Source organism: Heterodontus francisci, unplaced genomic scaffold (genome assembly GCF_036365525.1).
Source record: "Heterodontus francisci isolate sHetFra1 unplaced genomic scaffold, sHetFra1.hap1 HAP1_SCAFFOLD_121, whole genome shotgun sequence".
NCBI classification, from domain to species: domain Eukaryota; kingdom Metazoa; phylum Chordata; class Chondrichthyes; order Heterodontiformes; family Heterodontidae; genus Heterodontus; species Heterodontus francisci.
Window position 1 is genome coordinate 3,902,395 of NW_027140425.1, and position 72,089 is coordinate 3,974,483.

Sequence of the window (72,089 nt, forward strand, 5' to 3'; positions counted from 1 at the left end):
ATTCACCAATCCACAAATGTGTCTTTCTGCTTATATTTATAAACAACTCCTTCTCTCCACTATGAGAACTATACAATCACTACAGTTATTTGAAAGTTAGTATCAGATGTTCCAGTTCATCAATTTTAAAACTGCAGCAGGTATTTTCCAGAAAACTTCTCTGTTGGAACCTCAGTCCCATTTAGATTGAAAGTGGACAATTAATGTATTCACTTGTTCATTGTGGACAGGTGTCTGACTTAGAATAAATCTCATTAACTTTCAATGAGGTGGCAGTATTTCTGTGCTCCCATTTTACACAGTCTGTCCTGTTCATGCACCATGTTTTTATTCTCCTCTCCCATTCTCCTCAGGATACAGATTACAAGCATCATCAATCTAGCTGTTGAAAAGTATTGGAAGAATCTGGTCACACAGGTATTGAAACATTCATTTTCTGCCATTTTACAAGTTGGTTGCTTTAAACACAGTACGATGTGCAATCATCTTGAAAAGAGATTCTCTTCAATATCCAATACAAACTGAATTACAAACCTGACAGACAAACACAGGAGAACAAGTGACCAGTGAACACAAACCTCATGGTGCTCATTTTCAGATTTATTGCAGTCATCCGAGAAAACAAGTGAAAGAATATTCCAGTGAAATGATTTGGAAAGTAGGTGTGACTTTTGTTGGTGCCTTTCTTTGCTCTGTTGGTGAAACTTTCTTGCACCTGACTCCTGTTCATGTCTCTGTTTCCTCTATTGAATGAGGAAGGAGGTATTTGATCAGAAATCAACTGGATTGTGTACCTTTGAGAGGGGATTTCTGCACCATCAGGGCTGGAAACAGGAGTGAGTGAAAGACAATGTGTGGAGTTTGATTTTGTACAGAGGGAGAGCAAATCTAACAGGACTGTGAGATATTGGCCTGGATTTTACAGCCCCAATAGCGGTGAACTCTGAGACTTTCACTGCTATTGAGGGTCTGAACAGCACTGCAACTGCTGGTACATGCACACACTAACACCAGCATCTGGAAGTTGTGGTGGTGAGAAATGTGCTCAGAAGGAGCCTCTGATCATAATCGCACCAGCCCACTCTTTAAAGTGACAGGGACCTGTAGTTCAGCAATTTGGGCTCATTGCCCACAATGTACCCTGATTTTTACCTGGGTTGGATTAAAGCCGGTACCAACAGGCTGCTCGGGAAAGACTTTTCTGTTGACACAACAGCTCCACTATTCCAGGAAGACACCGGCAGCAGCAGTGGTCAACTTTCAGAGGGAATTCAGACATTTTAAATGTTGTATTTTATTTCTTAATTGTATGTAACTTTTTAGCATAGCCTGATCAGAGTTCTTAAATTTACATCTGACTTTTTATTAACAAGATTGAAGTGCTTTTAAAAGATCTCTAAATGTATATGACTTTTTATCAAGATTTACTTGGCTTCTTTGTCAAGACTCTTGAGCAAGATTGAAGTGACTTTTAAAAACTACATCTTATCCTTTAAAATCCTGCTTCCATGTAGATGACATTGGAAGATGATTTCAGAATAGCTTAGACTATCTTTCTAACAGGTACTGCAACAGCTTAAGACCTACTTTTCTGCAAAAGCTGGAGAATTACCTTCCGGGAGCGGAGAGGAGCGGAGCGGAGGAGACCTATCTGGACCGATATGAGGAGAACGTTGAGAGCGGAGCCTATAAATCCAATCCGAGGATCGAGGCCCAGTCTCTTCCCTTCCAGGAGTGGAGTGGAGCTGTTCCAGTGTGCTGGAGTTTTGAAAAAAAAGAAGCCAACTGTGATGTCAGAGGAGAGCTGCAAGGTGATTGGTTGGTGAGTCACTGCTGTTAGTGTATTTAAATATCTTAAAGAAAAGGGCAAAGTTTTTTTACTTGAAAAAAAAACCTCTGCTGATAAGATGAGTACTACTAAAGTGTTTTTTTTATTCAGTGTCGCTTATGAAGGACTTGAGATTGTAGTGGGTAGAACAAGGCCCCTAGTGTCATTAGTATTTTTTAATTAAGGGAGTAACTAATTAATCTAAGGGTAAGTCATGGCAGGAGAGCTCAGCCCCGTGATATGCTCCTCCTGCGCTATGTGGGGATTCAGGAACGCTCCCAGTCTCCATGACGACCATGTGTGCAGGAAGTGTATCCAGCTGCAGCTACTGGCTACTCGCATTATGGAGCTGGACCTGTGGGTGGTTTCACTGTGGAGCGTCCACGAAGCTGAGGGCATCATGGATAGCATGTTTAGTGAGGTGGTCGCACCGCAGGTAATGGATGCACAGGCAGAAAATGGATGGGTGACCACCAGATGGAATAGTAGGAGCAGGCAGGTAGTGCAGGAGTCCCCTGTGGCCATCCCCCTCTCAAACAGAGATACTGCTTTGGTTACTGTTGGGGGGATGACCTCCCAGGGGAAAAGAGCAACAGCGCGGTCCGTGCCACCACGGAGGGCTCTGCTGCACAGCAGGGGAGGAAAAGGGGTGGAAGAGCTATTGTGATAGGGGATTCTATCATAATGGGTGCAGATAGGCGTTTCTGTGGCCGCAAACGAGACTCCAGGATGGTATGTTGCCTCCCTAATACTAGGGTCAAGGATGTTTCGGAGCAGCTGCCGGAAATTCTGAAAGGGGAGGGTGTGCAGCCAGAGATCGTGGTCCATATTGGTACGAACGACATAGGCAGGAAGAGAGATGAGGTTCTGCAAAGTGAATATAGGAAGTTAGGCAGAAGGTTAAAGAGCAGGACCTCTAGGGTTGTAATCTCAGGATTACTCCCTGTGACACGTGCTAGTGCGGGTAGGAATAGGAGGATTAGGCAAATGAATGCATTGCTGAAGACTGGCGAAGGCGGGAGGGCTTCAGGTACTTGGATCATTGGGATCTCTTCTGGTGCAGAGGTGACCTGTACAAGAGGGACGGGTTGCATCTGAACTGGAAGGGGACCAATATCCTTGTAGGGAGATTTTATAGTAATACACTGGAGGGTTTAAACTAGTCTTGCAGCGGGGGTGGGACCCAAAGTAGTAGTCTCTCCGATGAGATAGTTGAGGCAAATGGAGAGGTTAAAGCAAGCAAGTCCAGTAGGCAGGCCAGGCAGGGGCAGGACAGGGAGCGTGGAAGGTCTGGTGGGCTAAACTGCATTTACTTTAATGCAAGTATCCTTACAGGTAAGGCAGATGAACTCAGAGCATGGATCGGTACATGGGATTGTGGTATTGTAGCTATTACGGAAACGTGGTTGAGGGATGGGCAGGACTGGCAGCTCAATGTTCCGCGGTACCGATCCTTCCGGCGTGACAGAGGTGGAGGTAAGAGAGGAGGACACTATTGATTAGGGAGGACATCACGGCAGTACTTAGAGAGGATATCCCGGGGTGAATGTCCAGTGAGGCCATACTGGTAGAACTTAGAAATAATAAAAGGGTGATCCCTTTGATGGGATTATACTATAGGCCCCCCAATAGTCAGAGGGAAGTGGAGGAGCATATATGGAGGGAAATCACAGATAGGTATACGAATTATAGGGTTGTAATAGTAGGTGATTTTAACTTCTCTAATATTGACTGGGACTGCCTTAGTGCTGAGGGATCAGATGGGGAAGAATTTGTTACGTGAGTCCAGGATAGTTTTCTGAAGCAGTACGTGGATGGCCCGACTAGAGAAGGGGCTACACTCGATCTCCTCTTAGGAAATGAGGATGGGCAGGTGGTTGATATGGCAGTGGGGGAGCACTTTGGGACCAGTGACCATAACTCTATTAGCTTCAAGATAGTTATGAAAAAGAATAGGACTGGTCCTCAGGTTGAAGTCCTAAATTGGGGGAAGGCTAATTTCCATGGCATCAGACAGGAACTCTCAAAAGTTGAATGGGAGAGGCTGTTTACAGGTAAAGGGACGTCTGGCAAGTGGGAGGCTTTTAAAAGTGAGATAGGAAGAGTTCAGGGCCAGCATGTTCCTGATAGATGGAAGGGCAAGGCTGGCAAGTTTAGGGAACCTTGGTTGACGAGGGATATTGAGGGTCTGGTCAGGACAAAGAAGGAGGCATACGTCAGGTATAGGCAGCTGGGATCGAGCGAGTCCCTCCAGAAGTATAGGGGTTTTAGGAGTATACTTAAGAAGGAAATTAGGAGGGCGAAAAGGGGCCATGAGATTTCCCTGGCAGATAAGATAAAGGAGAATCCTAAAAGATTCTATAAGTGTATTAAGAGTAAAAGGGTAGCTAGGGAGAGAGTAGGTCCCCTGAAGGATCAGTGTGGCAATCTATGTGTGAAGCCACGCGAAATGGGCGAGGTCTTAAATTAATATTTCTCGTTTGTATTTACCGTGGAGAAGGTCATGGAAGCTAGTGAGTTCAAGGGAGGGAACAGCGATATCCTGCAGCATATCAACATTACAAAGGAGGAGGTGTTGGAGGTTTTGAAGCGCATTAAGGTGGATAAATCCCCAGGGCCTGATCAGATGTATCCTAGGATGCTATGGGAAGCAAGGGAGGAGATTGCTGGGGCGCTGGCAGAGATTTTTGTATCATCGTTAGCCACGGGTGAGGTACCGGAAGACTGGAGGATAGCTAATTTGTTAATTAATAAATTAAATAACAAATCATGTCGCCTCTTTCCCTTCTAAACTCTGGCGGAGACAAGCCTAGCTTGTCCAATCTTTCCTCGTAAGACAGCCCACCCATTCCATGTATTAGTCTCGTAAACTTTCTCTGTACTACCTCCAATGCATTTACATCCTTCCGCAAATAAGGAGACCAGTACAGTACTCAGTACTGCAGAAGAGGTCTCACCAATGTCCTGTAATGCTGAAGCATAACCTCCCTACTATTGTATTCAATTCCCATGGTGATAAATGATAACATTCTATTAGCTTTCCTAATTACGTGCTGGACCTGCATACTAACCTTTTGCAATTCATGCCCTCTGTCACCCAGATCCCTCTGCATCTCAGAGCTCTGCAATCTCTCACCATTTAGATAATATGATTTTTTATTCTTACTGCCATAGTGGACAATTTCCGACTTTCCCACATTATACTCCATTTGCCAGTTCTTTGCCAAATCACTTAACCTATCTATATCCCTTTGTAGCCCCCTTATGTCCTCTTCACAACCTACTTTCCTACCTATCTTTGTGATCAGCAAATTTAGTAACAATACCTTCGGTCCCTTCATCTAAGTCATTTATATAAATTGTAAAAATTTGAGGCCCCAGCACAGATCCCTGTGGCACACCACTCGTTACTTCTTGCCAACCAGAAAATGACCCATTTATGCTGACTCTCTGTTTCCTGTCAGCTAGCCAATCTTCTATCCATGCCAATATGTTACCCCCGACACCATGAGCTTTTATTTTCTGCAATAACCTTTGATATGGCACCTTATCCTTCTGGAAATCGAAATACAATACATCCACTGGTTCCCCTTTATCCACAGCACATGTAACTCCCTCAAAGAACTCCAATAAATTGGTTGAACATGATTTCCCTTTCAAAAAACCATGTTGACTCTGCCTGATTACCTTAATTTTTTCTAAATGCCCTGCTATAACATCCTCTGTAATAGCTCCAAACATTTTCCCGAAGACAAATGTTAAGCTAACTGGCCTGTCGTTTCCTGCTTTCTGTCTCCCTCCCTTTTTGAATAAATGAGTTACATTCACTCTTTTCCAATCTAACGGAACCTTCTCGAATCTAGGGAATTTTGGAATATTAAAACCAGCGCATCAACTATCTCACTAGCCAATTCAGGACCTGGCGACTTGTCAACCCGCAGCTCCAACAATTTGTTTAGTACCACTTCCCTGGTGATTGTAATTTTCTTGAGTTCCTCCATCCCTTCAATTTCCTGATCGCCGTCTAATACTGGGATGTTATTTGTATACTCAATAGTGAAGACCGATGCAAAGTATCTGTTCAATTCATCTGCCATCTCTTAATTATCCATTATTAATTCCCCAGACACACTTTCTATTGGACCAACAGTCGCTTTGTTAACTCTTTTCTTTTTAAAATATCTATCGAAACTCTTACTAGTTGTCTTGAAATTCCTTGCGAGCGTTCTCTCATACTCTAATTTTACCTTCCTTATCAATCTTTTAGTAATTCTTTGCTGTTTTATTTTATATTCTGTCCAATCTTCTGACCTGCCTCCCACCTTTGCACAATTATAGGCTTTTTCTTTAAGTTTGATAGTATCTTTAACTGTTTTCGTGAACCATGGATGGTGAGTCCCACCTTTGGAACTTTTCTTTCTCGTTGAAATGTATCTATTCTGTGTATTCTGAAATATCCCCTTAAATGTCTGCCACTGCATCTCTATTGACTTATCCCTTAACCGAATTTGCCAGTTCACTTTAGCTAGCTCTGCTTTCATGACCTTATAATTGCCCTTATTTAAATTTAAAATACTAGTCTGGGACCCACTCTCCTCTCTCTCAAACTGAATGTAAAATTCAATCATATTATAATCGCTACTACCTAGGGGCACCTTAACTATGAGGTCATTAATTAATCCTATCTCGTTGCACAATGCCAGGTCTAGTATAGCCTGCTCTCTGGTTGGCTCCAGAATGTATTGTTCCAAGAAATTATCCCCAAAATATTCTATGTACTCCTCATCTAGGCTACCTCTGCCCATCTGAATTTTCCAATCTATATGTAGATTAAAATCCCCCATAATTATCACAGTACCTTTCTGACAAGCTGCCATTATTTCTTCCTTTATATCCCATCCGAAAGTGTGGTTAATGTTAGGTGGCCTGTACACCACTCCCACAAGTGACTTCTTGCCTTTATGATTTCTCATTTGTACCCAAACTGCTTCTGCATCCTGATCTCCAGAACTCAGGTCATCCCTCTCTATTACGCTAATACCATCATTAATTAACAGAGCTACCCCACCACCTTTTCCTAGCTTCCTGTCCTTCCAATATGCCATGTCACCTCCAATATTCACATCCCAATCGATGACGCCCTGCAGCCATGTCTCTGTAATGACTATCAGATCGTACGTATTTATTCTATTTGTGCTCCCAGTTCATCTGTTTTGTTTCAAATGCTCCATGCATTCAGATACAGAGCATTTAGTTTTGACCTTTTATTATTTTTGTAACCTCTAGCCTTATCTGTCGATTTACTCTTAGATTTGTACATTCTGTCCCTTCCTGTCACAGTCTGTTTATCATTTCCCATATTTATACCTTTCTCTCTTGCCTTGTCTCTCCTCCTTGATTCACCATATCTTCCCAAATTTGATCCCTTGCCCCCACTATTCAGTTTAAAACCGTCTCTACTTCCCTCGTTATGTGGCTCGCTAGAACATCGGCACCAGCACGGTTCAGGTGTAGACCGTCCCAACGGTACAGCCACCTCTTTCCCCAGTACTGGTGCCAATGCCCCATGAACCAGAACCCACTACTACCACACCAGTCTTTCAGCCGCACATTACTTTCTCTAATCTTATTTGTCCTATGCCAATTTGCACATGGCTCAGGTAATAATCCAGAGATGATTAACTTTGCGGTTCTGCTTCTTAATTTGGTGCCTAGTTGCTCATACTGACTTTGCAGAACCTCTATCCTTGTCCTGCCTATGTCGCTGGTACCGACATGGACCACGACGACTGGATCCTCCCCCTCCCATTGTATGTTTCGCTCCAGCCCTGAGCAGATGTCCTGAATCCTGGCACCGGCAGGCAACACAGCCGTCTGGACTCTTGCTTTTGCTGCAGAGAACAGAGTCAATCCACCTTACTATACTGTCCCCTACTACCACTACATTCCTTTTTTCTCCCTCTTTGAGCCGCAAACACTTACTGCAGACCTGTTTGCCCTGGATCACACTGGCATCCAGGAACTCCCACATGCTGCAGCTGTGACACATCACCTGTCCTGTCATCCTTAACGTGTTTCAATTAACTACTTAAATATTTTATTCAATTATTCATTTTATTGCATATTTTATTAAACTTACCACTAGTTTGTTTACTATTTTAAACGTTAGGACTAAAATGGATCTTAATCACTTACCAGATGCGCATCAAGCAGGTCGGTTCTTCCAAACCAATCAACTACCTGCTTGCCTGTGATGTCACAGCTTACCAGATCCTCACCAAACAGCTCCTTCCACTGCACCGAAGTAAGAACCAAATCCTGTATCCTCACCCCAGCGGCTCTCTGTGTCCCTGCTCTCACTCTCCATTGTGATGTCACTCCTCGATTTTTTTTCCCCTGCTCTGCTCATCTCTCTCTCGCTCTGTCTCCGAGTCTGTGCTTTTGGCGCATTTCTTCATTTGTTGTTCCGTTGTGCTCCTCTGTTTCTGGTCCAAAATCTGACTCTGGTGGGACTTGAACCCACAACCTTTGAATATCGTCTTAATCATTATTTAGAAGTCCAACACGCTATCCATTGCGCCACAGACCCTCACACATTTTTGTTAACATCACTAAGGCCTTTGATCTTGTCAGCAGAGACGGCCTCTTCAAACTGCAATGGAACATAGGCTGCCCTCCTGACCTCTTGGGTATCATCTCTTCTTTCCACGAGAACATGCACAGTTCCATCAGTTACAATGGAGCAACATCAGACGCTTTCAAGATCAGCAGTGGAGTAAAGCAGGGCTGCGCTCTGGCGCCAACTCTCTTAGGAACAGAGGAACATAGGAGTAAGCTATTCAGCCCGTCGAGCCTGCTCTGTCATTCAATTCGATCATGGCTGATCACCTACCTCAAAGCCCCTTTCCCATGCTATCCCCATATCCCTTGATGTCATGAGTATCAAGATTTCTATCAATTTCTGTCTTGAACATGCTCAATGATTGAGCTGCCACAGCCCTCTGGGGCACAGTATTCCAATGATTCACCACCGTCTGAGTGAAGAAATTCCACCCATCTCAGTTTTAAATGGCCTACTCCTTATTCTGAGACGATGTCCTTTGGTTTTAGACTCACCAACCAGGGCAAACATCCTGTCTACATCCACACTATCACGCCCTGTAAGAATTTTGTCAGTTTCAATCAGATCACCTCTCATTCTTCGAAACTTTAAGGAATACGGGCCCAGTTTCCTCATAAGACAATCCCACCATCCCAGGGATTAGTCTGGTGACATAAAAACAAGAAATGCTGGAACCACTCAGCAGGTCTGGCAGCATCTGTGAAAAGAGAAGCAGAGTTAACGTTTCAGGTCAGTGACCCATCTTCGGAACTGACATATATTAGAAAAGTCACAGGTTATAAGCAAGTGGGGTGGGGGTGGGGCAAGAGATAACAAAGGAGAAGGTGTAGATTGGACAAGGCCACATAGCTGACCAAAAGTTCATGCAGCAAAGGCAAACAATATGTTAATGGTGTGTTGAAAGACAAAGCGTTAGTACAGATTAGGTGTTAATGGACTGAATATTGAACAGCAGGAAGTACAAACCTGAAAAAAAAACAGTAGGTAAGCAAACTGAACAAACTGAGATGAAATGAAATAAATGCAAAAAAAAGATTAGTCTGTTGACCCTCTGTTTCACCCCCTCTATGGCAAGTGTATCCTTCATAAGATGAGGAGACTAAACTGTACACCATACTCCAGTGCGGATTCACCAAGGCTCTAGACAATTGCAGCAAGACATCTTTACTCCTGTACTCATGACCCCTCGTGTGGGTACAACATACCATTTGCCTTCCTAATTGATTGCTGCACCTGCACAAGAGCTTTTAGTGTCTCAGGAACAAGGACACCCAGGTCCCTTTGGACATCGACACTTCCCAACCTCTCACCATTTAAGAAATACTCTGTCTTTCTGTTTATTCTACCAAAGTGAATAACTTCACACTTATTCACATTATATTCCATGTTCTTGCCCATTCACTTAGCCTCTCCAGGTCCCCTGGAAGCCTCTCTGCATCCTCCTCACAACTCACACTTCACCGAGCTTTGTGTCATCTGCAAACTTGGAAATATTACATTTAATCCCCACATCCAAATCATTTATATAGGTTGTTAACAGCTGTGGCTCCAACACTGATCCTTGCAGTACCCCAATAGTAACAGCCTGCCATCCTGAGAAGGACCCGTTATTCCTGCTCTCTGTTTTCGGTCTGTTAACCAATTCTCAATCCATATCAGTATATTATCCCCAAGCCTATGTGCTCTAATTTTGTTTACTCACCTCCTGTGTGGGACCTTACCAAAGGAAAATACAAATACCACACATCCACTGGTTCTCCTTTATCTGTTCTATAGGTAACATCCTCAAAAATCTCAACAGGTTTTTCAAACCTGTTTTCCTTTTCATAAATCTATGTTGACTCTGTCCAATCATGTCATCATTTTCGAACTGTCTAGTTATCACATCCTTTATAATTGGCATATTCTTCTCCATGCTGCTATTGTACACTTTCAATTACTCAGATATAGGTGTTCACCTGCACATCAGAGCTGACGACAAGCTGTTCAACTTGGCAAGACTGTGCGCCAAGACCAAAGTGGGTAAATTCCTAGTCTGTGAGTTGCTATTTGCTGATGATGCTGTGCTGACATCCCATAATTAAGTTCAGTCACAGCAGCTTGTAGATCGGTTCTCCCTGGCCTGCAAAGTGTTTGGACTGACAATCAGCATCAGGAAGATGAAAGTTACGGGCCAGGACGTAGAGACTCCACTTTCCATCAACATCGACAACCTCACTTTGCAGGTTGTCAACAGCTTCACATACCTTCAATCAACAATCACCAGCAATCTGTTCCTTGATGCTGAAATCAGCACCAGGATTGTCAATGCTGCAGCTGTCATGTCAAAGTTGAGAAGACAAGTGTGAACCGACAGCAAACTGACCGAAAATACAAAGCTCCACGTGCACCAGGCTTGTGTTCTCAGCACCCTCCTTTATAGTAGAGAAGCATCAACAACTTATACAAGCCAAAAAAAGCGGCTGAACAGCTTCCACCTCCACTGCCTCAGATGGATACTGGGCATCTCCTGGCAGGACAGAGTGCCGAATGCGGAAGTACACCAGCGTGCAGGGATCCGCAGCAAGTTTGCCCTCTTGAGTCAGCGGTGACTCTGTTGACTGGGAAAAATGGATGACGGTCACATTGCCAAAAACATGCTCCATGGTGAGCTTGCTATCAGCATGAGATCAACAGGTCAGGGAAAAAAATCAAGTACTTTGGAGAGGTTTGAGTTAATTCAGGAGAGTGGGCATGGATTTATCAATGGGAGTTCATGCTTGACGAATCTAACTGCATTTGTTGATAAACTATCTGAGAATACTGATGAAGGGAATGCAGTGGATGTTGTTTATATGGATATTACGAAAGCATTTTATAAAGGACGCAGAGGCGATTTACCAGAATGGATCCAGGGATGGGGGATTTTAGTTACAAGGTTAGGTTGGAAAAGCTAGGATTATTCTGCCTATATCAAAGGAGATTGAGTGGAGAATTGATAGAGGTGTATAACACCTCTAGAGAACAGGCCATCCTGGACTGGGTATTGTGTAATGAGAAAGGATTAGTTAACAATCTTGTTGTGTGGGGTCCCTTGGGGAAGTGTGCCCATAATATGATAAAATTCTTCATTAAGATGGAGAGTGAGAGAGTTGATTCCGAGACTCGGGTCCTGAATCTAAACAAAGGAAACTATGAAGGTATGAGGCGGGAGTTGGCTATGATAGATTGGGGAACGTTACTTAAAGGGTTGACAGTGGATAGGCAATGGCTAGCATTTAAAGAGCGCATGGATGAATTACAACAATTGTTCATTCCTGTCTGTGCAAAAGTAAAACAGGAAGGGTGGCTCAACTGTGGCTTACAAAAGAAATTAAGGAAAGTATTAGATCCAAGGAGGAGAAATATAAAATGGCCAGAACAAGCAGCAAACCTGAAGATTGTGAGCAGTTTGGAATTTAGCAGAGGAGGACAAAAGGATTGATTAAGAAGGGGGAAATAGAGTATGAGAGTAAGCTAGCAGAGAACATAAAAACTGACTGTAAAAGCTTCTCTAGATATGTGTCGAGAAAAAGATTAGTGAAGACAAATGTGGGTCCCTCACAGTCAGAAACGGGGGAATTTATAATGGGGAACAAAGAAATGGCAGACCAATTAAATACATACTTTGGTTCTGTCTTCACAAAGGACGATACAAATTACCTCCCAGAAATGTTGGGGAACATAGGGTCTAATGAGAAGGAGGAACTGTAAGAAATCTGTATTCGTAGGGAATGTTTGGGAAATTGATGGGATTGAAGGCCGATAAATCCCCAAGGCCTGATAATCTGCATCCCAGAGTACTTAAGGAGGTTGCCCTTGAAATAGCAGATGCATTTCTGGTCTTTTTTCAAAATTCTATCGACTCTGGAACAGTTCCAATGGATTGGACGGTAGTTAATGTAACTCCACTATTTAAAATAAGAGGCAGAAAGAAAACAGCGAAATATATACCGGTTAGCCTGACATCAGTCGTGGGGAAAATGCTGGAGTCCATTATAAAAGATGTAATAGCAGAGTGCAATAATAACTCGTCTCCACTCCTAGTATTTCTAAATCCCACACATTCACTATAATGTGAACAATTATTTCCTGTTGTGTCTCTCTCAGATTTGTCAACTTCACTGTATTGGAGTGAGGTGACATCTACTGGCGGGAAGCAAGAACTGCAATCAAGCAGCAGAAACTCCACAGTCTGTCAGGGTGAAAGAAACATTGCAATGTGAGGATACAGCGAAGTGGTTTGATTGGGTAGATGGAGACATGATTCCACTTGTGGTGGTGTCTGAAGCAAAGGCCAGAAATACAAAATTGTCATTAATAAAAGAAATGAGGAATTCATGAAAAATGTAGTAACGTAGTGAATGGTTAGAATGTGGATAGAATAGAAAGTGAGATTGGATGGACAGAAGCAGTCTGAAAGGATGGCTGAAACAAAAGGTGAGTGCCCAGAAACGTTAACCGTGTTTCTCACAGCACAGATGCTGCCAGAGCTGCTGAACATTTCCAGCACTTTCTGTTTTTATTTCAGCATTTGCAGGATGTTGCTTTGATCTGAAAAAAAAAATGGATGATTGGCTGGGGGGTTCCAGTGAAATTCCACAGCAGCGAAAGACACCTGACTGATCAGTGGCTCGTTGGTCTAGGGGTATGATTCTCGCTTAGGAAATGTGGTTGATTAACATGTAAGAAATCCAGGGTCCTAATCCCAGATGAGCCCTGGCCTGCTGGCATTTTCAGATTAAGGTTATCTATTGGTTTCAGCCTTGCAGAAGGTGGAATTGATTTCCAAACAGAGCTGGCATGAGGACCAGACGACTGGATTCAAAGAGCTTGTCGACTAAATTGCAATTAACTAAATGGACAGAAAGCCAAGTGGGAATATAAAGTTGTTGCTGTAATTGTGACCTGACTCCAAAAACAAAAGGACTGGGTTCTGGACTGGAATGGAATGGAATTCTTCAGTGTTTCTGTTGTTTGGCTTGCATTGACTCATCGATTTTCTTGTTTTTCACTTTGTCGATGCCTTTGAATAATTGTGGATCCTTCTTCAGGGTGTCTTCATTCACCAGGTAGTTCTGACCTCTGATGATGTTGATTGTAATCAGCTTCAATTCGCTGATAGTTTTGGAAGTGAGCAGATTTCCTTTGCTTGAGTCAACAACATGGAACTCAGTCTGACATGTGGACCCATGGGAGGATTTGAATGCCATCCCTGCGTTGGAGTTGCATCCATCCAATAAGAGACCGAGTAGAAGTGACAGTTCTGTCAGTCGAATATGAGACTTTTAATGGCAGGCTTGTGAGTTTGAGTGCCATTCTGTTTTTCCCTTTTGTAAGGCTTCATGAGCAGAGAGTACAGGGAGTGTTTGAAATGAGCAAGTCTCGCTTTGATTCAGGACTCTTACCTCTCAGCAGCATCTCACTATGAAAGATTGAATTTGATCTCATTTCATTCTCAGCTCGGGGTCTGTGCGGCTCAGTGGCACTTCTGGCTGTCTCCCGCTTCACAATCCATCAGTACTGAGAAAGCAATGGGGAATATTACTCACATGTTGTGTTCTTTAATTTTTTGGAAAACTTGAATGTATGTATTTTCTTCCAAAACAAGGACACCAAGCCACTGTTAAGGTAGGGCTGAAATAGCTCAGTTGGGCGAGCGTTAGATTGAAGATCAAAAGATCCCTGGTTCAATCCCGGGTTTCAGCAATTTTGCTTCCTTATGCGTCCCTTGCCTTGGTTCTGATTTTCCAGTTGCACAATTTACTTTGAGATTATTTCCCAAGCACCAGTGGATTGAATTTGAGAAACAACACAGAGTCATTTACAACATAGAAGGTGGTCATTTGGCCTATCACGTCCATGCTGGCTTTCCCCAGAGCAATCTAGTCAGTTCCACTCACCAGCTCGATCCCTTTCCTCCTGCAAGTTTCTTTCCTTCAAGTATCCATCCAATTTCCTTTTCAAATCATTGATTGTCTCTGCTTCCACCACACTCGTGGGCCAAGACATTACCACCCACAACATAAAAAATTCCACCTCATCAAGGATGGGAAATACTTACATCATCTATATTTGCTTATTCTCTCTTTCTATGAGAAAAGACTGACAGTCAACATGAAAGGAAACCCAAAAATCTTCGAGCAGCATGTAAATGATAAGTGGGTAGTAAGAGGTTGAGTCGGGCCTATGAGGGACAAAAAGGATAATATAAGCTGAGAGGTGCAGGGCAATGTTAATCTACTTAATGAGTACTTTGTATCAGTGATCACTAAGGAAGTGGAATTTGACAAAATATCAGTCGAAGTGTAGAGAGTAGAGTCAATGGAGCGGGTACAAATTGAGAGAGGGAGGTACTAAAAAGGCTGGCTCTGCTTAGGGAAGATAAATCACCTGGTCTGGATGGCTGGCATCCCAGGTTGCGAAAGGAAATGCGGATGCAGATAATGGAAGAGTTTGCCATAATCTTCCAATCTTCCCTGGATACGGGGGAGGTGCCAGAGGATTAAACAGTGGCAAATGCGACACCCTTATTCAAGAAAGGGTGTAAGGACAGTCCGGGTAACTACAGGCCAGTTAGATTAACAGCAGCGGTGGGTAAGGTTTTAGAAAGAATAATCAGGGTAAAAAATCAACAGTCACTTGGAGAGGTTCGAGTTAATTAAGGAGAGTGAGCATGGATTTATAAATGGGAGTTCATGCTTGACTAATCTAACTGCATTTTTTGATGAACTAACAGAGCAGGTTGATGAAGGGAATGCAGTGGATGTTGTTTATATGGATTTTAAGGAAGCGTTTGACAAGGTACCACATAAAAGGGCGGTTAACAAAATGGAGGTTCGTGGTATAGGAGGGTCAGTGTCCAATTTGATAGAAAATTGGTTTAAGGACAGAAAACAGCGAGTCATATTAAATGGTTCTTTGTCAGACTGGAGGATAGTCGACAGTGGTGTTCCCCAAGGGTCAGTGCTGGAACCACTGCTTTTTTTGCTCAAGGTAAGTGACTTGGATCTTGGAATACAGAGTAGAATCTCAAAATATGCCGATGACACCAAACCTGGAGGAGCGGCAAACAGTGAAGATGATATGAACTGCCTGCAACAGGACAGTGATAGGCTAGCAGAATGGGCAGACAGGTGGCAGATGGAATTTAATAGTGACAAGTGTGAGGTGATGTATTTTGGCATAAGGAATAGGGAGAGGCAATATATACTTAATGGCACAGTTCTAAAGAGTGTACTGGAATAGAGGGACTTGGGGTTCATGTGCATCAATCTTTGAAGGAGGCAAGTCACATTGCGAGAGTGGTTCGCAAAGCATATGGGATCTTGGGCTTTATAAGTAGAGGCATTGAGTACAAAAGCAGGGAAGTTATGCTGAACCATTATAAAACTCTGGTTAGGCCCCAATTGGAGTGTTGCTTCCAGTTCTGCTCAGCAGACTTTAGAAAGAATGTGAGGGTCCTTGAGAGGACGCAGAGGCGATTTACCAGAATGGATCCAGGGATGGGGGATTTTAGTTACAAGGTTAGGTTGGAAAAGCTAGGATTATTCTGCCTTTCTCAAAGGAGATTGAGTGGAGAATTGGTAGAGGTGTATAACACCTCCAGAGAACAGGCCATCCTGGACTGGGTATTGTGTAATGAGAAAGGATTAGTTCACAATCTTGTTGTTCTCTTGGGGAAGTGCGCCCATAATATGATAAAATTCTTCATTAAGATGGAGTTGATTCCGAGACTCGGGTCCTGAATCTAAACAAAGAAAACTATGAAGGTATGAGGCGGGAGTTGGCTAGAGTGGGGAATAGATTGTGGAATGTTACTTAAAGGGTTGACAGTGGATAGGCAATGGCTAGCATTTAAAGAGCGCATGGATGAATTACAACAATTGTTCATTCCTGTCTGTGCAAAGGTAAAACAGGAAGGGTGGCTCAACTGCGGCTTACAAAAGTAATTAAGGAAAGTATTAGATCCAAGGAGGAGAAATATAAAATGGCCAGAACAAGCAGCAAACCTGAAGATTGTGAGCAGTTTGGAATTTAGCAGAGGAGGACAAAAGGATTGATTAAGAAGTGGGAAATAGAGTATGAGAGTAAGCTAGCAGAGAACATAAAAATTGACTGTAAAAGCTTCTATAGATATGTGCAGAGAAAAAGATTAGTGAAGACAAATGTGGGCCCCTTACAGTCAGAAACATTGGAATTTATAATGGGGAACAAAGAAATGGCAGACCAATTAAATACATACTTTGGATCTGTCTTCACAAAGGAGGATACAAATTATCTCCCAGAAATGTTGGGGAACATAGGGTCTAGTGAGAAGGAGGAGAAGGGTCTAGGAGAAGGAGCCTTTCAGTGCAGCAGCTTTTTCGGGAGCAGAGTGTGAGCGAGTGAGCAGCTGGGAAAGTCAGTTTGAAAGTAAATTTAATTTCCTTTTGTTTTTCGGCGGAGGCCAGGGGGCTGCTGGGTAAGTAAAACACTGTATATTTGGGCGGTTTCTGAACCCGAGACACCACACTTGTAGTGTCTCCCACCCGCCCTCCTGCTCCAACCAAAAAAAAAGGACTTGGTGGGGTGTTTATAAGGTAAGGCTTTTTCGATTTCTCTGGTTTTATTGTGATTGGTAAAAACTTTACGTTCCTTTTTCATTTAACTAAGTTTAAACTTAAGATTAAAAATGGCAGGAGATCTCAGACCCGTATCATGCTCCTCTTGCTCAATGTGGGAGCTCAGGGACATGGCTGATGACCCTGACTCCTTCACGTGCAGGAAGTGTGTCCAGCTGCACCTCTTGTTGGACCGCATGACGGCTCTCGAGCTGCGGATGGACTCACTTTGGAGCATGCGCGATGCTGAGGAGGTCGTGGATAGCACGTTTAGTGAATTGGTCACACCGCAGATTAGGATTGCTGAGGGAGAAAGGGTGACCAAAAGGCAGAGAAAGAGCAGGAAGGCAGCGCAGGAGTCCCCTGCGGTCATCTCCCTCCAAAACAAGTATACCGTTTTGGATACTGTTGAGGGAGATGGCTCACCAGGGGAAGGCAGCAGTAGCCAGGTCCATGGCACCGTGGCTGGCTCTGCTGTTCAGAAGGGCGGGAAAAAGAGTGGAAGGGCGATAGTCGTAGGGGATTCGATTGTAAGGGGAGTAGATAGGCGGTTCTGTGGTCGAAAATGAGGCTCCCGAATGGTATGTTGCCTCCCAGGTGCACGGGTCAGGGACGTCTCAGATCGGCTGCAGAACATTCTAAAGGGGGAGGGTGAACAGCCAGTTGTCATTGTGCACATAGGCACTAATGATATAGGTAAAAAACGGGATGAGGTCCTACAAGCAGAGTTTACGGAGTTAGGAGCCAAGTTAAAAAGTAGGACCTCAGAGGTAGTAATCTCAGGATTACTACCAGTGCCACGTGATATTCAGAGTAAAAATGAAAGAATAGTCAGGATGAATGCGTGGCTTGAGAGATGGTGCAGGAAGGAGGGGTTCAGTTTTTGGGACATTGGGACCGGTTCTGTGGGAGGTGGAACTATTACAAATTGTACGGTCTACACCTGGGCCGGACTGGAACCAATGTCCTTGGAGGTGCTTTTGCTAACGCTGTTGGGGAGGGTTTAAACGAATGTGGCAGGGGGATGGGAACCAATTGAGGTCAGTTGACAGTAAGGAGGTAGTAACAAAAGCCTGTAAGGAACTAGATAATGAAGTCAGTGTGACTAAGGGGAAGAGCAGGCAGGGAGCAGATGATGAATATAAAGGGACTGGTGGTCTGAGGTGCATTTGTTTTAATGCAAGAAGTGTAGTAGGTAAGGCAGATGAACTTAGGGCTTGGATTAGTACCTGGGAGTATGATTTTGTTGCTATTACTGAGACTTGCTTAAGGGAAGAGCATGATTGGCAACGAAATATCCCAGGATATCGATGCTTCAGGCGGGATAGAGAGGGAGGTATAAGGGGTGGAGGAGTTGCATTACTGGTCAAAGAGGATATCACAGCTGTGCTGAAGGAGGGCACTATGGAGGACTCGAGCAGTGAGGCAATATGGACAGAACACAGAAATAGGAAGGGTGCGGTAACAATGTTGGGGCTGTACTACAGGCCTCCCAACAGCGAGCGTGAGATAGAGGTACAAATATGTAAACAGATTATGGAAAGATGTAGGAGCAACAGGGTGGTGGTGATAGGCGATTTTAATTTTCCCAACATTGACTGGGATTCGCTTAGTGTTAGAGGTCCAGATGGAGCAGAATTTGTAAGGAGCATCCAGGAGGGTTTTCTAGAGCAGGATGTAAATAGTCCAACTCGGGAAGGAGCCATACTGGACCTGGTGTTGGGGAATGAGCCCGGCCAGGTTGTTGAAGTTTCAGTAGGGGACTACTTTGGGAATAGTGATCACAATTCCGTAAGCTTTAAAATACTCATGGACAAAGACGAGAGTGGTCCTAAAGGAAGAGTGCTAAATTGGGGGAAGGCCAACTATACCAAAATTCGGCAGGAGCTGGGAAATGTAGATTGGGAGCAGCTGTTTGAAGGTAAATCCACATGTGATATGTGGGAGGCTTTTAAAGAGAGGTTGATTAGCGCGCAGGAGAGACATGTTCCTGTGAAAATGAGGGATAGAAATAGCAAGATTAGGGAACCATGGATGACAGGTGAAATTGTGAGACTAGCTAAGAGGAAAAAGGAAGCATACATTAGGTCTAGGCGGCTGATGAAAGACGAAGCTTTGAAAGAATATCGGGAATGTAGGACCAATCTGAAACGAGGAATTAAGAGGGCTAAAAGGGGTCATGAAATATCTTTAGCAAACAGGGTTAAGGAAAATCCCAAAGCCTTTTATTCATATATGAGGAGAAAGAGGGTAACTAGAGAAAGGATTGGCCCACTAAAGGACAAAGGAGGAATGTTATGCTTGGACTCAGAGAAAATGGGTGAGATTCTAAACGAGTACTTTGCATCGGTATTCACCGAGGAGAGGGACATGACGGATGTTGAGGTTAAGAACAGATGTTTGATTACTCTAGGTCAAGTCGGCATAAGGAGGGAGGAAGTGTTGGGTATTCTAAAGGGCATTAAGGTGGACAAGTCCCCAGGTCCGGATGGGATCTATCCCAGGTTACTGAGGGAAGCGAGAGAGGAAATAGCTGGGGCCTTAACAGATATCTTTGCAGCATCCTTAAACACGGGTGAGGTCCCGGAGGACTGGAGAATTGCGAATGTTGTCCCCTTGTTTAAGAAGGGTAGCAGGGATAATCCAGGTAATTATAGACCGGTGAGCCTGACGTCAGTGGTAGGGAAGCTGCTGGAGAAGATACTGAGGGATAGGATCTATTCCCATTTGGAAGAAAATGGGCTCATCAGTGATAGGCAACATGGTTTTGTGCAGGGAAGGTCATGTCTTACCAACTTAATAGAATTCTTTGAGGAAGTGACAAAGTTGATTGATGAGGGAAGGGCTGTCGATGTCATATACATGGACTTCAGTAAGGCGTTTGATAAGGTTCCCCATGGCAGGCTTATGGAGAAAGTGAAGGCGCTTGGGGTCCAAGGTGTACTCGCTAGATGGATAAAGAACTGGCTGGGCAACAGGAGACAGAGAGTAGCAGTAGAAGGGAGTTTCTCAAAATGGAGACGTGTGACCAGTGGTGTTCCACAGGGATCCGTGCTGGGACCACTGTTGTTTGTGATATACATTAATGATTTGGAGGAAAGTATAGGTGGACTGATTAGCAAGTTTGCAGACGACACTAAGATTGGTGGAGTAGCAGATAGTGAAGGGGACTGTCAGAGAATACAGCAGAATATAGATAGATTGGAGAGTTGGGCAGAGAAATGGCAGATGGAGTTCAATCAGGACAAATGCGAGGTGATGCATTTTGGAAGATCCAATTCAAGAGTGAACTACACAGTAAATGGAAAAGTCCTGGGGAAAATTGATGTCCAGAGAGATTTGGGTGTTCAGGTCCACTGTTCCCTGAAGGTGGCAACTCAGGTAAATAGAGTGGTCAAGAAGGCATACGGCATGCTTTCCTTCATCGGACGGGGCATTGAGTACAAGAGTTGGCAGGTCATGTTACAGTTGTATAGGACTTTGGTTCGGCCACATTTGGAATACTGCGTACAGTTCAGGTCGCCACATTATCAAAAGAATGTGGATGCTTTGGAGAGGGTGCAGAGGAGGTTCACCAGGATGTTGCCTGGTATGGAGGGCGCTAGCTATGAAGAGAGGTTGAGCAGATTAGGATTATTTTCATTAGAAAGACGGAGGTTGAGGGGGGACCTGATTGAGGTGTACAAAATCATGAGAGGTATAGACAGGGTGGATAGCAAGAGGCTTTTTCCCAGAGTGGGGGTTTCAATTACTAGAGGACACGAGTTCAAAGTGAAAGGGGAAAAGTTTAGGGGGGATATGTGTGGAAAGTTCTTTACGCAGAGGGTGGTGGGCACCTGGAACGCATTGCCAGCGGAGGTGGTATATGCGGGCACGATGGAGTCTTTTAAGATGTATCTAGACAGATACATGAATGGGCAGGAAGAAAAGAGATACAGAACATTAGAAAATAGGCGACATGTTGAGAGAGAGTATCTGGATCGGCGCAGGCTTGGAGGGCCGAAGGGCCTGTTCCTGTGCTGTAATTATCTTTGTTCTTTGTTCTTGTTCTAGGAACTGTATGAAATCAGTATTAGTAGGGAATGTTTGGGAAATTGATGGGATTGAAGGCCGATAAATCCCCAGGGCCTGATAATCTACATCCCAGAGTACTTAAGGAAGTGGCCCTTGAAATAGCAGATGCATTTCTGGTCTTTTTTCAAACTTCGCTCGACTCTGGAACAGTTCCAATGGATTGGACGGTAGTTAATGTACCTCCACTATTTAAAAAAAGAGGCAGAAAGAAAACAGCGAATTACATACCGGTTAGCGAGGCCTGACATCAGTCGTGGGGAAAATGCTTGAGTCCATTATAAAAGATGTAATAGCAGAGTGCAATAATAACTCGTCTCCACTCCTAGTATTTCTAAATCCCACACATTCACTATAATGTGAACAATTATTTCCTGTTGTGTCTCTCTCAGATTTGTAAACTTCACTGTATTGGAGTGAGGTGACATCTACTGGCGGGAAGCCAGAACTGCAATTAAGCAGCAGAAACTCCACAGTCTGTCAGGGTTAAAGAAACATTGCAATGTGAGGATACAGCGAAGTGGTTTGATTGGGTAGATGGAGACATGATTCCACTTGTGGTGGTGTCTGAAGCAAAGGCCAGAAATACAAAATTGTCATTAATAAAAGAAATGAGGAATTCATGAAAAATGTAGTAACGTAGTGAATGGTTAGAATGTGGACAGAATAGAAAGTGAGATTGGATGGACAGAAGCAGTCTGAAAGGATGGCTGAAACAAAAGGTGAGTGCCCTGAAACGTTAACTGTGTTTCTCTCAGCACAGATGCTGCCAGAGCTGCTGAACATTTCCAGCAAATTTCTGTTTTTATTTCAGCATTTGCAGGATGTTGCTTTGATCTGAAAAACAATGGATGATTGGCTGGGGGGGTTCCAGTGAAATTCCACAGCAGCTAATAAAACCTAACTTGTTAGTGGCTTGTTGGTCTAAGGGTATGATTCTCGCTTAAAGAAAATAGTTAATTAACATGCGAAAGATCCTGGTTTCAAGTCCCAGACGAGCCCTGGTCTGCTGGCATTTTTAGATTAAGGTTATCTATTGGTTTCAGCCTTGCAGAAGGTGGAATTGATTTCCAAACAGAGCTGGCTTGAGGACCAGACAACTGGATTCAAAGAGCTTGTCGACAAAATTGCAATTAACTAAATGGACAGAAAGCCAAGTGGGAATATAAAGTTGTTGCTGTAATTGTGACCTGACTCCAAAAACAAAAGGACTGGGTTCTGGACTGGAATGGAATGGAATTCTTCAGTGTTTCTGTTGTTTGGCTTGCATTGACTCATCGATTTTCTTGTTTTTCACTTTGTCGATGCCTTTGAATAATTGTGGATCCTTCTTCAGGGTGTCTTCATTCACCAGGTAGTTCTGACCTCTGATGATGTTGATTGTAATCAGCTTCAATTCGCTGATAGTTTTGGAAGTGAGCAGATTTCCTTTGCTTGAGTCTACAACATGGAACTCAGTCTGACATGTGGACCCATGGGAGGATTTGAATGCCATCCCTGCGTTGGAGTTGCATCCATCCAATAAGAGACCGAGTAGAAGTGACAGTTCTGTCAGTCGAATATGAGACTTTTAATGGCAGGGTTGTGAGTTTGAGTGCCATTCTGTTTTTCCCTTTTGTAAGGCTTCATGAGCAGAGAGTACAGGGAGTGTTTGAAATGAGCAAGTCTCGCTTTGATTCAGGACTCTTACCTCTCAGCAGCATCACACTATGAAAGATTGAATTTGATCTCATTTCATTCTCAACTCGGGGTCTGTGCGGCTCAGTGGCACTTCTGGCTGTCTCCCGCTTCACAATCCATCAGTACTGAGAAAGCAATGGGGAATATTACTCACATGTTGTGTTCTTTAATTTTTTGGAAAACTTGAATGTATGTATTTTCTTCCAAAACAAGGACAACAAGCTGCTGTTAATGTAGGGCTGAAATAGCTCAGTTGGGAGAGCGTTAGACTGAAGATCTAAAGGTCCCTGGTTCAATCCCGGGTTTCAGCAATTTTGCTTCCTTATGCGTCCCTTGCCTTGGTTCTGATTTTCCGGTTGCACAATTTACTTTGAAATTATTTCCCAAGCACCAGTGGATTGAATTTGAGAAACAACACAGAGTCATTTACAGCACAGAAGGTGGTCGTTTGGCCTATCACGTGCATGCTGGCTCTCCCCGGAGCAATCGAGTCAATTCCACTCACCAGCTCGATCCCTTTCCTCCTGCAAGTTTCTTTCCTTCAAGTATCCATCCAATTTCCTTTTCAAATCATTGATTGTCTCTGCTTCCACCACACTCGTGGGCCAAGACATTACTACCCACAGCATAAAAAATTCCACCTCATCAAGGATGGGAAATACTTATATCATCTATATTTGCTTATTCTCTCTTTCTATGAGAAAAGACTGACAGTCAACATGAAAGGAAACCCAAAAATCTTCGAGCAGCATGTAAATGATAAGTGGGTAGTAAGAGGTTGAGTCGGGCCTATGAGGGACAAAAAGGATAATATAAGCTGAGAGGTGCAGGGCAATGTTAATCTACTTAATGAGTACTTTGTATCAGTGATCACTAAGGAAGTGGAATTTGACAAAATCTCAGTCGAAGTGAAGAGAGTAGAGGCAATGGAGAGAGTACAAATTAGGAGAGGGAGGTGCTAAAAAGGCTGGCTCTGCTTAGGGAAGATAAATCACCTGGTCCGGATGGCTCACATCCCAGGTTGCGAAAGGAAATGCGGATGCAGATAACGGAAGGGCTTGCTATAATCTTCCAATCTTCCCTGGATACGGGGGAGGTGCCAGAGGATTAAACAGTGGCAAATGCGACACCCTTATTCAAGAAAGGGTGTAAGGACAGTCCGGGTAACTACAGGCTAGTTAGATTAACAGCAGCGGTGGGTAAGGTTTTGGAAAGAATAATCAGGGTAAAAAATCAACAGTCACTTGGAGAGGTTCGAGTTAATTAATGAGAGTGAGCATGGATTTATAAAAGGGAGTTCATGCTTGACTAATCTAACTGCATTTTTTGATGAACTAACAGAGCAGGTTGATGAAGGGAACGCAGTGGATGTTGTTTATATTGCTTTTAAGGAAGCGTTTGACAAGGTACCACATAAAAGGGCGGTTAACAAAATTGAGGTTCGTGGTATAGGAGGGTCAGTGTCCAATTGGATAGAAAATTGGTTTAAGGACAGAAAACAGCGAGTCTTATTAAATGGTTCTTTGTCAGACTGGAGGATAGTCGACAGTGGTGTTCCCCAAGGGTCAGTGCTAGAACCACTGCTTTTTTTGCTCAAGGTAAGTGACTTGGATCTTGGAATACAGAGTAGAATCTCAAAATATGCCGATGACACCAAACCTGGAGGAGCGGCAAACAGTGAAGATGATATGAACTGCCTGCAACAGGACAGTGATAGGCTAGCAGAATGGGCAGACAGGTGGCAGATGGAATTTAATAGTGACAAGTGTGAGGTGATGTATTTTGGCATAAGGAATAGGGAGAGGCAATATATACTTAATGGCACAGTTCTAAAGAGTGTACTGGAATAGAGGGACTTGGGGTTCATGTGCATCAATCTTTGAAGGAGGCAAGTCATATTGCGAGAGTGGTTCGCAAAGCATATGGGATCTTGGGCTTTATAAGTAGAGGCATTGAGTACAAAAGCAGGGAGGTTATGCTGAACCATTATAAAACTCTGGTTAGGCCCCAATTGGAGTGTTGCTTCCAGTTCTGCTCAGCAGACTTTAGAAAGAATGTGAGGGTCCTTGAGAGGACGCAGAGGCGATTTACCAGAATGGATCCAGGGATGGGGGATTTTAGTTACAAAGTTAGGTTGGAAAAGCTAGGATTATTCTGCCTTTCTCAAAGGAGATTGAGTGGAGAATTGATAGAGGTGTATAACACCTCTAGAGAACAGGCCATCCTGGACTGGGTATTGTGTAATGAGAAAGGATTAGTTAACAATCTTGTTGTGTGGGGTCCCTTGGGGAAGTGCCCCATAATATGATAAAATTCTTCATTAAGATGGAGAGTGAGAGAGTTGATTCCGAGACTCGGGTCCTGAATCTAAACAAAGAAAACTATGAAGGTATGAGGCGGGAGTTGGCTATGATAGATTGGGGAACGTTACTTAAAGGGTTGACAGTGGATAGGCAATGGCTAGCATTTAAAGAGCGCATGGATGAATTACAACAATTGTTCATTCCTGTCTGTGCAAAAGTAAAACAGGAAGGGTGGCTCAACTGTGACTTACAAAAGAAATTAAGGAAAGTATTAGATCCAAGGAGGAGAAATATAAAATGGCCAGAACAAGCAGCAAACCTGAAGATTGTGAGCAGTTTGGAATTTAGCAGAGGAGGACAAAAGGATTGATTAAGAAGGGGGAAATAGAGTATGACAGTGAGCCTGCAGAGAACATAAAAACTGACTGTAAAAGCTTCTATAGATATGTGTAGAGAAAAAGATTAGTGAAGACAAATGTGGGCCGCTTACAGTCAGAAACGGGGGAATTTATAATGGGGAACAAAGAAATGGCAGACCAATTAAATACATACTTTGGATCTGTCATCACAAAGGAGGATACAAATTATCTCCCAGAAATGTTGGGGAACATAGGGTCTAGTGAGAAGGAGGAACTGTATGAAATCAGTATTAGTAGGGAATGTTTGGGAAATTGATGGGATTGAAGGCCGATAAATCCCCAGGGCCTGATAATCTACATCCCAGAGTACTAAAGGAAGTGGCCCTTGAAATAGCAGATGCATTTCTGGTCTTTTTTCAAAATTCTATCGACTCTGGAACAGTTCCAATGGATTGGACGGTAGTTAATGTAACTCCACTATTTAAAAAAAGAGGCAGAAAGTAAACAGCGAATTATATACCGGTTAGCGAGGCCTGGACAAGGTATGCCAGCCAAGAGCGACGTCTCAATTCATTCCATCTTCGCTGCCTTCGGAGAATACTTGGCATCAGGTGGCAGGACTATATCTCCAACACAGAAGTCCTTGAAGCGGCCAACACCCCCAGCTTATACACACTACTGAGTCAGCGGCGCTTGAGATGGCTTGGCCATGTGAGCCGCATGGAAGATGGCAGGATCCCCAAAGACACATTGTACAGCGAGCTCGCCACTGGTATCAGACCCACCGGCCGTCCATGTCTCCGCGATAAAGACGTCTGCAAACGCGACATGAAATCGTGTGACTTTGATCACAAGTCGTGGGAGTCAGTTGCCAGCATTCGCCAGAGCTGGCGGGCAGCCATAAAGACAGGGCTAAATTGTGGCAAGTCGAAGAGACTTAGTAGTTGGCAGGAAAAAAGACAGAGGCGCAAGGGGAGAGCCAACTGTGCAACAGCCCCGACAAACAAATTTCTCTGCAGCACCTGTGGAAGAGCCTGTCACTCCAGAATTGGCCATTTTAGCCACTCCAGGCGCTGCTTCACAAACCACTGACCACCTCCAGGCGCGTATCCATTGTCTCTCGAGATAAGGGGGCCCAAAAGAAGCCACACATCAGTCGTGGGGAAAATGCTGGAGTCCATTATAAAAGATGTTATAGCAGAGTGCAATAATAACTCGTCTCCACTCCTAGTATTTCTAAATCCCACACATTCACTATAATGTGAACAATTATTTCCTGTTGTGTCTCTCTCAGATTTGTCAACTTCACTGTATTGGAGTGAGGTGACATCTACTGGCGGGAAGCAAGAACTGCAATCAAGCAGCAGAAACTCCACAGTCTGTCAGGGTTAAAGAAACATTGCAATGTGAGGATACAGCGAAGTGGTTTGATTGGGTAGATGGAGACATGATTCCACTTGTAGTGGTGTCTGAAGCAAAGGCCAGAAATACAAAATTGTCATTAATAAAAGAAATGAGGAATTCATGAAAAATGTAGTGACGTAGTGAATGGTTAGAATGTGGATAGAATAGAAAGTGAGATTGGATGGACAGAAGCAGTCTGAAAGGATGGCTAAACAAACGGTGAGTGCCCTGAAACGTTAACTGTGTTTCTCACAGCACAGATGCTGCCAGAGCTGCTGAACATTTCCAGCACTTTCTGTTATTATTTCAGCATTTGCAGGATGTTGCATTGATCTGAAAAACAATGGATGATTGGCTGGGGGGTTCCAGTGAAATTCCACAGCAGCTAATAAAGCCTGACCTGTCAGCGGCTCGTTGGTCTAGGGGTGTGATCCTCTCTTAGGGAGTATGGTTAATTAACATGCGAGAGGTCCCGGGTTCAAGTCCCGGACGAGCCCTGGTCTGCTAGCGTTTTTAGATTAAGGTTATCTATTGGTTTCAGCCTTGCAGAAGGTGGAATTGACTTCCAAACAGAGCTGGCATGAGGACCAGACAACTGGATTCAAAGAGATTGTCGACAAAATTGTAATTAACTATATGTACAGATAGCCAAGTGGGAATATAAAGTTGTTGCTGGAATTGTGACCTGACTCCAAAAACATCTGGACTGGAATGGAATGGAATTCTTCAGTGTTTCTGTTGTTTGGCTTGCATTGACTCATCGATTTTCTTGTTTTTCACTTTGTCGATGCCTTTGAATAATTGTGGATCCTTCTTCAGGGTGTCTTCTTTCACCAGGTAGTTCTGACCTCTGATGATGTTGATTGTAATCAACTTCAATTCGCTGATAGTTTTGGAAGTGAGCAGATTTCCTTTGCTTGAGTCTACAACATGGAACTCAGTCTGACATGTGGACCCATGGGAGGATTTGAATGCCTTCCCTGCGTTGGAATTGCATCATCCAATAAGAGACCGAGTAGAAGTGACAGTTCTGTCAGTCGAATATGAGATTTTTAATAGCAGGGTTGTGAGTTTGAGTGCCATTCTGTTTTTCCCTTTTGTAAGGCTTCATGAGCAGAGAGTACAGGGAGTGTTTGAAATGAGCAAGTCTCGCTTTGATTCAGGACTCTTACCTCTCAGCAGCATCTCACTATGAAAGATTGAATTTGATCTCATTTCATTCTCAGCTCGGGGTCTGTGCGGCTCAGTGGCACTTCTGGCTTTCTCCCGCTTCACAATCCATCAGTACTGAGAAAGAAATGAGGAATATTACTCACATGTTGTGTTCTTTAATTTTTTGGAAAACTTGAATGTATGTATTTTCTTCCAAAACAAGGACAACAAGCCACTGTCAATGCAGGGCTGAAATAGCTCAGTTGGGAAAGCGTTAAACTGAAGATCTAAAGGTTCCTGGTTCAATCCCGGGTTTCAGCAATTTTGCTTCCTTATGCGTCCCTTGCCTTGGTTCTGATTTTCCAGTTGCACAATTTACTTTGAAATTATTTCCCAAGCACCAGTGGATTGAATTTGAGAAACAACACAGAGTCATTTACAGCACAGAAGGTGGTCGTTTGGCCTATCACATCCATGCTGGCTCTCCCCGGAGCAATCTAGTCAGTTCCACTCACCAGCTCGATCCCTTTCCTCCTGCAAGTTTCATTCCTTCAAGTATCCATCTAATTTCCTTTTCAAATCATTGATTGTCTCTGCTTCCACCACACTCGTGGGCCAAGTCATTACCACCCACAACATAAAAAAGTTCCACCTCATCAAGGATGGGAAATACTTACATCTTCTATATTTGCTTATTCTCTATTTCTATGAGAATAGACTGGCAGTCAACATGAAAGGAAACCCAAAAATCTTCGAGCAGCATGTAAATGATAAGTGGGTAGTAGGAGGTTGAGTCGGGCCTATTAGGGACAAAAAGGATAATATAAGCTGAGAGGAGCAGGGCAATGTTAATCTACTTAATGAGTACTTTGTATCAGTGATCACTAAGGAAGTGGAATTTGACAAAATATCAGTCGAAGTGAAGAGAGTAGAGTCAATGGAGAGGGTAGAAATTGAGAGAGGGAGGTACTAAAAAGGCTGGCTGTGCTTAGGGTAGATAAAACACCTGGTCTGGATGGCTGGCATCCCAGGTTGCGAAAGGAAATGCGGATGCAGATAATGGAAGAGTTTGCCATAATCTTCCAATCTTCCCTGGATACGGGGGAGGTGCCAGGAGTAAACAGTGGCAAATGCGACGCCCTTATTCAAGAAAGGGTGTAAGGACAGTCCGGCTAACTACAGGCTAGTTAGATTAACAGCAGCGGTGGGTAAGGTTTTAGAAAGAATAATCAGGGTAAAAAATCAACAGTCACTTGGAGAGGTTCGAGTTAATTAAGGAGAGTGAGCATGGATTTATAAATGGGAGTTCATGCTTGACTAACCTAACTGCATTTTTTGATGAACTAACAGAGCAGCTTGATGAAGGGAATGCAGTGGATGTTGTTTATATGGATTTTAAGGAAGCGTTTGACAAGGTTCCACATAAAAGTGGGGTTTACAAAATTGAGGCTCGTGGTATAGGAGGGTCAGTGTCCAATTGGATAGAAAATTGGTTTAAGGACAGAAAACAGGGAGTCTTATGAAATGATTCTTTGCCAGACTGGAGGATAGTCGACAGAGGTGTTCCCCAAGGGTCAGTGCTAGAACCACTGCTTTTTTTGCTAAAGATAAATGACTTGGATCTTGGAATATTGAGTAGAATCTCAAAATATCCCGATGACAACAAACTTGGAGGAGTGGCAAACAGTGAGGATGATATGAACTGCCTGCAACAGGACAATGATAGGCTAGCAGAATGGGCAGACAGGTGGCAGATGGAATTTAATAGTGACAAGTGTGAGGTGATGTATTTTGGCATAAGGAATAGGGAGAGGCAATATTTACTTAATGGCACAGTTCTAAAGTGTGTGTTGGAATAGAGGGACTTGGGGTTCATGTGCATCAATCTATGAAGGTGGCAAGACATATTGTGAGAGTGGTTAGCAAAGCATATGGGATCTTGGGCTTGAAAAAAAGAGGCATTGAGTACAAAGCAGGGAAGTTATGCTGAACCATTATAAAGCTCTGGTTAGCCCCCAGTTGGAGTGTTGCTTCCAGTTTTGCTTACCACACTTAAGAAAGAATGTAAGCGTCCTTGAGAGGATGCAGAGGAAATTCACCAGCATGGATCCAGGGATGGAGGATTTTAGTTACAAGGTTAGGTTGGAAAAGCTAGGGTTGTTCTACCTGTATCAAAGGAGAGTGAGGGGAGAATTGATAGATGTGTTTTCGGCTATGACAGTTTTAAATAAATTGGCAAGGAAACATTGTTCCCGTTAACTCTTGGTACAAGGGCTAGGGGACACAGATTGAAGGTTTTGGACAGGAGATACAGGGGGAATGTGCGCAAGAACTTTTTTACACTGATTGGTGATGATCTGTAACTCGCTGCCCAAGAGGGCGGTGGAAATGGAGACAATAGAGGATTACAAAAGGAATTTGAATGGGCACTTGAAGGAAATAATTTTACAGGGCTATGGGGATCGAGCAGACAAGTAATAACTCGTCTCCACTCCTAGTATTTCTAAATCCCACACATTCACTATAATGTGAACAATTCTTTCCTGTTGTGTCTCTCTCAGATTTGTAAACTTCACTGTATTGGAGTGAAGTGACATCTACTGGCAAGAAAGAAGAACTGCCGTGATGAGATCAGCCATGATTGTATTGAACGGCAGAGCAGGCTCGAGTGGCTGACTTGCCGACTCCGGCTCCTCGTTCTTATGTTCATAGAATCATGCAGCACAGAAGGAGGCCATTCGGCCCCATTGTGCCTCTGCTGACTCTCTGACAAAAAGATGCAATTAGTCCAACCCCCTGCCTATTTCCCCAGAATCCTGGAGAATTTCACTTTGAAATATTTGTCCAATTCCTTTATGAAAGTTATAATTGAATCTGTTTCCACCACCCTGTCAGACAATTCATTCCAAATCCGAATCAGTTACTGGGTAAAAAGATCTCTCCTCACCTCCCCTTGACATTTTTGGCCAATTATTTTAAATCTGTGTCCTCTGGTTACTGACCCCCAGGACAGTGGAAACAGTTTCTCTCTCTCTACCCTATGAAAATCCTTCATGATTCTGAACACCTCTATTAAATCTTCCCTTAACCTTCTCTACTCTGAGGAGAACAATCCCAGATTCACCAGCCTGTCCAGAGAGCTGACACCCCTCATCTCTGGTATCATTCTAGTAAATCTCCTCTGAACTGTCTCAGAAGCTTTGATGTCCGTTCTAAAGCCTGGTGCCCTGAACTGGACACATTACTCGAGCTGAGATCGAGCCAGCGACGCCCACATCCCGCGAACGAATAAAAAAACGCTGCCGAACCAGTCCCCAATTCTTAAGCATTTATCGACGCTCCCTGCCCAGTCCCCAAATCTTATTCATTTAGAAACGCTCCCTGCCCAGTCTCCAACTCTTATTCAATTATCGACACTCCCTGCCCAGTCCCCAATTCTTATCCATTTACAGACGCTTCCTGACCAGTACCCAAATCTTATTCATTTAGAGACGCTCCCTGCCCAGTCCCCCAATTCTTATCCATTTGCAGACGCTCCCTGCCCAGTCCCCAATTCTTATCCATTTACAGACGCTCCCTGACCAGTACCCAAATTTTATTCATTTAGAGACGCTCCCTGCCCAGTCCCCAATTCTTATCCATTTATGGACGCCGTTTCGGGAAGCCTCACCGGGAAAAGCTTCACCACCGCCATCCGCAGGGATACAGATGGGATTGTTCCATCTTATTGTGGCCCTGAGGCCCTGCTCCAGCTGTGTGAGCCCGCAAAGTCTTCTCGCACTTTGTGAATATCCCGCTCCAACTCCGAACCCGCAGCTCGAGCTGCTGACAAAGCTCCCTACCGCGCCTGCGCGCCCCGCTCCTGTCACAGATAGGGCCGATTCTAGGCCGCTGAGCATTCTGGGTATCACACCTGTCATTAATGCTATTCTTTCAGCTCAAAGGTTTTATTACGTACATTTCATGACCTGGAATCGTCGTGAGTGTTTTCTTTTGCACCTGTCAGTGCCTGGGAGGATAGAGTCAGCTTCACTTTGCAGCCATGAGTTTCTGGTGTGAGAAAGTGGTGTTTAACTCAGTATATTTCAGTTTTTGGTCTGTGACTGTGGGTATTATTCAGTACTTGTTTGTTTCTGCTATTGCTCTGTGAGTTTCACCACATATCTTTCAACAACTTGTATGTGAGCATCAGCTTTTGTCTATATCTATCAGTTTCTGAGAAGTGAGAAAGGGTTTGATTCTATCCCTATTAGTTTCTGTTACATGCATGTGTCTTTAATCTGCACCTCCTCTGAGTGTGTCTTCGTCTCTGTACTTGTAGGTGAGTATGTGTTTTGCTTTGTATCTCTCAGTCCTTGAAGTGTGAGCCTGGGTTTGTACCTAATTTCCTTTCTACCTTGCAGTTGGGATATGAAAGAAAGATTTTTACACGTTACCTGCCAACTGCTGCTACGTGACTGTGGGTTTCACACTGTATCTGTCAATTTCTTGTCTGGTAATGCGAAGTTTACAGTGTACCTGTCAGTTTCTTGTATGTGAGTGTTGATTTCACTCTGAAAAGAATCATAGATCATAGAATAGTTAGAGAACAAAAGGAAGCCATTCAGCTCATTGTGCTTGTGCTGCTTCTCAGCACGAGCAACTCAGCTCATGCCACAGACTCATGTATTCCATGAAAACATGCAATTTTTCCACTTCAGGTAATTATCTTATACCATTTTGAAAGCCATGGTTGAATCAGCCTCCATCACACTCTCAAGCAGTGCATATCAGATCTTAACCACTCGCTGTGCAAAAGAAGTTTTTCCTCATGTTGCCTTTGGTTCTTTTGCCATTCACCTTAAATCGGTGTCCTCAGGTTACAGAGCCGTGAATAATATTCCCCATTGCTTTCTCAGCACTGATGGATTGTGAAGCAGGAGACAGCCAGAAGTCCCACTGAGCCGCACTGACCCCGAGCTCGGAATGAAATGAGATGAAGTTCAATCTTTCACAGCGAGATGCTGCAGAGAGATGAGTCCCAAATCAAAGTGAGACTTTCTCATACTTTTGCTGAATTTCATTTCAAACACTCCTTGTACTCTCTGCTAATGAAGCCTTAAACAAGGGAAAAACAAAATGGCACTCAAACTCACCACCCTGAAATTAAAAGTTTAATGTTTGACTGACTGAACTGTCACTTCTACTCGGTCTCTTATTGGATGGATGCAACTGTATTCTCCAACGCAGGGGTGGCATTCAAATCCTCCCATGGGTCCACATGTCAGACTGAGTTCCATGTTGTAGACTCAAGCAAAGGAAATCTGTTCAGTTCCAAAACTATCAGTGAGTTGAAGCTCATTACGATCATCATCACCAGAGGTCAGAACTACCTGGTGAAAGATGACAATCTGAAGAAGGATCCACAATTATTCAAAGGCATCGACAAAGTGAAAAACAAGAAAATCGATGAGTCAGTGCAAGCCAAACAACAGAAACACTGAAGAATTCCATTCCATTCCAGTCCAGAACCCAGTCCTGTTGTTTTTGGAGTCAGGTCACAATTACTGCAACAACTTTCTATTCCCACTTGGCTATCTGTACATTTAGTTAATCAAGCTCTTTGAATCCAGCTCTCTGGTCCTCAAGCATTTCTCCATATGGAAATCAATTCCGCCTTCTGCAAGGCTGAAACCAATCAATGACCTTAAACTAAAAATGCCAAAGAAGAAGGACTTGTCCAGGATTTGAACCCAGGATCTCTCACACATTAATTAATCACTCACCCGAAGCAAGGATCACACCCCTAGATCAACATGCCACTGATATCAGAACTTCCTTTTAGCTCCTGTGGAATTTCACTGGCAGCCAAAGCCGACCATCCATTTTTTTTTCAGAGCAAAGCAACATCTTGCAAATTCTGAAATAAAAACAGAAAATGTTGGAAATGTTCAGAAAGTCTGGCAGCATCTGTGGAGAGAGAAACAGAGTTCACCTTTCAGGGCGTTTACCTTTTGTTTGAGCCATCCTTTCACACTGCTTCTGTCCACCCAATCTCACTTTCTATTTTATCTAGATTCCACCCACTCACTACCTAAATACATTTATCATGAATTCCTCATATCTTTTAATAATGACAATTTTATATTTCTGGCCTTTGCTTTGGACTCCACCACAAGTGGAATCATGTCTCCACCAACCCAGTCAAACCCATTCACTATTTCCTCACATTGCAATGTTTCTTTCACCCTGACAGACGATGGAATTTCTGCTGCTTGATTGCAGTTCTTGCTTCCTGCCGGTAGATGTCACCTCACTCCAGTACAGTGAAGGTGACAAATCTGAGAGCACACAACAAGAAGTAATTGTTCACGTTGTTCATTGTTCAGTGAACAGGTCCCTCTATTCCTGCACACTCTTTAGAACTGTGCCATTAAGTATATATTGCCTCTCCCTATTCCTTCTGCTAAAATGCATCACCTCACACTAGTCACTATTAAAATCCATGTGCACCTGTCTGCCCATTCTGCTAGCCTATCACTGTCTTGTTGCAGGTGGTTCATTTCATCCTCACTGTTTGCCACTTCTCCAAGTTTGGTGTTATCGGCATATTTTGAGATTCTACTCTATATTCCAAGATCCAAGTCATTTATCTGTCGCAAGTAAAAAGCAGTGGTTCCAAACGTGACCCTTGGGGAACAGCACTGTCGACAACCTTCCAGTCTGAGAATGAATCATTTATTACGACTTGCTGTTTTCTGTCCTTAAGCCAATTTTCTATCCAATTGGACACTGACCCTCCTATTCATTCCATGAACCTCAATGTTGTTAATCATCCTTTTATGTGTCGTTTCTTAAAATCAATAGAAACAACATCCACTGCATTCCCTTCATAAACCTTCTCTGTTAGTTCATCAAAAAATGCAGTTAGATTAGTCAAGCATGAACTCCCATGTATAAATCCATGCTCACTCTCCTTAATTAACTCAAACCTCTCCAAGTGACTGTTGATTTTTTCCCTGATTGTTCTTTCTAAAACCTTACCTTAATCTAACTGGCCTGTAGTTAGCCGGACTGTCCTTACACCCTTTCTTGAATAAGGGTGTCACATTTGCAACTGTTTAATCCTCTGACACCTCCCCCGTATCCAGGGAAGATTGGAAGATTATAGCAAGCCTTTCTGTTATCTGCATCCACATTTCCTTTCGAAATCTGGGATGAAAGCCATCCGGACCAGGTAATTTATCTTCCTGAAGCATAACCAGCCTTTTCAGTACCTCCCTCTCTCAATTTGTACCCTCTCCATTGCCTCTACACTCTCCACTTCTCCTGATATTTTGTCAAATTCCACTTCCTTAGTGATCATTGATACAAGGTACTTATTAACTAGGTTAACATTGCCCTGCAGCTCTAAGTATATATTACCCTCTTTGTCCCTAATGGGGCCCACTTCACCGCTGACTACCTGCTTATTATTTATATACTGCTCGAAGATTTTTGGGTTCCCTTTCATGTTGACTGCCATTCTATTCTCGTAGAGATAGGGAATAAGCTAAATATAGAAGATATAAATATTTCCCATCCTTGGGTGAGGTGGAAATTTTTTATGCGGTGAGTGGTAATGTCCTGACCCACGAGTGTGGTGGAAGTAGAGACAATCAATGATTTGAAAAAGAAATTGGATGGATACCTGAAGCAAAGGAACTTGCAGGAGGAAAGGGATCGAGCAGGTGAGTGGAACTGAGTAGCTGGCTCCGATAATTGCTGCAGTCACTGCGATCCCCCTTAATTTTGTACAAGGTGACAATGTTTGCATCACGCATGTTTTGAGCCCTTGTTGAGCTGGACTATGGTGGGCTCACTGTCCAGTTCCTCCGTGACAGGGAAGTCTGGAATGGCACTGAGAGCTACTTCAATGACAATGTTCTCCGTTATGTAGAGTTCAAGATAATGCTCCACTCACCTTTCCATCTGCTTGTTAGGTTCAGTGATGATCACCCCTCTCTTTGTCTTCAAAAGGTGCTGATTTAGTTACTACTGGGCCCATTGCTTTCTTAATTCCTTCAAACATAGCATCCCCGGATTCATCAGCAGAGTTTTAACCAGTATTGATTGGTGCAGTGCCGAGCAGTCTGCAGAGACTTGTTTCTGGCAGCTCTGAGAGCATTTAGATGTTGTTTGCTGGGGACTTGTTTGTAGTTCATGAGGGCTCTCCTCTTAGTTGCAGTAACTGACTCCATTTCAGTCCAATAAGCCTCAAACCAGTCAGCATTCCTCCCATCTCTTTTCCCATACACAGTGAGTGCAGAGTTATAGATGGTGGTGTGCAGATGATTCCACTTTGACACTGCACTGAGGCCTTGAGCATTGTTGTCTGAAAGAGCCTGATCGAGGATGTTGAGGAACTCCTGGGTCCTTTCTGGATCAGTGGTTCGGCAAGTGTTGATCAGAAGACGAGCTTTTATCATGGATGGATGAAGCTTCCTTGGCTGAAGCCTGACCTTGTTACACACCAGGGAGTGATCAGTGTCACAGTCAGCGCTGTGATAGCTGCGAGTGATGAGGACACTGCTGAGGGTGTTATGTCTGGTGAAGATAAGGTCTAGCTGGTGCCAATGGCATGATCTCGGATGTCTCCAGGACACCTTGTAGCACAGCTTGACCTGGAAGTAGCTGTTCATCACACAGAATCCATGGTGACAGCATAGCTCCAGCAATCTCTGTCCATTTACATTCATCTTGCCAATCCCCTGGTGCTCTATGCACATTGGCAAAGCTGTGTAGTCAGTACCCAAGCTTGTGTTGAAGTCTCCTAGAAGGTACAGTCCCTCAGTGCTGGGAATTCTACTGATGGCAGTGTCAAGTGTCACATAGAATTGATCCTTGACATCTGGGGTGGAGGTGAGTGTCGGGACATAGATGCACATGAGATTAACTGGGCCCACACTTGTTGACAAGTGAAGAGTAAGAAGTCTCTCTGAGCCTACTGTGGGTGGTTCACTCATTTGAAGTGGCGTGTATTTTACTGTGAAACCCACTCCATGTTCACGAGTTGCCTCTTGGGCTTTCCCCTGCCAGAAGAAGGTGTAGTGTTTCTCTTTGAGGGATCCACTTTGAACGAGTCTAGTTTCTTGCAGCACAGCAATGTCCACATTGAGCATTGTGAGTTCCTTGTCGATCACAGCTGTCTTGTGTGTGTCATCAACCTGCAGAAGGTTGTCTGTAAGGCCAGGACACATGGTCCTCACATTCCAGCTTGTGATGCGAAGGACTGGTGTCTTCTTTGTTGAGTTTGTTTTTCTTGGTGCATGGATTATCAATCCGTCTATTGAGAGATGACTCTCCAAGCTCCAAGCACCCATTGAAGCAAGCAGGTCGTGGCTTCACAGCACCTAACTGACTGGGGGCTGCCCAGCTTGGAGTGAATGGTAGCTATCCAATGAGACACTAAGAGCTCTCCCACTGTCCGAAGTAACCCCTGGCGCTCATACTCTACACCAATTGAATGAGAGCTTATAATCAGTAACTGTTTATTCCCGGGTTGTGCTCATGTTTAACCACGAAGCTGGAGTGTCCTCTCCAGGGCACAGGCCTGGGCAAACAGTATGGAGACCCTGAGCATCAGGGCCCCCTCTCAGCATTGCTCGTATTGTCCAAAGGAAAGGAAAAACCAGTACTGTTTGTTACCAGTTCTGTTGTAGGAGTTGCTGGAAAACTGCCTGATAAGTCACAGGTAACCGCCCCCAGGACTCCACTCCGGATTTACTGTCCAGGTTTACTGCCTCAGCCTTCTTATTTATTTATTTAGAGATACAGTACTGAAACAGGTCCTTCCAGCCCACCGAGTCTGTACCAACCATCAACCACCCATTTATACTAATCCGACATTAATCCCATATTCCTACCACATCCCCTCAATTCCCCTACCACCTACCTACACTAGGGGCAATTTACAACAGCCAATTTACCTGTCAACCTGCAAGTCTTTGGCTGTGGGAGGAAACCAGAGCACCCGGCAGAAACACACACAGTCACAGGGAGAACTTGTAAACTCTGCACAGGCAGTACCCAGAATCGAACGCGGGTCACTAGAGGTGTGAGGCTGCGGTGCTAACCACTGCGCCACTGTGTCTTCTCCAGACACCCCTTGAGAAGTGAGACTTTTTGCCCAGAGATGGGGCTCTGTTGCTTGGCATCAGGATGGAACCACACACCAGTGGGCCTGTATGACATGCACAAGGATATCACACACTGCCCCATCTCTGGTACAGATCAGAGTCAGACACTGAACAGATTGCAACCCACAAGGACATCACAACCTTCCCGCTCTCTGGGACAGGTCAGTGTGATACACCAAACAAACAGCACCCCACAGGGACCTCATAAATGCCACGTCCCTGTGACAGATCAAGGTCAGACACTGCAAATATTGCAACCACAGGAACATCACAAATTGCCCCATCCCTCGGACAGCTCGGGGTCTGACATTGAACATATTGCAACAACAAGGACATTACTGTATTACTCCCTCCATTCTGAAAAACAAGCATTCACCCTACTTTTTACCCTGCAGCCAATTTTGCAAAACTGAAACAGGCCCTTCGGCCCACTGAGTCTGTGCTGACCAACCACCACCCATTTATAGTAATCCTACACCATAATCCCATATTCCCTACCACATCCCCACCATTCTCTTACCTACACGAGGAGCAATTTACAACAGCCAATTTACCTATCAACCTGCAGTCTTTGCTTGTGGGAGGAAACCGGAGCACCCAGCAGAAACACACACAGTCACAGGGAGAACTTGCAAACTCTGCACAGGCAGTACCCAGAACTGAACCTGGGTTGCGAGAGCTGTGAGGTTGCAGTGCCAACCACTGTGCCATTGTGCTGCCCCAAGTGTAGTTTATTGTACCTTTTCAAACACAATTTTGACGTCCAGACACGTACCATTAACCTCACCACCCTCGTCAACTCTCTCTGAAACGTCATCAAAGAAATTAATTCATTAATTATTTCAGACACAATCTTCTGTTAACCAATCTGTACTGGCTGTCATTTATCAGCCCATGTTCTACCAAGTGACAGTTAATTTCCTCCTGGATAATTGTCTCTAAAAGTTTCCCCACCACCGACATTAGACTAATTGGTCTGTAGTTCCTGGGTTTATCTCTCTTTTTAAACAGGGCTGTAATATTCACAACCCTTGCAGACTTATCTTTTAATTCTGGAAAGTCTATTGTGGACAATCACTTTGGGCATGACTTTAACCAATTAAAGCAACAGGATACTTGATTAATAAGTCCAGAACTTTTATTGAGAGTAAAATAGTACTTAATAATTGAAAGTAAAATTATACTTAACAAACTTGGGGAATATAAGTTTACAGCTCTGGGGACTGGTCGAGCTTGGTCTCAGAGTGTCACGGTCCTCTTTGTCCAGTCTAGATCCCTCGTCAGATGGAGAACTTGGTTGATGATCTGAGTCTTTACCCCTGAGATCTTCTAGTGTTCCTGCACACTGAAACCTTACAAGATCCCTACTTTTAACCCCTGGATGGCCATCACACCACCATGTAAAATAATAATTGGTCCTAGCTGTTGCTCGGTACATTTAATTAGTTCTTAATAATGTCTTCCACTAACAGTCACCTGTCCTCAGAATCTCAGACATGAGTACAATGGAGTGGTTTCACACTGTCTCCCAATCTGATTTGAAACAAGTTTCCTGTTCATTAAATCTAGACTCTTGAAGGTCACGATGTACCATACCATGGGTTTTATCAGGGGTCCGAGAAAGGTCCATTGTTTGAATACATTTAGCTGAAACTGTCCGTTCCCACAAAGACACAGAAACTCACAGTAATTAGATTGAACAAACTTTAAATGAAAACCCATTCTCTCTAAAATGTTTATTGATTCATTAATTATAACTCAATCAAGGTTCATTACTTTTACAATCATCTGTTTCAGGATGGGTAGCTACTCATTAATTATACAGGATATAAACGTTAGTACTGAACACAAATGGTTCCTTTGGTCATGTGTTCATTATAAAATGGCTTTCTTAACGTTGTTAGTTATGACAATGGATACATGATAAAAATGGTCAAGTTAAACTGAGATCGAACTACCCAAGCTTACCTCCATCCTCCAGTCCTCTGGCATCATTCCCATATTCAAGGAGGTTTGAAAGATTGTGGTTCGAGTCTCTGCTATTTCCACCTTGACTTCCCTCAGCAACCCAGGATGCAGCCCATCCAGACCGGGTGACTTTTCTACTGTGAGCACTGCAAACCTTGTAATTGTCTCCTTTTTAACTATTTTCATCCCCTCCAAATTCTCCACTTCCTCCTCCTTTACTGTGACATTTGCAGCACCCGTTTGTTTTGTGATGACAGATGAAATGTACTTAATTAGTACCTCAGCCACACCCTCTGCCTCCACAGGATCTCCTAATTGACCCACCCTTTCATTGACTGTCCATATGTTGGTAAAAGACTTCAGTGTTCCCAGTTATGTGACCTGCTAATCTTTTCTCATACATTCTCTTGCTGATCTCATTTCCTTTTTCAGCTCTCCTCTGTACTTTCTGTATTCTGCTTGTTTCTCTACTGCAGATGAATCCTCACATGATTTTTCAGTGAATGGTTTTTGAACTATTTTGTAAAAGGAGTTAGTTTTGTAAATTTCTCCCTCGCTCCCCTCATGGTCAGGCAGAATGTTTAACTGCTGTGTTTTCAAACAGCAACAGCTTTATTTGAAAAGCCATTGGGACAGGATTTCGGGTTTTAATCCAGTCACAAATCTGGTTCTGATGTCTTGTGGCTCCAGCTGTCACATGACCTGTCAGAGGATGACCTCATAATTGACCCAGTCATGGAGCTGTGGGTTGATGTTTAAATTGCTTCAAAATAATTTTCCAGAAGGACAATCAAAATGAATCGATATATAAAAGGTAGATTTTGTGAATTTGTGCTCCCAATGGAAATTCCTGCAGAGTCTGCTGGTTTTCATATCCCCAATTCCCCACAGGAAGCTCTGTGCTCGGAGTCTGTATTCATTACATCAACATTATACAGAATCATTTCATGGGAGACCCCAGTGTGAATTGTAGACAGGTGGGTCAGTTTTAACTTTCAAAGTAACACAGAAGCAAAATACTGCTGATACTGGAAATCTGAAATAAAAACAGAAAATGCTGGAAATACTCAGCAGGTCTGGCAGCATCTGTGGAGAGAGAGACAGAGTTAACGTTTCAGATCTGTGACCTTTCATCAGAACTGAGCTGAAATTGTCTGAGGGACTGCGATTGTGGAATCAATTTCAGGGTCAAAGACATTGTACTTGGTAAGGATAGGAAGATGGAGATTATTAAGTACAGTGCAAAAATATAGATGCTTTTACTTTATTTGAATCAAAATTGATTTAAACTTTGTGCTCATGAATCCTATCTTTTGATCACAATGACACTGATAACAATGGAAAAAGCAAGACTTGCATTTCACGACCACAGGACATTGCAAACCCTTTTACAGCCAATGAAGGAAGGACTTTTAAAGTGTAGTCACTCAACAGTACAATAGAGTACCCTACAATAAAGATGTATATGATTCTCACCACACAACTGCCAGACAATGACCATCCCAAACAAGAGAGAATCTAACCATCTCCCTTTGACATTCAATGGCATTACCATCGCTGAATCCCCCACTCTCAACAACCTGGGGGTTACCATTGAGCAGAAACTGAACTGCAGTAGCCATATAAATATTATGGCTACAAGAGCAGGTCAGAGACTAGGAATCCTGCGGCAAGTAACTCACCTCCTGACTCCCCAAAGCCTGGACATTAGTCAGGGGTATGACGGAATACTCTCCACTTGTCTGGCTGGCTGCAGCCCCAACAATACTCAAGAAACTCAACAGGACAAAGCAGCCCGCTTGATTGGCACCCCATTTACAACATTCATGCCCTCCATCACTGGCACATAGTGGCAGCAGTGTGTACCATCCACAAGATGCACTGCAGCAATGTGCCAAGGCTCCTGAGACAGCACCTTCCAAACCCGCGACCTTTATCACCTAGAAGGACAAGGGCAGCAGATGCATGGGAACACCACAACCTGCAAGTTCCCCTCCAAGCCACACACCATCCTGAATTGTAACTGTATCACCGTTCCTTCACTGTTGCTGGGTCAAAATCCTGGAACTCTCTTCATAACAGCAGCACATGGACTGCAGTGGTTCAAGAAGGCAGCTCAGCACCACCTTCTCAAGGCAATTAGGGATGGATAATAAATGCTGGCCCAGCCAGCGACACCCACCTCCCATGAATGAATAAAAAAAATTATAATATCCTGTAATCCTCCAAAGTAGAAAATACAGATGGAAATGAAAAATAATAAAACACAGTCAGCATGGATTTCATGAAGAAAGACTTGATGAACATTATCTTTGAAAAATCAACAGCAAGAGTAATATAGCAGATGTAGAAGAGTTTAAGTTAATAAAGCCTCATCCATTTATGTGCTTGAACCATCAAATTGTGGGTTAACAAACAAACATACTAACTGACAGAGCTGCATGTTGTGCTTTCTAAATTACCCTAAAGTAGGGTGTTAATGAGTTAAAGCTTCAGGTTGCTGCAACCAGAATAGCCATTGTCCACTATCAGTTTTCCTGTTATAAATAAAGATGGAACATTCATTGTGAATCTATAGAAACAGTCTGGTCCTGCACACTGCAGACACATCCACGTCATCACCAACCAGCTCTCCGATAATTGGTGCAGTTATTTGACTTTTCCCCATTCGCTCCATGGAATTACTTTTAAAAGATTTTAAATTACAAGCAGGTTTGTTAATGTTCAGCCTTTGAGAAGAAATCATTCCCTGGCCACAGTGGAGACAGCATTGACTATAAAACAGTAGACTACCAGGTAACACAGTGAAAGCTGATCAGCTAATCTATAATTACTTACATTTCTTAATTTTGCTCTTGCTATTCGGTTTTTCATCATTTTCAGCTCCTGACTGTGGATATTATTGTGATTAAATGTGAAAAGATGCACTGTGTCTCAGCCCCGGTATATTGGCTCTTTCTCTGTACAGTGCTGTATACACTCAGATACTGACAGTGTCTCTCCCTCCCTCAACTTTCCAGCCCTGACGGTGCAGAAAGCGCTGCTCAAAGTTACACATTCTGACTGTTTGCAGTTGATTAGTGAGAGATTATTAACGTATCCTTCTGCAGCGCTGCCTCGGTTAATAACAGCAGATCTAAGCCACATTTCAGATACAGAAACAGATGCATCAATTATTCACTCTTTCCCAGAGTGAGTGAGGCCGGGACAAGCAGCAACATTCCGGCCCCACACTCTGCAATTACCCAGCACCAGTGGAAAGCAGTGAATACAGATTCAATCAGTGGGTTAATGTCCATTACAGGGATGCAAGATTCCACGGCCCAGGACAAACATCCCCATACGCCGAGAACAAGCTCAGGAAAACCCGGGGGAGTTAATATCCCAATCACTGAGCATTCCAGTAACATTGAACAAGTTCCTGAACTGAGTGAACCTTTCAAAGTACAGAAGTGATGACGAGGTCAAAAAGGTCTGAACAGTTGAGGTGACTGAGCGGTTTCAGCTTCTCTGTTCAGGTTGCAGCTTTCACTGGAGGCATGTGCTCAAATCCCACTTCTGACAACTTGATTTTCAGTTACTTTGCAGAGCTTCCTTGAAGGTTTGAGGCAGAGTAAATACTGAGGAACTGTTTCTAACTGCTGAAAGGTCAATAACCGAAGGTTACAGATTTAAGGTGACTCACAAAACCAGAAGGAACTTGAGGAAAAATCGATTTCTGCAACATGTGGTTAGGATTTCAGTTATGTGGATAGATTGGAGAAGATGGGGTTGTTCTCTATAGAGAGGAGATTTGATAGAGGTGTTCACAATCATGAGGGGTCGTGACAGACCCGATAGAAATTGTTGGTAGAAGGATTGAGACTCAGGTGGAAGCTGTGGCTCAGTTGGTCACACTCACCTCGAAATCACAAGCTTCTGGGTTCAGATTTCACAGCTGACACTCCAGTGCAGCACTGAGGGTGTTGAAGGTGCTGCCTTTCAGGTGTGATGTTAAACCAAGACCTGGTCTGCATGTTTGGGTGAATGTAAAAGATCCCATGCTGCAATTTCAAACAAGTGAAGAGCAATTCTCCCTGGTGTTGTGATCAATATTTGCCCCTCAATCAGATCAGTTGGTCATTATCACATTGCTGTTTGTGGGTATTAGCTGCTGCATTTCTGACATTACAACAGTGATTACACTTCAAAAGTATTTCATTGTCTACAAAGTGCTTTGATATGTCCAGTGGTCTTGAAAGGTGCTATATAAATGCAAGTCTTTTCTTTCTTTATCACAACACATTGCTGTGTAAAAAATGGTTCTTCATGTCACCTCTGGTTCTTTTGCTAATCACCTGATATCTGTGTCCTCTGCTTACTGACCCTTTTACCACTGGAAACAGTTTCTCCTGATTTAAACTATTGAAGAACTTCATGACTTTGAACAAATGTGTCAAATCTTTTCTGAATTTTCTCTGCTGCAAGGAGAACAACCCCAGCTTCTCCAATCTCTCCACATAACTGAAATCCCTCACCCTGCTACCATTGTGGTAAATCTCTTTTTTATTCTTTCATGGGATGTGGGCACTGCTGACACAATGTGATTCCTGTCAACGGAGCGGCCCGCTGACATCATCGGACTGTGCCAAGCTGTGCATAGGCACAGCTACATCTTGCCAGGATTAGGTGGCACATGTGGAGGATGATGTCATTGCGCAGCGCCAACATCACCGCATATCCGCGCTTGGTCCATCTTCGCACATGTGCGCTAAAGCGTCATCAGGTTTCCAGCCCCTCACTCAGCTGGAGGAAGCGGCTGAATGGGAGACTTTGAGGCTGGAGCTCTCCCCCGTCGGCAACTCGCTCCAGGCCTCGACGCTTCCTCCCCTCAGCCGCTCGCTGTACACCTCGATGCTCCCCTGGACAATTGTTCCCCACTCGCGTCATCCAGCTCTATGGCCGCTTGCTCTCTGCCCCCCAACCCCGCTCCAGCCGCCAGCTCTAGGCCATGCCACTTCCCTCCTCTAGGCCACTCACTACTCACTCCTACGTCACACTTTGCAGCCCACCTTGCTTCTTCGGGCGGCGCGTGGAGACTGGACAAACGTGGGAGCAAGTGGCCGAGAGAAGGGAAGCAGCGCAGCCTAGAGCTAGTGGCTGGAGGGGAGGGGGGTGGGGAGTGAGCGAACGACTGGAGAATGGGGTGACATGATCGGGAGACAATCGGCCAGGGAAGTGGGGGGGGGAGCAGCGAGGTCTGGAGCGAGCGACTATGGAGGGTGGAAGCGGCCGGTGCAAAGCAGGGGGAGAAAGCGAGTTGTGCCACCTAGTTTGCGTTGTCAGCAAACGCAGCCTTTATTGTCCATCCTTAATTGCCCTTGAGAAGGTGGTGGTGAGCTGCCTTTTTGGAGCTGCTGCAGTCCATGTGTTGTACGTAAACCCACAGTGCTGTTAGGAAGGGAGTTCGAAGATTTTGATCCAGTGACAGTGAAGGAATGGTGATATAGTTCCCAGTCAGGACAGTGTGTAACTTGGAGGGGAGCTTGCAGATGGTGGTGTTCCCATTCATCCAATGTCCTTCTAGGTGGTCGAGGTTGGGGGTTTGGAAGGTGCTGTCGAAGGAGGCTTGGTGAGTTGCTGCAGTGCATCTTGTAGATGGTACACACTGCTGCCACTGTTCACTGGTGGTGCAGGAAGTGAATATTTAAAGTAGTGGATGGAGTGCTGATCAAGTGATCTGCTTTGTCCTGGATGGTGTTGAGTTTCTTTGGTGTTGTTGGAGCTCCACTCATCCAGGCAAGTGGGGAGTATTACATCACACTCCTGACTTGTGACTTGTAGATGGTGGACAGGAGGTGAGTTACTTGCAGCAGAATTCCCAGCCCCTGACCTGCTCTTGTAGCTACGGTATTTATATGACTGATCCAATTCAGTTTCTGCTCATTGGTAACCCCCCGGATGTTGATTGTGAAGGATTCAGCAATGGTAATGTCATTGACTGTCAAGGGGAGATGGTTAGATTCACTCTTGTTGGAAATGGTCATTGCCTGGCATTTTTGTGGCGTGCATGTTACTTGCCACTTATCAGTCCAAGCCCAATCTTGCCCAGGTCTCTCTACATGTGGACACGGACTGCTTCAGTATCTGAGGAGTTACTAATGCAACTGAACATTTTGCAATCATCAGTGAACATTTCCACTTCTGACCTTATGATGGAAGGAAGTTTATTGATTCCAGACAGATACATGAATGGGCAGGAAGAAAAGAGATACAGACCCTTAGAAAATAGGCGACATGTTTAGATAGAGGATCTGGATCGGCGCAGGCTTGGAGGGCCGAAGGGCATGTTCCTGTGCTGTAATTTTCTTTGTTCTTTGTTTGTTCTTTGATGAAGCAACTGAAGACGGTTGGGGCCGAGGACACTACCCTGAGGAACTCCTGAGCGATGTCTGGTACTGAGATGATTGGCCACCAACAACCAGCACCATATTCCTTTGCGCAAGGTATGACTCCAACCAGTGGAGATTTTTCTCCTTGATTGCAATTGACTTCAATTTTGCAAGGGCTCCTTGATGCCCTTGGCAAGAGCAGTCACTGTCACCTCACCTCACCTCCTGAATTCAGCTCTTCTGTCCATATTTGGGCCAAGGCCATAATGAGGTCAGGAACTAAGTGGCCCTGGCAGAACCCAAAATGAGCATTGGTGAGTAGGTTATGGCTGTGTAAGTGCTGCTTGATAGCACTGTCAACGACACCTTCCATCACTTTACTGATGATCAAGAGGAGGCTGATCGGGCAGGAATTGACCGGGTTGGATTTGTCCTGCCTTTTGTATACAGAACATACCTGGGCAATTTTCCACATTGCTGGGTAGATGCCAGTGTTGTAGCTTGGCGGGCGGTGTGGCTAGTTCTGGAGCACAAGTCTTCAGCACTGCAGCCAGGATGTTGTCAGTATCCAGAGCCTTCAGCCATTTCTTGATATCATGTGGAGTGAAGTGGATTTAGCTGAAGATTGGCACCTGTGATGCTGTGGACATCAGGAGGAGGCCGAGATTGATCATCTACTTGGCACTTCTGGCTGAAGATGGTTGCAAATGATTCAACCTTGTATTTTGCACTGATATACTGGTCTCCCTTATCATTAAGGATGGGGATATTTGTGGAGCCTCGTCCTCCTGTTAATTGTTTAATTATCCACCACCATTCAGGACTGGATGTGGCAGGACTGCAGAGCTTTGATCTGATCTGTTGGTTGTGAGATCACTCAGCTCAGTCTATTGCATGCTGCCTCCGCTATATGACATGCAAGTAATCCTGTGTTGTCGCTTCACTCATTTTTAGGTCTGCTTGGTGCTGTTCCTGACATGCCCTCCTGCACACTTCATTGAACCACTATTGCTCCCTTGGCTTGATGGTAATGGTAGAGTGAGGGATATGCCAGGCCATGAGGTAACATATTGTGTTTAAATACAATTCTGCTGCTGCTGATGACCCACAGTGCCTCATGGATGTCCAGTTTTGAGCTGCCAGATCTGTTCATTTCTTCCCTCAGATATAATTGAAAAAAGAATTCTGAAGAAATGCATGAACTAAATAAAAAGGAGAGAGAAATAAATACTGACAAAATGGATGGCAGAATTTGGAAGGTAAAAAGATTTCAGTTTTATTATTGATGAGTGAGAGGAATATATCACACTTTGGGGCTTCTGGAAGTGGATTTACTGATAATCTGGGGAATTGATAGGAAACTGCTTCATAGTTGGTGGAACAAATTCCCGCCCTTGGGGTGGAGCCAACAGCTGCATCCGTCCAATAATAGACAGAGTAGAAGTACTGTATCAGGCCTTGTTAACTCAGTTGGTAGAGCATGGGACTTTTAATCTCAGGGTCTTGGATTTGAGACCCTTGTTGTGTGGTTGTTCTTCCCTTTTTCAGTCTTCATCAGCAGAGAGTTCAAGGAGTGTTTGAAATTAAATTCAACAACATCACCAGATTTCAACTACTCCCATCCCGCCCCCTCTCAGTGTAGTTGACAGGACTCTCAACCTCTGCCTTCCCCCTTCCCCTCCCTCCCAGATCTGCGACAGGGTTCCCCTTGTCCTCACTTTCCACCCCACCTGCCTCCACATCTAAAGGATCATCCTCCACCATTTCCGCCACCTCCAGCGTGATGCCACCACCAAACGCATCCTCCCCTCCCCTGTCAGCATTCCTAAGGGATTGTTCCCTCCGCGACACCCTGGTCCACTCCTCCATTACCCCCAATACCTCGTTCCCTTCCCAAGGCACCTTCCCATGCAATCGCAGGAGATATAATACCTGCCATTTTCCCTCCTCTCTGCTCATTATCTAAAGCCCCAAACACTCCTTTCAGGTGAAGCAGCGATTTACTTGTACTTCTTTCAATTATGTATACTGTATTCACTGCTCACAATGCGGGCTCCTCTAAACTGGGGAGACCAAACGCAGATTAGATGTAACACCTCTGCTCAGGCCGAAAGCATGATCCTGAGCTTCGGGTTGCTTGCCATTTCAACACTCTCCCCTGCTCTCATGTCAACATTTCTGTCTTTGGCCTGTTCCAGTGTTCCAGTGAAAATCAACCCAAGCTCGAGGAGCAGCACCTGACCTTTTGATTCGGCACTCTACGGCCTTGTGAATTGAACATTGTGTTCAATAACATCAGAGCATGACTGGTGTCAGGCAACCACAAGCATTAACACACTCTTTGCCTTTATCCCAGGACAGCTTTGTTATTTAATCTCTCCTTCCCTCTGCACTATCAAACACCTTCCCCTTTGTTCTCTCCCACATGCACCTCCCCGTCACTTGATTAAAACCTAATTATTTTCTAACCTGTGTCAGTTCTGATGAAAGGTCACAGACCAGAAACGTTAACTCTGTTTCTCTCACCACAGATGCTGCCAGAGCTATTGAGTATTTCCAGCACTTTTTGTTTTTATTTCAGATTTCCAGCATCTGCAGTATTTTGCTTTTATTGTGTCAGAAAGTCTTTCCTTGATTCAGGACTCTTACCTCTCTCCAGAATCTCTCTGCTAAAGATTGAACTTTATCTCATTTCACTCACAGCTCAGGGTCAGTGTGGCACAGTGGGACTTCTGGCTGTGTCCCACTTCACAATCCCTCAGTACTGAGAAAACAATGGGGAATATTACTCACATGTTGTGTTCTGTAACTTTTACAAACACTTTAATGCATATATTGTCTTCCAAAGCAGTGACAGAATGGTGGCTTTAGTGTGTTGTTGAAATAGCTTTGTTGAGTTCGTGCTGTACTAGCAGTTAAACAGTTCTTGGTTCAATCCCAGGTTTTGGCACTTTCAACCTCTCCTGTGTCTTTTTCTTTGGCTCCAATTGTCAAGCTGCATGATTTACTCTGAAATTAGCACCAGAGAACCAAGGCACCAGCGAGCATGAGGAGCTGAAATTAGCACAGATCAAATCCACTTAATATTTCTGACTGAAGATGGTTGCAAATGCTTCAGCTTCATCTTTTGCACTGACGTGCTCAGCACCACCATCATTGAGGATGTGAATGTTTTTGGAGCCTCCTCATCCTGTTAGTTATTTAATTATCCACCACCATTCACGACTGGATGTGGCAGGACTGTGGAGCTGTGATCTGATCCTGAGGGAGATATCCGTGTGTGGAGTGGCGGGATGTATGGAGAGTGATCCTGAAGAGGGTGTCCGAGCCTGGAGTGGAAGCTTTCCGTGGAGGTACAGGAGTAGGTCATTCAGCCCCAGTGTTTTATAAAGGTTTAGCATAACTTATTTGCTTTTACTCTATGCCTCTATTAATAAAGCCAAGTGTCATGTTTGCTCTCAGCAACCTTTTCAAACCTTGATCAAAAAAGATTGGTGTACATTGTCTCATTCTTCCTCCCAAACTGTATCACTTCACAAGTCTCTGTGTAAAATTTTATCTGTTGTGTGAAAGCCCATTTTACCAGTGTGTTTAAGTTCCTCTGAAGTGTGTTACTGTCACTGGCATCGGATGAAATTCACGAGCATTCTTTGATGCTATCTCCGTGGAAAGAGCAATCTTACACACTAGCTCAAATTGGGATTTTGTGTGTTTAGTCTCTTTCCTCACCCACCAATATAAGCACAAATCTGTCTCATAATGTACGGTCTAAGAATGTGCCAATGTTGCAATGTGGTGATAAATTCTTCAGTGTCACAATGTACTCACCAACTGTTTCACTACTTTTCTGATTTCTGGATCCAAGTTTGTAGCTTTCCGCGATCTCTAGTGGCTTAGGGTTGAGCCTCACTTCAACGAAGAAACGGAAAATTATGATTTAAAGATTACACTGTCAATCATTCACATCTCTGTCTTCTCCTGAACTTCGAGTTCAAATTTGTTTGTGAAGTTGATTCACACGTTAAGACAGCACAGTCTTTGTCTTTGTGAAGGAAGTGATTTGGGAATGGCTGGTTGAAACTGTCCCTTCTTGCACAGAAATTCAGTGCAAATACTTGATCACTCACAATTTCCTTAAGAGAAATTTGTTCACAATCGCATTCGACACAGAAACGGCCTCAGCATTAATCTCACTGAAGCAGAATGTGACCGTGTTGTTTGTTTCAGAATGTTGTTGCCATTATTTGTCGCTTTTAACCAAGACTGGGAGACAGGGCAAGGTTGATCCGAGGTTGGAATATATTATCATTCAGGAGCAAGAAAAATCAAAAGGAACAAAATAAGAAAACCCAGTCTCCGGATTTGAGAATCTGTAGATCCGCTTTGGGAAAGTGAATCAGAGCAGAATGAAGGGTGAACTGTCCAGAAGAGATGAAGACACAGCTCAGTCAACACATTCCCCTGGTTTATGATGCTGGAACATTCATCACACAGAAATGATTCAACCCAATGACAAACATTCTTCCAGCTGATAATTTATGCTACTGATTTAAGGACTGTCTCATGTGGTTACCGAGTGACGACGAGAAGATATTAAACTTTGTTCTATTCAATCTAGCTGTGATAAAGTTTGAATTTTTCTCCCTTTTATAAACAGTATTTGAAGGGTCTCGGTAACAATGTTCAGTGTTGATGAGAGTGGGGTCTGGGTGAGAAGCTGCTGAGTGTGACAGGGTCAGGACTGGATGCAGGAAGTTCTCTGACAGTCTCCCTCTATCTCTCTAATGGGTTTGAGTTGATTTACGACTGGTAGCTTTTATTTTACTTTTCTTATTTAGAGATATAGCCGCTTCGGCCCACCGAGTCTGTGCCAACCAGCAACCACCCATTTATACTAATCCTACATTCATCCCATATTCTCTACCACATCCCCACCATTCTCCTACCACTAGGGACAATTTACAATGGCCAATTTACCTATCAACCTGCAAGTCTTTTGGAGGTGGGAGGAAACCAGAGCACCCGGCGGAAACCCACACAGACATAGGGAGAACTTGCAAACTCCACAGAGGCAGTACCCAGAACTGAATCCTGGTCGCTGGAGCTGTGAGGCTGCGGTGCTAACCATTGCGCCACTGTGCTGCTGTTGGTGTTTTGAAAAATGAAGGAAGTTCCCTCCACCCATTTTTTTTGGACAGACAGTGTGGTATAAGGATGTAAAGGGTTAATGCTGAAGATAGTGGGATCAACCCCTCCCACTGTCAGAGTGATGATAGAACAGTCACATGAGATGAAGTTTGGGAGAAGAGAGAGCAGCACCAAGGATGCTAGCTTAGCAGGCTTAATGAGTGTGTATAGAGTATTGTGCAAATTAGAAAAGAGTTCTTAGTTCTTTCAGCAGGAACTGTGTCCAGAAAATATCGAGAAACTCACAATTTTATTATTCAGGAGTCGGAACACAGATATTAATTCCAAGTGACAGTTCTGGGACCAATTAACAAAAAAAGTAGAGAATAATATTGCTCACTGATTGAAATCCCCCAGTGAGGAGACAGTTAAACAGGTGATCTTTTGGGGCATCCTTCGATCCAAGGTTTCAGCAACATTTAATCTCCCTTTTTGGTGAAATTCTCTGTTATTTGCAACTTTTTTTATCAGCTTTGATGGGCGAGTGAAAAAACTGAAAAGATTGAACAGTTCCATCCTTTCTTTTCTTCCTTCTTCTCTTCTTTCCATCAGTTTCTCTTTTCTGTCCCAGATCAATATAATGATGAGAATCCCAATTTAATCTGCTGTTTCTGGTGTTTTATCCATTCCAATCAAAATTTCAACATTCCAATCAAATCTATTTGTTATTCCACAGTGTCTCTCCATGTGTTTTATTCTATTGTATTCTCTCACAGTCTGTTTGATGATCAATGTTACATCTCACTCTCTGTTCTGGTGAAGATCAGAAGCAGTGATATATGTTTACACCACCCGACAAGTCGGCCTGATGCTGTGGCTCGCTGATCATGTGGGGTTAAAGCAATTCTTCCAGTCAGTTAGTTCAGTTTTCATTTCATGAGAAATTCGGTCATCATGACTTCATCAGTGACCTAATGGTTCAGGTGTCTGAGTGATGTTAATCATGATGTGATGAAATGATTGTATGTTCCAGTCTTTCCGTGGTGGGTTTTCACACTGAGTAGAAACGTGTTGGACATGGTCTGGAAATGTTTCACACTGCTCCATTCCCAACTTCATTTACTTACAGAAGAGATATTTCCATCATTCCACAGCTGGCTGCACAGCCAGAAGCTGTGCTGAAGGTGACAGCTATGTCTCTACAACTGACAAGGTGGCCGAGAGGTTAAGGCGATGGACTGCTAATCCGTTGTGCTTTGCACACGTGGGTTCGCATCCCTTCCTTGTCGCTAGTTTATGAGCTGTTTCATGTATTATTTATGTTGGGTGAGCTTATGTGTCAAGTCAGCCTCGAAACCTGTTCTTGTCAATGTCCAGACAGTGATTCCAGAATTTGTTATACTTTATTAAAATTGAGACAGACAATTGGAATTCTTCACCCAAACTGCACCGGAATGAAGATCAAATAGGGATCACGAAACGGAGCAGGATTTTTCCTCCCCTCCTTCCTTCCATCATTACTTTCTCTGGATTTGCACCAAGTGAAAGACAAATGGGAAAAGCAAATGGCGAGATGCAGAAAATTATCCTTTGGCAAGAAATTTATTTTCAAATCTTCTTGATAGATTAAGTGAGTGAGCAATGCTTTGGCAGATGGAGTTTAAAATGAGGGGTCATCTACTACCTACGATAGATCAGAGTGTTTTTTTGTAAGAGGTGAGATGTTAGAAACGGTTGAGGAGCAGAGACCCGAATACTGAATTGATAAAAGCTGGTAGAAAATAATGTGAAAAGTGAACAGAATCTGAAGATTGGAACTCATGGTGTAGTGATATAAAGCTCTGTGCTCCTGAAGTATATGTCCAAGCCCAGATTGTGGGGAATCTGTGGAGAGTGATTTGGTTTTTATTCATTCTTGGGTGTGAGTATCGCTGATCAGGCTAGCATTTATTACCCATTCCTATTGCCGTTGAGAAGGTGGTGGAGAGCTGCCTTCTTGAACTGATGCAGTCCATATGGTGCAGGAACACCCACAGTGCTATTGGGGAGGGAGTTCCAGGATTGTGACCCAACAACAGTGAAGAAATGGCGATATCGTTCCAAGTCAGGATGGTGAGTGACTTGGAGGGGAACCTGCAGGTAGTGAGTTCCCATGCATCTGCTGCGCTTGTCCTTCGAGGTGGTAGTGGTCACGAGTTTGGAAGGTGCTGTTGAAGGATACTTGGCGAGTTGCTGCAGTGCATATGGAGATGGTACACACTGCAGCCACTGTTTACTGGTTGTGGAGGGATTGAATGTTTAAGGTGGCGGGTGAGGTGCCGATCAAGTGCGCTGCTTTGTCCTGGATGGTGTTGAGCTTCTTGAGTGTTGTTGAGTGGGATGTATTCCATCACACTCCTGACTTGTGCCTTGTAGATGGTGGACAGGATTTGGGGTGTCAGGAGGTGAGATACTTGCTGCAGAATTCGTAATCTCTGACCTGCGCTTATAGCCACAGCATAGATGTGACTGGTCCAGTTACGTTTCTGGTCAAGATGTTGATGGTGGGGGATTTAACGATGATAATGCTTCTGAATATCAAAAGGTAGATTTTTTCTCTCTCTCATTGGGGATGTTCACTGCTTGGCACTTGTGTGGCCAGAAGGTTGCTTGTCACTTATCAGCTCAAGCCTGAATGTTGCTCAGGTCTTGCTGCTTGCAGGCACAGACTGCTTCAGTATCTGAAGAGTTGTGAATCATCATCTAACATTCCCACTTCTGACTTATGTTGAAGAGAAAGTCGTCAATGAAACAGCTGGGATGTTTGGGTCTACGACACTACCCTGAGAAACTCCTGAGGAAATGTCCTGGGCTGAGATGATTGGCCTCCACTAACCACAACATCTTGTTTTGTGCTAGGTATGACTTCAACAAGTGGAGGGTTTTCCCCCTGATTCCCATTGACTTCAATTTTGCGAGGGATCCTTGATGCCACACTCACTCAAGGGCAATCACTCTCACCTCTCCTCTGGAATTCCAGTCTTTCGTCTCTGTTTGGACCAAGCTGCAATGAGATCATAAGAACAGAAGATCGGAAGAACTCATAGCAGGAGTAGGCCATTAGGCCCCTCGAGCTTGCTCCGCCATTCAATAGGATCATGGCTGACCTGATCATGACCTCAACCCCACTTTCTTGCCTGCCCACATAACCCTTGGCTCTCTTGTAGATAAAAATCTTGAAGACATTCAATGACCCAGCCTCCACTGCTCTCTGCGGTAAAGAATTCCAAAGATTAATGACCCTCTGAGAGAAGAAATTCCTTCTTAAATGAAAAAGCCCTAAATCTGAAACTGTGTCTCCTAGTTCTAGATTCCACCACGAGAGGAAACATCCTCTCAGCATCTACCCTGTCAAGCCCCCTCAGAATCTTATATGTCTCAATACGTTCTCCATTCATTTTTCTCAACTCCAATGAGTATCGGTCCAACCTGCTCAACTTTCCTCATGAGACAACACCTTCATCACAGGAATTAATCCAATGAACCATCTCTGAACTGCCTCCAATGCAAGTATATCCCTCCTTAAATAAGGAGACCAAAACTGTACACAGTACTCTAGGTGTGGTTTCACCATCACCATGTACATTTGTAGCAAGACTTCTCTACTTTTATACTCCATCCCCCTTGCAATAAAGGGTAACATTCCATTTGCCTTCCTAATTATTTGCTGTACCTGCATGGTAACTTTTTGTGATTCATGTACGAGGACACCCAGATCCTTCTACACCGCAGCATTCTGTAATCTCTCACAATTTAAATAATATTTTCCTTTTCTATTCTTCCTACCAAAGTGGATAACCTCACATTTTCCCACATTATACTCTATCTGCCAAATTATTTCCTGGAGTTGAGAGACCCTGGCAGAACCTAAATTGAGCATCGATGATCAGATTATTGCTAAATGCGTGGTGATTGATATCACTGTTGATGACATCTTCCATCACTTTGCTGATGCTTGATAGTGGACTGATGGGGCGGCAATTGGTCAGATTGGATTTGTCCTGCATTTTTTTTGTGGAGAGGGCACACTTGGGCAACTTTCCACATTGTCAAGTAGATGCACGTGTTGTAGCTCTACTGAAACAGCTTGGCTGAGTGCGCCGCTAGTTCTGGAGCACAAGTCTTCAGTACGAGTGTGGAAGTGAGCAGAAAGGCATGGCACTATGCTTAATGGGAAATATAGCCAAATTAGGAATAGTAGCTTTGCTGAGCTTTGATTTTAAGTGGCAGAAACCACAATGAAATAGTTAAAAGTAAAGGCAGAGCGTGTGAGACTGTAAAGACAAGCCGACACTGGTAATTGCAAAGACATCTGTTCTTTATGGCCTGATTGTGTGACTCCCTGTGGTTTGGAACAAATGGACTCCTGTGAATCAAATGATGTCCATCCCTGTGTGAGTGATAAGGAGTGCTCGGCCCCTCTTATCTTCGTGAACTGCCACTACTTGATGTAGCTGCAGACTGCATGAAACACTCAGGAATGTACACCTAACAGAGATAGCAGGATGCGCCGCAATTACTTGTCACAAGGTAGAGACAGACTCATGATCCATGTAGGGAGTGAGACTAGAATGATTATTGATGATTCCTATGCTCTTGCTAATTAGCTTGCTTGTCCGCTTTGTTTTATCTTGCTGGTACAAAACAATATTTTATTAGTAACAAGTATGTATTGAAAATGGAGTGTATTGGAACCTCAGTAACAGATGTACTGCATGTCACCACGTGGGTGAAGTCGAATTGTATCGCACTGATTGGTTAAACAAGGGGGTATAGAATGAATCTTAATGTATAAACAGTAGTACCTGTATCAAAAAACTTTACTTACTCTAGTGGACCAGACAGACTCTGGGTGGAGTCAGTGTCGTTGCATTAGAGTAAGTCAGCCGGCTAAATGCGCAAATAAAGTAATTGATTTTACCTACACATCCGACTCAGTATATTTAATGAACCAGACTGAAGCCAAAAAGAACTCAGATTTACACTAGAGCCGGAATGTTGTTAGGGCCCATAGTCTTTGCTGTATCGAGTGCCTTCAGCTATTTCTTGCCATTATGTGGAGTGAAGCAAATTGGCTGAAAACTGGAAGCTGTGATACTGGGGACCTCAAGAGGCCGAGATGAATCATCCACTGAGCAATTTCTGACTGAAGATGGTTTCAAATGCTTCAGCTTCATCTTTTGCACTGACGTGCTCGGCTCCACCAACATTGAGGATAGGGATGTTTTTGGAGCCTCCTCATCTGGTTCGTTATTTAATTGTCCTCCACCTTTCATGACTGGATACCTAGTTTCTCAGGGCAGTGTCCAAGGCCCAATCATCCTCAGCTGTTTCATTGATGGCTTTCTCTTCAACATAAGTCAGAAGTGGGAATGTTCGCTGATGATTCACAACTCCTCAGATACTGAAGCAGTCTGTGCCTGCAAGCAGCAAGACCTGAACAACATTCAGGCTTGAGCTGATAAGTGACAAGCAACATTCTTTGATCGGATCCTGATTGAGATATCCGTGCGTGGAGCGGTGGGATGTATGGAGAGTGATTCTGAAGAGGATGTCTGAGCCTGGAGGGCAGAATCTGTGGAGAGTGGTCCTTTAAGGATGTCCGTGTCTGGAGATTTAGGATCTCTGAAGAGGGTCTCCGAGCCCATAGTGCTGGGATCAATGGAGAGTGATCCTGAAGTGGGTGTCCGAACCTGGAATGGCGGGATCTGTGGAGCGTGATCCTGACGAGTGTGTGTAAACCTGGAATGGAAGCTTTCTGTAGAGGTACAGGTGGAGGCCATTCATTCCCAGTATTTTATAAAGGTTTAGCATAACTTATATGCTTTTACTCTGTGCCTCTATTAATAAAGCCAAGTGTCCTGTTTGCTCTTAGCTACCTTTTCAATCCTTCTAACATTGGTGTACATTGTCTCTCTGCTCCTGCACCCAGTTTAGAATTGTAACGTTTCATTTATATGGCATTCTTCCTTCCAAATTGTATCACTTCACACTTCTCTGTGTAAAATTTCATCTGTTATGTGAAAGCCCATTTTACCATTTTTTTTAAAGTTCCCCTGAAGTGTGTTACGATCACTGGCATAGGACAAAATTCCTGAGCATTCTTTGATGCTATCTCCATAGACAGAGCAATCTTTTACGCGAGCTCAAATGCAGGATTTTGTGTGTTTAGTATCTTATTTCACCCACCAATATAAGCACAAATATGTCACGTAAATCCTGTTCACTGCAGTCCCTGCTGCTGTTTGCTGCCTATATTTACAGATTTTTATCTCAACCTCGTCACCATGTTCTCTAATATATTCAGGGGGCATCAGCAGAGAAAATGTTCAACAAGCATGGCAAGCGCAAGGAAATGTTTATTTATTTCATTATGTCATGAACATAATATACAAATTTTTACATGTGTGAATCATCAATATGTGTCTTCATAAATGGAACCCCGTCACAATAAACACTGTCACCTTTCAATGTTTAGCAGACAGGTTTGGCGGCCTGATGTGTGTGATTCCCATATTAATGTGTTTGTACAAAGTTCGGGGAAAGATGGAGATACGAATAATTTACAGGGAAATCTTTTAAGCATATTACCACATCTCTCACTCACAAGGATCTGCAAACACATGGATTCCAAAAGAACCTGAGTACAAAATCACCTAAAATAAACACAGCCAGAGAGACTTGCAATAACCTGTAGCTCAGGGAAAGTACATGATGTTATGGAAGGGATTCTGTTTCTTCTGTTAAAATATTTTTTGAAGAAGTCATAATCAAACTGAATAAATGTAGGACCAGTTCTTTTTCAAGAGAGCACCAAAAGAGCCAATTTGGCAACTATGTTTACTGGTTGTCACATGATTCAAGTTAAATATAGAACAGAAACCCTGGTAACCGGGAGAAATATGGTTAGTGAAGTCAGTCATGCCCCTTGATTGGACAACCTTGGCAGCAGCAGCGCAAACCTAAGACAGCAGAAAACTCACAACCTTTGGTTGTAGCAGTAAGTGTGTTTTACCTGCTGGAGTGAGCAGCTGATAAAGTTAACCTGAAGAATCGTCAAGGAAGGAGAGAAGACCACAACCCAGTTTGTTTTCCAGAAAATCTTTAAAAGACCCTGAGAAGTCCACTGAGTTAATTCATCTTGTCGCATGTCTTTGAAGAAGGCCTGCTAAAATTAATTCTCAATGCCTTCTGAAAAGAACTGTTCTAAAATACCCGAGTGACCTGTCTACGTATACTCGGAAGTTAGACTGTATTCCAGTTTTGGAGCAACATATCTCATCTGATGATTTCTTCAAAAATGAGCAAATAAACAGCCCAAGAGGTTTTATTTGTCTGTAACAGAGTGCTGAATTTTAAAAAAAATCCCTTTTATTTTTTCAGCTATCCGGTGTGTGTGTGTGTGGCTCGAAGATAAAAAAAAGGACTTTAAAAGTTGTTCAAGGTGAAAAAGGAACTTTTAAAATTTCCACCTGTGTGTTTATGCTTTACTTCATGACTAGTTAAAACTTGTTCGACAATAAATGGATAATTTTGTTGTTCATTAAAGAAACCTGGTCAGTGTCTTCTATTCTGGGAAAAATAGAGTATATGATTGACTGTATCAGTATGTGGGAAAAGTTCACATAGATGTTGTGACCTGTGGAGAAGTGGGATGAGAATACAGAGTGCCCTCCTCTGCCCTTAGTTGTCACAGCACTTGTGATCTGGCTCAGCAGCTTAATTGGTTCGAGTGTTTGTCTAATAATCAGAAAATCTTGGATTCATATCATGGCTTCAAAAGTTTAGCTATCAATCATTTACATCCATTTTCTTGTGAACTTTAACTTTTATTATGAATTTCATTCACAAAAGAAAACAGCTCAGTGGTTGCCTTTGTGAAGGATGTGAGTTTGAAATGGCTGTTCCTGCTCGTACAGATGTCCAGTGCTAATATTTCAACGGCAACTCAATCCCCTACAATTTCTTTGAGAGCAATGTGTTTGCAGTTGCATTTAACCTGGAAAACAGCTCAACATTAATCTCACTGAAGGAAAGTGTGACCGTGTTGTATGTTTCAGAGTGTTTGTGTCATTTTGTGTCTCTTTTAACCAAGACTATAACACGACGCAAAGGGGAGGGTTGATCCGAGGTTTAGAATATATTATCATTCAGGAGTAAGAAAAATCAAATGGAACAAAATAATAAAACCCAGTCGCCAGATTTGAGAATCTGTAGATCCGCTTTGGGAAAGTGAATCAGAGCAGAATGAAGGGTGAACTGTCCGACTGCCCAGAAGAGATGAAGACACAGCTCAGTCAGCACGTTCCCCTGGTTTATGATGCTGGAACATTCCTCACACAGAAATTATTCAATCAATATTCATCTGCCAAGTCGGTCTGAGGCTGTGCCTCTCTGATCATGTGGAATTAATGCAATTCTTCCAGTCAGTGAGTTTAGTTGTCATTTCATGAGAAATTCGAAGTCATCATGACTTCGTCAGTGACCTCATGGTTCAGGTGTCTGAGTGATGTTAATCATGATGTGATGATATGATTGTATGTTCCAGTCTTTCCGTGGTGGATTTTCACACTGAGTAGAAACGTGTTGGACATGGTCTGGAAATGTTTCACACCACTCCATTCCAAACAGGCCATGACCTGATGTGATGGAAATTTCATTTACTTACAGAAGCTGCATTTCCATCATTGCACATCTGGCTGCACAGCCAGGATCTGTACTGTCCAAACAGCTGACAAGGTGGTCGAGAGGTTAAGACGGTGGCGTGCTAATGCATTTTGCTTTGCATGTGTGGGTTCGGATCCCAATTTTGTCGTTAGTGTATGAAGTGTCTCGTACATTGTGGTGGGGGAGCTTTTGTGGAAAGTTGGCCTGGAAACATGTTCTTATCAGTATCTCGCTGGTGATTCCAGAATTGTTTATACTTTATTAAAATTGAGACAGACAATCGGAATTCTTCACCCAAATTGGACTGGAATGAAGATCAAATATGGATGACGAAAAGGAGGAAGATTTTTCCCTCCCTCCTTCCTTCCATCTTTACTTTCTCTGGATTTACACCAAATGAAAGAGGAACGGGAAAAGCAAACGGCGAGGGAGCAGAAGCAGAACATTATCCTTTGGCAAGAAATTTATTTTCAAATCTTCTTGATAGATTAAGTGAGTGAGCAATGTTTTGGCAGATGGAGTTTAAAATGTGGGGTCATCTAGTACCTACGAAAGATAGATCAGAGTGTTTTTTATAAGTGGTGAGATGTTAGAAACTGGAGAAGCAGAGACCCATGTGCTGAATCACTAAACACTAACGGACTGGTAGAAAATAATGTGAAAGGTGAATGGAATCTGAAGATTGGAACTCACGTTGTAGTTATATAAAGCTCTGTGCTCCTGAAGTAAATGTCCAAGCCTGGATTGTGGGGAATCTGTGGAGAATGATTTGTTTTTTATTTATTCTTGGGTGTGAGTATCGCTGGCAAGGCTGGCATTTATTGTCCATCCCTAATTGCCCTTGATAATGTGGTGGGGAGCTGCCTTCTTGAACTGCTGCAGTCAATGTGGTGTAGGAACACCCACAGTGCTATTGCAGAGGGAGTTCCAGGATTTTGACCCAACAACAGTGAAGAAATGGTGATATAGTTCCAAGTCATGATGGTGAGTGACTTGGAGGTGAACCTGCAGGTGGTGGTGTTCCCATGCATCTGCTGCCCTTGTCCTTCGAGGTAGTGATGACGGGTTTGGATGGTGCTGTCGAACGTTACTTAGCGAGTTACTGCAGTGCATCTTGTAAGTGGTACACACTGCTGCCACTGTGCTCTGGTGGTGGAGGGAGTGAATGTTTAAGGTGGTGGGTGAGGTACCGATGAAGAGGACTGCTTTGTCCTGGGTGGTATTGAGCTTTTTATGTGTTTTTGGAGCTGCAGCTAACCAGAAAAGTGGAGAGTATTCCATCACATTCCTGACTTGTGCCTTGTAGACAATGGACAGGATTTGATATGTCAGGAGGTGAGATACTCGCTGCAGAATTCCCAATTTCTGACCTACGCTAAAAGCTGCAGCATAGATGTGACTGGTCCAGTTTAGTTTCTGGTCAATGGTAACCCCCAAGATGTTGTTGGTGAGGGATTCAGTGATGATAATGCTGCTGAGTATTAAAAGGTAGATGGTTTGATTCTCTTTCATTGGAGATGTTCACTGCGTAGCACTTTTGTGGCAACCAAGTCGCTTGTCACTTATCAGCTCAAGCCTAAATGTTGTTCAGGTCTCGCTGCTTGTGGACATGGACTGCTTCAGTATCTGAGGAGTTGTGAATCATCACCTAACATTCCCACTTCTGACTTAAGTTGAGGTGAAACTCATTAATGAAAGAGCTGAGGATGGTTGAGCCTAGGACACTACCCTGAGAAACTCCTGAGGCAATGTCCTGGATTGAGATGATCAGCCTCCACCAACCATAATCATCTTGCTTTGTGCTAGGTATGACTCCAACAAGTGGACAATTTTCCCCTGATTCCCATTGATTTCAATTTTGCTAGGGATCCTTGATGCCACACTCACTCAAGGGTAATTACTCTCACCTCTCCTCTGGAATTCCACTCTTTTGTCTCTATTTGGAACAAGCTGCAATGAGATCACAAGAACAGAAATAGTAGCAGCAGGAGGCCATTTGGCCCCTCGAGCCTTCTCCGGCATTCAATAGGATCATGGCAGATCTGATCATGGCATCAACCCCACTTTCTTGCCTGCCCCCCATAACCCTTGACTTCCTTGTAGATAAAAATCCAAAGATGAACAACTTTCTGAGAGAAGAAATTCCTCCTCATTTCCTTCTTAAATGGAAAATCCCTAATTCTGAAACTGTGTCCCCTAGTTCTAGATTCCACCACGAGGGGAAACATCCTCTCAGCATCTACCCTGTCAAGACCCTTCAGAATCTTATATGTCTCAATACGATCACCTCTCATGTTTCTAAACTCCAATCAGTATAGGTCCAACCTGCTCAATCCTCCTCACAAGACAACCCCTTCATCACAGGAATAAATCCAGTGAACCTTCTCTGAACTTTTTTTTAAATTTCCAACATATACTTTATTCGTTAAAAAAACTATAAAAAGATACATTACAAAACAGTTCAAAAACAGCACCAAGTCAACAATACAAAGATTGCAAAGGAGATCAGTTTCCTTCAGTACAGGAGTGAATTGCCTCACAACCCTTCCATTTCATTTTACCTGCCATGTACTTTTTGCAGCAAACAAATATTTTCTGGAATAAAAACAAGAAATACTGGAACCACACAGCAAATCTGGCAGCATCTGTGGAAAGAGAAGCAGAGTTAACGTTTCGGGTCACTGACCCTTCTTCGAAACTGACAAATATTAAAAATGTCACAGGTTATAAGCAAGTGAGGTGGGGGTGGGGCAAGAGATAACAAAGGAGAAGGTGCAGGTTGGACAAGGCCACATAGCTGACCAAAAGGTCAGCAATATAAAAGGTTGTAAAAAATGTAAAAAAGCAAAAAAGAAGAAAAAAGAAAAAACAACTAAAAATGAAAGTAAAATGGGGGGCTGTCATGCTCTGAAATTATTGAACTCAATGTTCAGTCCGGCAGGCTGTAGTGTGCCTAATCGATAGATGAGATGCTGTTCCTCGAGCTTGCGTTGATGTTCACTGGAACACTGCAGCAATCCCAGGACAGAGATGTGAGCATGAGAGCAGGGGGGAGTGTTGAAATGGCAAGAAACCGGAAGCTCAGGGTCCTGCTTGCAGACCGAGCGGAGGTGTTCCGCAAAACGGTCACCCAGTCTGCGCTTGGTCTCCCCAATATAGAGGAGACCACATTGTGAGCAGCGAATACAGTGTACTACATCGAAAGAAGTACAGGTAAATCGCTGCTTCACCTGAAAGGAGTATTTGGGGCCTGGGATAGTGAGGAGAGAGGAGGTAAATGGGCAGGTATTACACCTCCTGCGATTGCAGGGGAAGGTGCCATGGGATGGGGACGAGGTGGTGGGGGTAATGGAGGAGTGGACCAGGTTGTCGCGGAGGGAACGATCCCTTCGGAATGCTGACAGGGGAAGGGAGGGGAAGATGCGTTTGGTAGTGGCATCACGCTGGAGGTGGCGAAAATGGCAGAGGATGATCCTTTGGATATGGAGGCTGATGGGGTGGAAAGTGAGGACAAGGGGAACCCTGTCACGGTTCTGGGAGGGAGGGGAAGAGTTGAGGGCAGAAGTACGGGAAATGGGCCGGACACGGTTGAGGGCCCTGTCAACAACAGTGGGGAGGGATTCCTCGGTTGAGGAAAAATGAGGTCATACCAGAAGCACCGTCATGGAAGGTAGCATCATCAGAGCAGATGCGTCGAAGACGGAGAAACTGGGAGAATGGAATGGAGTCCTCACAGGGGGTAGGGTGTGAAGAAGTGTAGTCGAGGTAGCTGTGGGAGCCGGTGGGCTTATAATGGATATTGGGAGACAACCTATCCCCAGAGATGGAGACAGAGAAGTCGAGGAAGGGAAGGGAAGTGTCAGAGATGGACCACGTATGGGTGAGAGAAGAGTGGAAATTGGAAGCAAAGTTGATAAAGTTTTCCAGTTCGGGGCGGGAGCAGGAAATGGCACCGATACAGTCATCAATGTACCGGAAAAAGAGTTGGGGGAGGGGGCCTGAGTAGGGCTGGAACAAAGAATGCTCGACATATCCCACAAAAAGACAGGCATAACTAGGACCCATGCGGGTACCCATAGCGACACCTTTTACTTGAAGGAAGTGCGTGGAGTTGAAGGAGAAGTTGTTCAATGTGAGAACAAGTTCAGCCAGGCGGAGGAGGGTGGTGGTGGATGGGGACTGGTTGGGCCTCTGTTCCAGGAAGAAGCGGAGAGCCCTCAAACCATCCTGGCGGGGGATGGAGGTGCAGCGCGATTGGACGTCCATAGTGAAGAGGAGGCGGTTGGGACCAGGAAACTGGAAATTGTCAAAATGACGTAAGGCGTCAGAAGAGTCACGGATGTAGTTGGGAAGAGACTGGACCAGCGGAGAAAAGATAGAGTCAAGATAGGAAGAAATAAGTTCAGTGGGGCAGGAGCAGGCTGACACAATGGGTCTGCCGGGACGTACCCGTTTGTGGATTGTGGGAAGGAGGTAGAAGCGGGCTGTCCAGGGTTGCGGGACTATGAGGTTGGAAGCTGTAGAGGGAAGATCTCCAGAGGAGATGAGGTCAGTGACAGTCCTTTGGACGGTGGCTTGATGTTCGGTGATGGGGTCATGGTCCAGAGGGAGGTAGGAAGAAGTGTCTGTGAGTTGGCACTGAGCCTCTGCAAGGTAGAGGTCGGTACGCCATACAACAACAGCACCACCCTTGTCTGCAGGTTTGATGACCATGTCGGGGTTAGACCTGAGAGAACGGAGTGCCTCAAGATCAGAGGGGGACAGGTTAGAGTGAGTGAGGGGGGCAAAGAAATTGAGATGACAAATGTCTAGCCGACAGTTTTCAATGAAGAGATCAAGAGCGGGTAAGTGGCCGTGGGGCGGGGAGGGGGGGGGGGGGTCCAACTAGAGGGAGAATGCTGGAGGTGGGAGAATGGGTCTGCTGGTCGGGAGGAGGACTCCTGGTCAAAGAAGTGAGCCTGGAGGCAGAGAAATATTTTCTGGATACAGCACGAGGGGATTTCCATGGATCCAGTCCCTCACTTCACCTTGGTGGGGGTACCTTACACAGTGGTCTTCCCCAGTGAACCTTTGCAGCGGCTGCCCCAAGCTGCAGTGCGTCCCTCAGCACGTAGTCTTGGAATGTGCCTGTCTGCAACATTAGGTCGTGGACAACTCTTTGCGCTGGAAGACCAGCAACTTTCGGGCAGACCAAAGGGCGTCTTTCACCGAATTGATAGTCCTTCAGCAGCAGTTGATGTTTATCTCGGTGTGCATCCCTGAGAACAGCCTGTGGAGCACAGACCCCTGTGTTACACAGCTGCTTGGGATGAACCGCGATAAAAACCACTGCATCTTTTTCTACACCTGCTTTGCAAAGACAGACAGGGCAGTCCTCTCTCCTCTGTCTTGTTTGTTTGCTGTATTGAACCCTTTGCTGAGTCTATTAGGAAGGATGCAAGCATAAGGGGGGGTTACAATCCGAGGCAGTGGAGTCACTCAGGTTAAAACTTCCCTGTACCTGGATGACGTCGCCGTCTTTTGCTCGGATCTGCTGTCCGTTCGCAGACTGATCAGCATCTGCGACCAGTTCGAACTCACCTCGGGAGCCAAAGTTAACCACGGTAAGTCCGAGTCCATGTTCTTTGGGAACTGGGCTGACCGATCCTTTGTCCCCTTCACCATCAGGTCAGACGACCTGACGGTGCTGGGGATATGGTTCGGAAGGGCCGGGGCGTGCACCAAAACCTGGAAGTAGCGAGTAGCCAGGATACACCATAAGCTGAGCATGTGGGAGCAGCGATCTCTCTCCATTGTGGGTAAGAACCTGGTGATCAGGTGCGAGGCGCTCACGTTGCTGTACGTGGTGCAGGTCTGGCCCATACGTCACTCCTGCGCTGTGGCGATCACCCGAGCCATTTTCCGCTTCATATGGGGTTCCAAAATGGACCAGGTCTGGAGGGACACGATGTTCAAACCCCTGGATAAGGGCGGGAAAAATGTACCCAACGTCGCCCTCATCCTGATGACTACCTTCGTGTGCGGCTGCATCAAGCTGTGCGCAGATTCCCAGTGCACAATCTCCAAGTGTCACTCCGTGCTGAGGTTCTATCTGTCCCCAGCGTTGTGAAGGATGGGCCTGGTCACATTGCCGCGGAATGCTCCATCCAGTTGGACCGTGCCGTACCACCTATCCTTCGTGGGAAAGTTTCTGTGGAAAAATATCTTTGACCACCAATCCTTCAGGTAGTGGTCTGCACGGAATGTCCTCAAGGCCCTACAGGAAAAGGAGATGGTGGATCCAGTCGGATGGTTCCCCGAGCAAACTTCCAAAGTCATTTGGCGGAATGCCTCATCACCAGAACTTTCAAACAAGCACCAAGATGAAACTTGGCTGGTAGTGAGAAGAGCCCTCCCCATCAGATCCTTCCTGCACGCCCGAAGTCTAACCCCCTCCGCACAATGCCCTCGAGGTGGCTGTGGTGGGGAAGAGACAGTTGCCCACCTCTTTCTCTGAATTGCCTCCAATGCAAGTATATCCATCCTTAAATAAGGAGACCAAAACTGTACACAGTACTCCAGGTGTGGTTTCACCAACACCCTGTACATTTGTAGCAAGACTTCTCTCCTTTTATACTCCATTCCCCTTTGTAATAAAGGGTAACATTCCATTTGCCTTCCTAATTATTTGCTCTAGCTGCATGCTAGCTTTTTATGATTCATGTACGAAGACACCCAGATCCTTCTATACCGCAGCATTCTGTAGTCTCTCGCAATTTAAATAATATTTAATTTATCTGTTCTTCCTACCAAAGTGGATAACCTCACATTTTCCCACATTATACTCCAGCTTCCAAATGTTTGCCTGGATCTGAGAGGCCCTGGCGGAATCTAAACTGAGCATCGATGAGCAGATTATTGCTAAATGCGTGGTGATTGATATCACTGTTGATGACATCTTCCATCACTTTGCTGATGATTGATAGTAGACTGATGGGGCGGTAATTGGTCAGATTGGATTTGTCCTGCTTTTTTTTATGGACAGGACACACCTGGGCAATTTTCCACATTGTCGAGTAGCTGTTTGGGTTGTCGCTCAAAAAAAAATTATCTTTATAAATTATCGGGTGCAAGCACGTTTGTCATCGGGTTGAATAATTTCTGTGTGAGGAATGTTCCAGCATCATAAACCAGGGGAACGTGCTGACTGAGCTGTGTCTTCATCTCTTCTGGGCAGTCGGACAGTTCACCCTTCATTCTGCTCTGATTCACTTTCCGAAAGCAGATCTACAGATTCTCACATCTGGAGACTGGGTTTTCTTGTTAGGTTCCTTTTGATTTTTCTTGCTCCTGAATGATAATATGTGCCAACCTTGGATCAACCTTGCGTTGTGTCCCAGTCTTGGTTAAAAGCGACACATAACAGCACCAACACTCTGAAACAAACAACACAGTCACACTTTCCTTCAGTGAGATTAATGTTGAGGCGGTTTCCATGTCGAATGCAATTGTGAACAAATTTCTCACAAAGAAATTGTGGGTGATGTGAGCATTTGCGCTGAATTTCTGTGCAAGGAGGGACAGTTTCAAACAGCCATTCCGAAATCACTTCCTTCACAAAGACAAAGACTGTGCTGTCTTAACGTGTCACTCAACTTCACAAACAAATTTGAACTCGAAGTTCAGGAGAAGACAGAGTGGTGAATGATTGATAGTGTAATCTTTGGATGAGAAAAGATACTTAACATACAAAATCCAACATTTGAGCTAGCGTGTAAGATTGATCTTTCCATGGATCACTGGAACACTGGAACAGGCCCAAGACAGAAATGTTGACATGAGAGCAGTGGGGAGTGTTGAAACGGCAAGGAACCAGAAGCTCGGGGTCATGCTTTCGGACTGAGCAGAGGTGTTCGACATAATCTGCGTTTGGTCTCCCCAGCTTGGAGGAGACTGCAATGTGAGCAGCGAATACAGTACACTAAATTGAAAGAAGTACAAGTAAATCGCTGCTGCACCTGAAAGGAGTGTTTGGGCTTTAAATAATGAGCAGAGAGGAGGGAAAAGGGTAGGTATTATATCTCCTGCGATTGCATGAGAAGATGCCTTGGGATGGGGACGAGGTGTCAGGGATAATGGAGGAGTGGACCGAGGTGTCGTGGAGGGAACTATCCCTTCAGAATTGTGAGAAACGTAGCCCACTTAATAATAATTTACACCAAGTCAAACTCTGAAGAAGTAAGTTTATTTAACGTTCTTGCAAGATCGGGTGTCCTACAAGCAGGCACACCGATCAACATATTCAGTTCATGTTTATACAATACAAATCCATTTGTCCACGCCTTTATTTTACATTATTGGTTATAACGTATTATGACACTAACCTATCCTATGGTTGCTACAGTCTCCTCCTCTGTTTACTTCTTCCCCTACTCTAACTTTCTAGCCCCTAACTCTTGTTTTTGTTTTACCTTATTTGGCTCTCCATTGTGTGTTTTAACTTGCAGCTGTCAGCCTTTATCTTAGTGGGGCAGTTTCTTATTCACTACATCCTTTGTTCTAACTCTTGCTGTTTCTCTTTTATCTGCCTAAGCACAATTTTTAAGTGATGTACTGTCCCAAGGTCTGTACTTACATACCCTTATCAGTTCTCTTTTTCAGTGATGTACTGTCTTAAGGTCTCCACTTACATACCCTTATCAGTTCTCTTTGTCAGTGATGTACTGTCTTAAGGTCTCTACTTACATACCCTTATCAGTTCTCTTTTTCAGTGATTTCATTATGTTGTGTACAAATGACTTCTTGGTAACTTTCCACAAGCTGTAGAAACAACATTTCAGTATTTCTTATTCTCACAATTCCCCCTTTTCTTTTACATAATCCTTGTTGTTTTCTACATACTGCGGAGGTTTCTCATATGTCCTCTCAAATCCTCTGAGCATTATTTCAGCCGCCTTTTCAATGTCTGTATTTCCGTTGATACTATCCACTTTGTCATGACCTAACAGGTACATACTCTCTTCCTGGCCTCTTTGTATTGACATCTGCTTCGTCAAAGCTGTCTCAATCAATCGCTGTGTCAGCCCTCTTACACAAGGAATAATACAACACCCGATGGCTATTAGTATTCCGACAACCATGATCAGGGAGGTAAAAACCGAGATTATCATGCCTTTCCATTTTCCAAACCAGGATTCAAGCCACCCCGTCAGGGAAGTGTCTGCTCCTGAATTTTCGGCCATCTCCTCTGCTAAATTTGTTAACCCTTGCAGTGCTCGGGTGATTGAACCATCGGGTGCTATGTTATTTGGGATAAAGGTGCAACATTTCCCTCCTAACATTATACACACACCTCCTTTTTCTGCTAAGATCATGTCTAGAGCCAGTCGATTTTCCCAAGCCATTCTACTAGTGGCGTCTAATTGTTCAGCTATACCTTTTACCGCATCATAACCTATCATAACCTCTGCATCACCAACTCGTTCTTTCACACAAAACCCTGTCACCAGGTTTCATGGAGGCACCCAAGATCACGTCGTTGGCACCAGCTAGACCTCATTGTCACAAGGCGAGCCGCCTTAAACAGTGTTCAAATCACACGCAGCTTCCACAGTGCGGACTGCGACACCGACCACTCCCTGGTGTGCAGCAAGGTTAGACTCAGACCAAAGAAGTTGCATCATTCCAAGCAGAAGGACCACCCGCGCATCAACACGAGCAGAATTTCTCACCCACAGCTGTTACAAAAATTTCTAAGTTCACTTGTAACAGCCCTTCAAAACACTCCAACAGGGGATGCTGAGACCAAGTGGGCCCACATCAGAGACGCCATCTATGAGTCAGCTTTGACCACCTACGGCAAAAGTGCGAAGAGAAATGCAGACTGGTTTCAATCTCATAATGAAGAGCTGGAACCTGTCATAGCCGCTAAGCGCATTGCACTTTTGAACTACAAGAAAGACCCCAGCGATTTAACATCCGCAGCACTTAAAGCAGCCAGAAGTACTGCACAAAGAACAGCTAGGCGTTGCGCAAACGACTACTGGCAACACCTATGCAGTCATATTCAGCTGGCCTCAGACACCAGAAACATCAGAGGAATGTATGATGGCATGAAGAGAGCTCTTGGGCCAACCATCAAGAAGATCACCCCCCTCAAATCTAAATCGGGGGACATAATCACTGACCAACGCAAACAGATGGACCGCTGGGTTGAGCACTACCTAGAACTGTACTCCAGGGAGAATGCTGTCACTGAGACTGCCCTCAATGCAGCCCAGCCTCTACCAGTCATGGATGAGCTGGACATACAGCCAACCAAATCGGAACTCAGTGATGCCATTGATTCCCTAGCCAGCGGAAAAGCCCCTGGGAAGGACAGCATTACCCCTGAAATAATCAAGAGTGCCAAGCCTGCTATACTCTCAGCACTACATGAACTGCTATGCCTGTGCTGGGACGAGGGAGCAGTACCCCAGGACATGCGCGATGCCAACATCATCACCCTCTATAAAAACAAAGGTGACCGCGGTGACTGCAACAACTACCGTGGAATCTCCCTGCTCAGCATAGTGGGGAAAGTCTTTGCTCGAGTCGCTCTGAACAGGCTCCAGAAGCTGGCCGAGCGCGTCTACCCTGAGGCACAGTGTGGCTTTCGTGCAGAGAGATCGACTATTGACATGCTGTTCTCCCTTCGTCAGATACAGGAGAAATGCCGTGAACAACAGATGCCCCTCTACATTGCTTTCATTGATCTCACCAAAGCCTTTGACCTCGTCAGCAGACGTGGTCTCTTCAGACTACTAGAAAAGATCGGATGTCCACCAAAGCTACTAAGTATCATCACCTCATTCCATGACAATATGAAAGGCACAATTCAACATGGTGGCTCCTCATCAGAGCCCTTTCCTATCCTGAGTGGTGTGAAACAGGGCTGTGTTCTCGCACCCACACTTTTTGGGATTTTCTTCTCCCTGCTGCTTTCACATGCGTTCAAATCCTCTGAAGAAGGAATTTTCCTCCACACAAGATCAGGGGGCAGGTTGTTCAACCTTGCCCGTCTAAGAGCGAAGTCCAAAGTACGGAAAGTCCTCATCAGAGAACTCCTCTTTGCTGACGATGCTGCTTTAACATCTCACACTGAAGAATGCCTGCAGAGTCTCATCGACAGGTTTGCGTCTGCCTGCAATGAATTTGGCCTAACCATCAGCCTCAAGAAAACGAACATCATGGGGCAGGATGTCAGAAATGCTCCATCCATCAATATTGGCGACCACGCTCTGGAAGTGGTTCAAGAGTTCACCTACCTAGGCTCAACTATCACCAGTAACCTGTCTCTAGATGCACAAATCAACAAGCGCATGGGTAAGGCTTCCACTGCTATGTCCAGACTGGCCAAGAGAGTGTGGGAAAATGGCGCACTGACACGGAACACAAAAGTCCGAGTGTATCAGGCCTGTGTCCTCAGTACCTTGCTCTACGGCAGCGAGGCCTGGACAACGTATGCCAGCCAAGAGCGACGTCTCAATTCATTCCATCTTCGCTGCCTTCGGAGAATACTTGGCATCAGGTGGCAGGACTATATCTCCAACACAGAAGTCCTTGAAGCGGCCAACACCCCCAGCTTATACACACTACTGAGTCAGCGGCGCTTGAGATGGCTTGGCCATGTGAGCCGCATGGAAGATGGCAGGATCCCCAAAGACACATTGTACAGCGAGCTCGCCACTGGTATCAGACCC

The 72,089-nt window shown here is 44.2% G+C and overlaps 4 non-coding genes across 4 annotated transcripts; 3 read left to right on the forward strand and 1 right to left on the reverse strand.

Annotated features, from left to right (window-relative positions):
* Positions 1-8,326: 8,326 nt before the first annotated feature.
* Positions 8,327-8,417, reverse strand: trnar-ucu (transfer RNA arginine (anticodon UCU)). Its single transcript is given in 2 exon segments — positions 8,327-8,362; positions 8,381-8,417. It is a non-coding gene; the product is annotated as a tRNA-Arg (tRNA).
* Positions 8,418-23,060: 14,643 nt separating this feature from the next.
* On the forward strand, positions 23,061-23,133 carry trnaf-gaa (transfer RNA phenylalanine (anticodon GAA)). Its single transcript has one exon. It is a non-coding gene; the product is annotated as a tRNA-Phe (tRNA).
* A 5,155-nt stretch (positions 23,134-28,288) lies between these two features.
* On the forward strand, positions 28,289-28,361 carry trnaf-gaa (transfer RNA phenylalanine (anticodon GAA)). Its single transcript has one exon. It is a non-coding gene; the product is annotated as a tRNA-Phe (tRNA).
* Positions 28,362-52,870: 24,509 nt separating this feature from the next.
* On the forward strand, positions 52,871-52,952 carry trnas-gcu (transfer RNA serine (anticodon GCU)). Its single transcript has one exon. It is a non-coding gene; the product is annotated as a tRNA-Ser (tRNA).
* The last annotated feature ends 19,137 nt before the right edge of the window (positions 52,953-72,089 follow it).